The sequence below is a fragment of the Conger conger genome, chromosome 6 (assembly GCF_963514075.1).
Source record: "Conger conger chromosome 6, fConCon1.1, whole genome shotgun sequence".
Classification (NCBI taxonomy): Eukaryota; Metazoa; Chordata; class Actinopteri; order Anguilliformes; family Congridae; genus Conger; species Conger conger.
The window spans coordinates 17,280,036-17,344,260 of record NC_083765.1 but is presented as its reverse complement, the minus strand read 5'-3'; the positions used below and the strand labels follow the sequence as shown (position 1 = coordinate 17,344,260).

The 64,225-nt window shown below is 42.8% G+C and overlaps 5 protein-coding genes across 9 annotated transcripts in view; 2 read left to right on the top strand and 3 right to left on the bottom strand.

Moving 5' to 3' along the window:
- Positions 1-3,634: 3,634 nt before the first annotated feature.
- On the top strand, positions 3,635-24,284 carry abhd2a (abhydrolase domain containing 2, acylglycerol lipase a). Of its 3 annotated transcripts, none has more exons than XM_061245814.1 (11): positions 3,635-3,802; positions 7,203-7,296; positions 7,575-7,790; positions 10,850-11,025; positions 12,025-12,192; positions 12,365-12,548; positions 15,622-15,714; positions 16,271-16,372; positions 16,774-16,843; positions 17,419-17,503; positions 19,570-24,284. In XM_061245814.1, exons 3-11 carry the CDS (start codon positions 7,582-7,584, stop codon positions 19,776-19,778), a joined length of 1,296 nt encoding a protein of 431 aa, XP_061101798.1. In that variant the 5' UTR covers positions 3,635-3,802; positions 7,203-7,296; positions 7,575-7,581; the 3' UTR covers positions 19,779-24,284. The 3 variants fall into 3 exon arrangements, with proteins under 3 accessions (XP_061101798.1, XP_061101799.1, XP_061101800.1); XM_061245815.1 differs by lacking the exon at positions 3,635-3,802 and adding an exon at positions 4,843-4,980; XM_061245816.1 differs by lacking the exon at positions 3,635-3,802 and adding an exon at positions 5,010-5,117.
- Positions 24,285-25,855: 1,571 nt separating this feature from the next.
- On the bottom strand, positions 25,856-33,898 carry rlbp1a (retinaldehyde binding protein 1a). 2 transcript variants are annotated; one of them, XM_061246870.1, is made up of 8 exons: positions 33,808-33,898; positions 30,038-30,079; positions 29,292-29,420; positions 28,739-28,940; positions 27,636-27,814; positions 27,291-27,449; positions 27,070-27,180; positions 25,856-26,713 (listed from the first exon to the last, which is right to left on the bottom strand). In XM_061246870.1, exons 2-8 carry the CDS (start codon positions 30,047-30,049, stop codon positions 26,567-26,569), a joined length of 939 nt encoding a protein of 312 aa, XP_061102854.1. In that variant the 5' UTR covers positions 30,050-30,079; positions 33,808-33,898; the 3' UTR covers positions 25,856-26,566. The 2 variants fall into 2 exon arrangements, with proteins under 2 accessions (XP_061102854.1, XP_061102853.1); XM_061246869.1 differs by lacking the exon at positions 33,808-33,898 and adding an exon at positions 31,726-31,799.
- Positions 33,899-39,886: 5,988 nt separating this feature from the next.
- On the bottom strand, positions 39,887-45,971 carry pdia3 (protein disulfide isomerase family A, member 3). Its single transcript, XM_061246206.1, has 13 exons — positions 45,628-45,971; positions 43,577-43,655; positions 42,704-42,821; positions 42,464-42,571; positions 42,231-42,360; positions 42,029-42,145; positions 41,687-41,812; positions 41,414-41,596; positions 41,093-41,201; positions 40,861-40,989; positions 40,699-40,778; positions 40,534-40,591; positions 39,887-40,390 (listed from the first exon to the last, which is right to left on the bottom strand). Exons 1-13 carry the CDS (start codon positions 45,759-45,761, stop codon positions 40,286-40,288), a joined length of 1,476 nt encoding a protein of 491 aa, XP_061102190.1. The 5' UTR covers positions 45,762-45,971; the 3' UTR covers positions 39,887-40,285.
- A 761-nt stretch (positions 45,972-46,732) lies between these two features.
- On the bottom strand, positions 46,733-56,856 carry slc39a1 (solute carrier family 39 member 1). Of its 2 annotated transcripts, XR_009709013.1 has the most exons (5): positions 56,379-56,856; positions 53,247-53,377; positions 52,704-53,003; positions 50,630-51,033; positions 46,733-50,091 (listed from the first exon to the last, which is right to left on the bottom strand). XR_009709013.1 is itself a non-coding variant. In XM_061246701.1 (4 exons), exons 1-4 carry the CDS (start codon positions 56,491-56,493, stop codon positions 50,680-50,682), a joined length of 900 nt encoding a protein of 299 aa, XP_061102685.1. In that variant the 5' UTR covers positions 56,494-56,856; the 3' UTR covers positions 46,733-50,679. The 2 variants fall into 2 exon arrangements, 1 of the variants encoding a protein (XP_061102685.1); XM_061246701.1 differs by having other exon boundaries at positions 46,733-51,033.
- A 2,120-nt stretch (positions 56,857-58,976) lies between these two features.
- LOC133131492 (stereocilin) overlaps positions 58,977-64,225 on the top strand; it is a 19,831-nt gene continuing 14,582 nt past the window's right edge. The window contains exons 1-7 of the mRNA XM_061246874.1: positions 58,977-59,052; positions 59,209-60,339; positions 60,870-60,894; positions 61,481-61,985; positions 62,165-63,052; positions 63,920-63,982; positions 64,209-64,225. The exon at positions 64,209-64,225 is cut by the window's right edge and continues 109 nt beyond it. Of these exons, the coding sequence (XP_061102858.1) occupies positions 58,977-59,052; positions 59,209-60,339; positions 60,870-60,894; positions 61,481-61,985; positions 62,165-63,052; positions 63,920-63,982; positions 64,209-64,225 (2,705 nt within the window). The remainder of the gene's footprint in view (positions 59,053-59,208; positions 60,340-60,869; positions 60,895-61,480; positions 61,986-62,164; positions 63,053-63,919; positions 63,983-64,208) is intronic.

Sequence of the window (64,225 nt, the reverse complement as noted above, 5' to 3'; positions counted from 1 at the left end):
GCTAGCTCTTACTGTACATGGGTTGGTCATCACTTTAATTGCATGTCATGGCTGCTCATGTGATGATTAGCTATGTAATATTTACACCTCAGTCAGCTTCCTGATATGTCATCGCATTTTAACATTTAACAGTTTTCTGGAAGTGGAAAATAATTGACACATTTGTGATTATTGGACTTATTTGTTGTTTTGTTCTTTGACCGTTTGTTTTGGAAATTGGAGAAGGTGAACAGATTAAACCAGCAGGACTTATGGTTGGCAGAATCAAATCATTTAAAGCACTGATGGGCTCAATTTTTGCAAATGGACTGGTAGGCAACAGAAGACCTCTACAGTTAATGACAAAAATTCACTCCGTAATGAAGAAGACCCCCAAACATCTGTTTGACAGATTAGCCACTCTTCAGGAGGCAGGCATGTTCTACTGTTCACAGAAGACTTCAAGAGCAGACTTCATGAGCAGAACAGAGGCTACACGGCAAGACGCAAACCATACAAACTAGTTAGCTGTACAGTATATACAGGCTGGCCAGGTTTGCTAATAAGTATCAAAAAAAGCCTACTAGTTCTGGAAAAAGGCCCTGTGGACAGATGAGACTAAGATTAATTTGTATCAGAAGGAAGGTCAGAAGGAAGCGTGAAAGCATACCACCTCATCTGCGAAACATGGTGATGGGGATGCTATGGTTTGGACATGTATGGCTCATTAGTTAGGTCACCATAATATTTGGGACCTATTAATCCATCCATCCATCCATTATCTGAACCCGCTTATCCTGATCAGGGTCGCAGGGGGCTGGAGCCTATCCCAGCATACATTGGGCGAAAGGCAGGAATACACCCTGGACAGGTCGCCAGTCCATCGCAGGGCACACACACCATTCACTCACACACTCATGCCTACGGGCAATTTAGACTCTCCAATCGGCCTAACCTGCATGTCTTTGGACTGTGGGAGGAAACCGGAGTACCCGGAGGAAACCCACGCAGACACGGGGAGAACATGCAAACTCCGCACAGAGAGGCCCCGGCCGATGGGGATTCGAACCCAGGACCTCCTTGCTGTGAGGCGGCAGTGCTACCCACTGCACCATCCGTGCCGCCGGACCTATTAATGTTAGGTAAATTAATGAAGTCATGTTTAGTACTTTTTTTTGCATATCCTTTGCATGCAATGACGACTTGAAGACTGTGACCCATAAACATTATCAGGTGCTGAGATCTTCCCTCATGATACGCTGCCAGCTGCACTCCATCTTCAACTCCTGCTTGTTTCGATGGGAAAGTTTTCTTTAGTTAATCAAATGCACCCTCCAAGAATAAATACATCTCAAGTATTTTAAAATTATATTGAGACTTTGTTTTTTTACTTGACTACTTTTCATTTTCCTTTACTAATTTGAAGATTTGTCAATGTAAGACAATTTCACTTGTTAAGCAAACAGAAACTTAACCCCCTTAAGTCTCACCTGCCCAATGCTTGCCCAGTGAGGTTTTTATGCATTCATGTATTTTTTTCAGGGGGAACAAAATAGTTCCTTATTTTGTAACAAGTGTGGCGGGACCTCACCTTCTCTGCATTTTTTAAATGCACATACTACAGAAACAAGGTCATTCCAGTTTCCTTTTCACAACAAGTTTCCTGCGGACCAAAAGCATAATAGTTTCTCATTCAAAAAATGTGCTAACTCAGAGAAAGGTTCATATAATGTCCAATGTTTCATTTCTCTGGAGCAATTATCATTGTTGTCCGTTGGGCCGCTGTATACGTCCACAAAAGTACTTGTACATAGAAATGCTATTATTTACATTTTGTATAGGCTCTCTTGAACACAATGAGTCCAAGTACAACCGTCTCTGAACTGTATTTGTAATGTAGTTGCAGAGAAAGTGCATTACACCCATCTGTGTATAAGAAAATACAGTATAAGTTCAGCTCATCAAAGAACCGACTACGGGAAATGTTATAGAAGTGATAACTAAAACACATTTTTGGTAATGATGTTGCGTTTCCAATGGTGTATAATTTGTTAGGCCTGCATAAAACTACACAGCATTTTCAATACGCATGCGGAATCTGTTGCGCATCAGCAAAAATTGGTATTGAGATTTTATGCCAGAAAAAGTTTTAGAACAAAAAAAATATTTTGCCTATGCCTATGTCTAAATAGAGGACCTTTCCAGTTCCAAGGAATCTCTTGTCTAGTGAATATTTCTGAGGAAGACACTGTTGACAACACAATAGAGGGCATTTTCAGTGACATGACCCCATTTTATATCAGTGAGCATCTAAATACATATTTTTTTATTATTGAATATGTTTACAAATAAGAAGCCAACCTCCTTTTGAATAATAAATAGCATTTGAAATGATAGAATGTGTTTGACTTGTTGATGGGGCTTGGACATTTGACAAAAAAAATTAAATCAATTAACCTTTCCAACCAAATATTGTTTAATGTATGTCAAATGTTTGTATAAATCAGTATTCATGTAAAAAGTGCGATGTGGAGGAATGGTGGAAGGATTAAAAATAATAATAATTGATCGTTTATTGATTTATTTTGAAATATTTATGATCTTCTCAACCTGTTGCTGTCTGAGGAGAGTGCAAAGGAGGTTGAGACAGAGAGGTAGAAGGAGAGTGACAGGTGGGGGAAGTGCAAACACTTACTTTTGGGATAAAAGGTGTTGTATAGTTTAGTAAGCAAAATGCAGTATTTTACATAAGTTCTTGCATGAGGCCCGGTGTCTGAAGCACTGCCCAATGAGTTTAGAGGCACTTGGTTGAAGTTGAGCAGATACAATTCTGTACCCTTCATTCTGCTGCTGCTATCAGCAGTTACATCATCAATGAAGACAAGTAAGCCAGCATCTGTGGAAGCCATACATGGCCAAACCATGTTTCACATATGTATCTTGGGCAGTTCCATTTGGCCTCCACACTTTGCTCTTACCATCACTCTGATGGTCAATCTTGGTCTCATCAGTCCACAAGGCAGTTTTCCAGAACTAAACAGGCTCTTTTATGTACTTATATTGTACTTGACAAAAACTGTAATCTGGCCATCCTGTTTTTGCATCTTGCAGTGTAGCCTCTGTAGTTCTGTTCAGGTCTTCTGCAGACAGTAGTCACTGACACATCCTCGCCTGCCTCCTGAAGAGAGTTTCTGGTGTTTGATTTTTTTTCTTCCTTATATATCTGCTAGTATTCTCATCACAAATTACTATGTAGTATAGAGCATTAATGAAGGTTAATTTAAGCAACATGTACAGAATTGGCCTGACTCAGGGCTTAATTATTATAGGAAATTATGCTATAAGTGCGATAGCGAAACAGTATTGTTTTTTCCCTTATAGGAGTAGGCCACCTGCAGTGAATATGCCTACATGTTGTTGTTAAGGTTATGGGTATTATGTGTTCCAGCAAGGCAAAAACGTGACCCATCTTATCCCTGTAGATTATATTGAAGGAGGGGCCACGAAACAGTTATCCCTTATATCTCTTAACCCACCAGAAGAAAAAAAAAATTTTAAGTGGGGCGGGACGGTACACAAAGTCACGCCTCAAATGAGTATAGACCAATAGAAACATACATTTAAAACAGATCGTCTTCAGAATGGGAGAGGCCGTAGTTACTCAGCAGGTAGCTACATCATGTCTCTGCATGTCTCCGTAAACTGAGAGGATAAAAATGCATTCTGGAATCTAGAAATGGCAAACAATTACTAGATAAACACATGAAAGGAAAACGTATGAGAAGACACGGATCGAGGTCTGAAATCCGTGAAGGAGATCACGGTATGTTTTGTGTAGGTGTATTTTGTATCGCTCTGAACTCGGAGCGGAGCTGCGAGCTAACTAGCTAGCAAGCTAACGTTATCTAGTTTGCTAACGTTATTTATGTTTCTAAAAACCTGAAGGGTTAGTTACTTAAGTTATCTGAATATGATATTAAAATATTGGCCGTATCATTTTCCCCACAGTCGTTCATTGGTTTTATAGACTAGCTAGATATTAAGATGACAAACCATTTAAGTTGACTATGTTAACTTAGCCAACACAGAAAACGTGCACAAACGTAGCTCACGTTAAGTGGCGAGGCTAACTTATGATGCAGTGATGAATTTCATGAATAGCCTAACGGTCTTATTAGTTTGCTAACTGTATTTCGCCATTGTGGAGATGGCTAATATTTGGTAAGACGAGTGAGTTTCAGGGCCCTTTCTGTTGAGTAATTGGCATAACATCAAATAGCGGACAGCAACTACGGTAGTCTAGCATTATTCTAGCTAGCTAGTACATAGAGAACTGAATTATAGCAACCTGGACGGCATGTTGGCCAGATATTCTTTTACGTTACTGTTCCTTAATAGCTTCCTAGCTAACGTTAGATAAAATATTTCAATGAATGCTGCTAGCGAGTTGGCCATTTTCGCTAAATTGACAAAGAAAACACCTTGAATTTTCTAGCGAGTTAGCTAGCTAGCGTTGACTATTTGCATGCCATCGTTAAATTTAGCTAAAGTTAGCCTGCTTGCAAAGGTTGTGATTTCCGAATTGACTGTAGGCTATAACTGTGGCTAGGTATCAATTTTAGTTGGTTTTTAACTGTTTTGCCACAGTGCCTTTTAACGTTAGCAAATAAGTAACGTTAGATAATATTAATCTTCGCATTTTTTTAGACCAGTCAGAAAGCAGGCCACGTCATTTGCACAGGGGGGACAACGTACGTACTTGTTATTTGAATAACGTTACAACAGGGAGCGAGATTGTGCTACTGTAAATTGGTAGCTATAGCTACAGCTACAACCCCCAGCTGATTTTGTTAGCTGAACACACAAACAAGAGGCGGGTTACGCCTCCAGACGTTAAGATACATTCGGTTCCTGTGTGGTTTTGCCAGTTCGAGGTGTGTCACCAAAGATCCTGGAGGTCATTTCTGTAGGCTTGCTAGCCACCTGCAGTATAACATCCAAGTACGTAGTTTTATTGCTGATTACTCGACGCACAACCTTTATTCGTCACTTAACCTGTCTTTGCAAAGTGCATGTCTGTGGTGTCAGTGTCAAACAGAAGTTGGAAAATGGATACTACACGTGAGAAACTTTCCCGAGTATGTAATTTACGCTTCTTGACGTTTGTCCTAGAATCTATGGTTTTGTCTCATTCGCCACAGGTCACGTATTGTTACTGAACATGATTTAGATGTCGGGAGGTGTATTTGGCCTGTACTATCAAAATAATTATATTCTTGTGTATATATTTATATTGCCGCGCGATGACCATCAGTCATTTACTTCAACATTTTTTTACAAATCTGGAAAGGATAAATATTTTTGTTTTGGGTTCCATTTGCAGATCGACGGGTTAGCATATGTATTTTGAAAACGTCGATTGCAAACGATTGTCAAGAAATATATTTCAGTTTCATTGCTTGACTTCATTCTCTCGTTTGCTTTTCAGTTCAATTTCATACCCATGTTGACTTATACTAATAACAACCCTGTGTTTGATACCAGATTAAAAGTAAGAATTTTAAAGGGTCAGTTCTTTTCATAAAAAGCAAATGGTCTTGGGCTACTTAACTGAAACTAAGAACAACATGTGATAGCAATACTTCTGTTATTTATCGCCCCTTCTCTTGTGTGTATTCTTTCTCACATTATTGGTAGAAAGTGAACCCAAAGTCCTGATGATCCATTTTAAGCCATTATCTATATGCAAGTGTACCAAGTAATTCCCTTAACTGCGGGATTCTCTTTACACTTTGCATTCATGTCCGTGCTGTGCTGTCTCAAATTCAAGGACGAAATGATTCTCCTGAACAATAATGTCACTGCTTTCACCTTGAGATGATGTCAGATGGATCTCATTTTCATGTTGTTAATGTCTTACAAGGTTGCCATTTTTAATTGTATTCTAGTTTAGAAATGTGGTGCTGTTTCACTTTCATCAAAAGTGGTTGCTTGGAAGTGAGGTAATTCTTAAAGACCACAAAGTACAGTGTGGCACTGTGGAGAACAGTAGCACTGTAGAGTGAGTAGTGTTCATTATTCAATTCAAGTATGCAGCATAGTATCCATTAATTGGATTTATAGTTGATCAAGGATTCATATTGATCCTTTTAATCATTTTAAGTCCCTGGAACTACTGGGTCCTCCTGGTAGACAGTAGCAGGACACTGCTGCAAATTTTGATGTTGTGACTTCCATTTAAGAAAAACTTGAGATTTAATTTGATATTGAATGGCAGACTGGCCTTTTAAAATGTTTGAATCTCAATTCTTTAACCATGTGCCATGTTAAACATTTGGGTCATGATAGACATAAATAACATAATGGCCTGCAGTATGGCACAATAAGCTATTCTTTCCCATTGTGTCATTGTCATTGTACCATGGAATTTATTCCATAAAAAAACAGGTGACAGGGCATGGTTTAGCATGTATGTGTAGAGTTCTCCCCTCACAATAATTCAAATGAAATGCGGTTAGGATTGCTCAAACATAAGAACAGCAACAGAGTGGTGTGAATGCTGTTTCTTTTACTGGTGTCAATTTATTTTTGCTTTAGGTTTTTTACTAATGCCTTGTTCAAGAGTACTTTTTAATTGAACGTTCAATGATGGTGTTCTGAACAGATGGTGCACTGTAACTACTGCCTAATGGTATTAACTGTTAGGGGACAATTGGCAGGATAGACCCCTTCTGTTATCAGATGTTTGCAGCTCTCTTTTTCAATCCTCAATAGTCATCATGGTGCAATAAAAGGTGCAGGTGGGCAATTGTTTGGAGTTGACTTAAAATGATGGGCTCAGCTCACATTACAGAATGGTCCAGTCTATCCACTGTCACTGTTGTCTGAAGAATGCAATGGAAAATAAGTTATTGTAAAACTGCCTAACAGTAGTTTGTGAGGGCTGATCACCAATGCATTTGCATTTGTCTGCTGAGCTGTAAAACAGATAATATTCTCATATTCTGTACAAGTAGGATTAAAAGAGGTAAGCCTTGAAACAAGTCTCGTTCACTGATGGCTCAGAGCTCTTGCGTTGCTGTTTTAAAGGGCTGATTTGATCCAAGGTTTTGTTTCTTAATCTAGAGTGGAGCATCCTTTTGAAAAATGTACAACATGCATTTCTGTTCAGTTTTAGTGTATTGCTGAGTTTAACAGCACCAATTTTTGTCTTTGTTTTTCAGATTTGACCAGATCACTGTGACTCAGAAGATTTGCACAAGAGGATTGTGGATGAGATAAAGTCTTATTTTTATACACAGGAAGTTACACCAGGAGGTGAGCACTTCCTATTTAGCAATTCAACCATGTTTAATGTGTGCATTATTCCTGTACACACAGCTGTTAAAACAGGTAGCTATAGCTATATATATATATATATATATATATATATAGAACATTTCAATCATTCCTTCCTATTCCTTTATATGGATTTGGGATTCTCTGAGGAATTCATCTTCCATTTTGTTTTGTGTTTTGCTTTTGTTCTCCTCTAGCTTTGTGCCATTGGCAGCCATTATTGATTGTTGACCGTAAAGCTTCCTTTGCCGTCTCAGATCCACCATGAGCTCACACGAAGGCGAGGTGCACACCATCGCACCCGAGCTGCCCGCCATGTTTGACGGGGTGAAGCTGGCGGCGGTGGCTACGGTGCTCTACGTGGTCGTGCGCTGCCTGAACCTGAAGAGCCCCACCGCTCCTCCAGAACTGGCATACCAGGACACCGCTCTAGTCCGCTTCCTGTTAAAGTCCTGTCCTCTGCTGACCAAAGAGTAAGCACTGACTGACTGACACTTAATCAGCGGGGCACAGCCATCAATTCTCCTCCTTCCAAAAGTAGGGACAGGCCAATTTGCTGGGAAATGGCTTGTTTTGGAGAGGAACACAAGGCACTTTGCGGATGTAATGGAAAAATGAGATCCCATCCAGCACTTTTCGCCCTATAATGGCTTTGGGTTAGAAAATACAGTGGTCAAATAATTTGTGATCGATTAAGATCACAGTGAATATGTTTTCATTTATCCTCCATTCTTGAATAGGCACTGTTGTTGATCTTGCATGCTGTGGTTGTCTTTGGAGACTTTCCTCAGTTTCTCTCGGTAACCTGTTTGTTTTTTATATTTTGAAGTGTGGTTCATGGGACTTCATATCAGTCTAAAAACGGAATGCAACAGTGTGTATTTATAGCGAGTGAGCACTCAACATTGAGCAAGAGACTTGGAATGTTCCAGTTTTGGATCTGTGTAAAGTTGGACTGCATTCCTCTGTTCACTGAGAATTTGTCATAAAGAGCTCTCTAAAATACAGTTCATGACAGATGAAATTAAAGGGCATGTTTTAAGAAGTATTGTCACCTCCATATTTGTTTGCTGTTTAGGACTGCTCTACAGACAACAGGACTTCTTTACCTCTCACTCTCTCTCGCTTGTGCTTTGGAGTGGTTACTTCAGTAACTTTGTACAGTCCTTTGTACTGTAGCTCTATCGTAGTAGTTTTCCTCCCCCCCCCCTCCCAGGGTCTATTATGCAATGTCATTGTTTCCATCTCAGTTACCACGCGGCAGGTGGTAGGATTCGCAGATGTGATTGCGAAAAGTCTTCTTTCCTCTGCTGCCAAGTTATTAAACTGGCTCAGGAAAGCAACCTCCAACAGAACACTCTTATCTGCCCTTTCCCTGAGAGAATACAGGGTGGATTAGCGGATTACCCCTTGTGTATTTATCTGTTGTTTCAGAGTGCGGACCTCCTGAGGAAATATTGAAACGAAGGCTAGAGCTGAAATGACATCCTGGGTACATAGATGGGCAGCCATGTTACGCTTTTGATCTATTTATTCATTTATTTATTTCAGTCAACATGCTGGTCCCAGACAGGCCTCTGCCTCTGTAGTCTTCTCTGGCCATGATCAAGCTGTGTCCGTCTGGAGCAGCTGTGCTGGGGCCTGTTTCTGTTCTGCTGTCTGCTTCTTCTCAGCACAAAGATCCAGCAGTCGCCTCCACTGAACACAAACTGTAGCTCAATATTAGCCAGCTGTGCCAGATCTCATCTCTTCCTTTAATGTGCATAGTAGAATGTTCCAGGGCACTGATCTGCAAGCTCCATGTTTCGCCGTTAACCATTTTATTTCTTTGAAGAGTACATTAAAAGAATATCCTGTTGCATCGGTCTCTTGTGTCTCGCAGAGCAGAATTAGATTTTGGTTCTAATCTTGCTTGCCTTCAACAGGGCAGAAAGGGATTTCCTGGCTGCTTCTAATCTTGCTTACTTTGTAAAGACTTATTTAAAACTGCTGATCCTCTTGTGCCCTGACTGGTTGCCTAACTGGTTATGTAGACTTGATTCTTACAAAATCATCTTTACTGTTGTCTACTCACTTCTTGGCTTAATGGTTTCAGTTAGGATATGACAGAATATACAAATTCTTAAGTGGTTACCATACATGTGAACTTGGTGCTTCATTTCTTGTCAAGCAACCTGTCAAGTATTGTTGATTCTGTGAACCATTTTTTTGGCCTTGACAGATTCATGACATTGATGCAGGTTATTCATTCCCCAAACTGTTGGATTTTACCACCCTGGCATGTTCTTTCATAATTCATGTCCCACTTAATTTTCCTCTTAACATGTGAATCCGAGCTTAATTGACAGAGTCCACAGTAAAAATAAATGTATATATATTCTCAGGAAAGCTTAACAAATGATTTTGCTGTATTGTCTTTCTCAGCTGGTTAGATAAATGCTGGGTGCTTTTGGCTTGACAGGATGCCTAGGTCAGATAAGCGCACTTGATAACTGTCCACTAACACAGGCAGGGCTCAGGTAATAATGAGGTGGCGTGAGGTGAGGTTTGCGTAACAGGTGGCGTGTCTCTGCACTTTGCTCTCTGTCACTGTTTACCGTCACAACCTGTGCCAGGCCTGTCCTCTGAGTCAGCCTGCCCCTGCCAGGAGCCCCAAAACCCGCCTTTTATTCCACTCAGAGTGCCTTTATGGAAGGCCTAAGCTTCTCATTGTCACATGTGGCGCTTCACAAGCGAGATCAGTAGGACAATTATGCTGAGATTGCCGAGGCTACGCTGCATGCTTGTAAAAGAATTACCATGTGAGATAAACACTCTACCATTACACATGTGATCCCCTTGCTTATTTGAAGGAGAGAGAGTGGTAGAGAGAGCGCAGAAAGCCATTGGCTGGGTTATGCATGCTAAAATGTGTGTATCCATTCTGAAATGTGTGGAATTTATGGGCCAGCGATTCTAAAGCAGCGGGCAATGAGCTAGCCCTTTAGGGTCATCTGACAGAACAATTTGTGTGAAACGTGCGATGCACAGTGACTCAGCTGGGCTAAAGGTGGGGGCTGTGTGCTGTGAGGCATGGCCTGAAAGGCCTGTGCTGGTGTCGAGCGACCCAGCGACCCGCCTTTACATAACTCCACTGGGCCGGAAGTCCCAGCACAGCCCAGACCTCCCTAGTGATGCAGTTGTGGCCTTGGAATTTTTCTTCAGCTCAAAGGTTACACTTATGTGTTCAGTCTGTCAACATTCCAGTGAAATACTGTAACTTCAACCTTTGGACAGAGAATTTCCAACGGACTGAATGCCATGTGATTTGTCCTTTCTCAGGACCTGTAGAAATGTCAGTGCACCTTCCCTGCTTTTCAAGTCCCTTAGTTTATATTCTTCAGGAAGTAAGATGCTGCATGAGAATGTGAATGTCTATTTGGAATGAGCCTTACTACAGTAATTGGCATTAATACATTTCCAGTCATGTGTCTCTGCAGTGACGATTCTCTCCTCTACATATGTGAACAATACCGTTTTGTGCCTGTTTTAGGTACATTCCTCCACTATTATGGGGCAAAAGTGGACACTTACAGACAGCGCTGTATGGGAAGATGGGCCGGGTCAGTTCACCACACCCATGTGGGTTGAGAAAGTACCTGCCCATGCAGGATGGGGCCACAGCAACCTTTGACCTCTTTGAACCACTGGGGGACCATCAAACGGGAGGTAAGGAGGATTTGAGAAAGCATTCATGCACTTCTATCCATGGAAAATTTGCATGAATGATCAGTCTGGACAGGCTTCTCCCCAAAGAATGTAACCGTTACACTTGCTCCACTGTTTAATGATTTGTTCAACCACTATGGAGACCACACTGGTCTTCCAATATTTCCAACCGGCTTGAATGTTACAGGTCTCAGAAGTTTTGTTGTCGTTCCTTAGCATTTATGTTTTTATTTATTTTATTTTTTTACTTCTGGATTAAATAACACAAAAACAATAGACTGTCCATGGGTGAAGTAAATTCCTTTAAAAAAAAAACGAAGGCCCGTTGTGTCTACCGGCCTTTGTGCTCTCTTCTCCTGGGGCGTTTCACCTAAACAACCTTAGAGAATGTCCTTTGGGGCACGTCCTGCAGGTAGCCTGCGGAGTACAGAAGGGAGAGAAAATGGTGTAGAACAGAGTGTGTATATAGCAGCCTAGTTACAGGAAGTGGGGTACTGTACCCAATTCCCATTTGGGCAGACGTTTCAGCTGGGATCAGATGAAAGTGAGTCTGTCCTGTTCATTCAAGATGGTTGTGCAGATGGTGTGGACACCTTGTGATATAACGCCAGCACAGAGTAACCGGAGTGAGCATATACCCAGTGGAACAAAGCCAGTTGTGTTTTAGTCATGGTCGACTAATGGCCCAGCCCAGACATGAATAACGATATGAAGGCTACAGGGCTCAGCCTGCATTCATGGTAAATGCTTTCACTGATCGAGTCATGCGTTTTTAAAAGACTCTCAAAACCAGTGCCTTTTCCCTGTTTTGTCAGTCATTGCTCTGTATTTTAAACCTCTTCATGAGGTTGGATATTGACTTCATTTAAGGTAGAGCATTTGCATAGCCAAATGGGGTGTGCTTTCGTCATGGCTAGAAGTCTCTGTTGTTTGAATGATTTGGGTACTTGCAAATTCCTCACCATACCGTAAGTCATTATGATCTGTTTTTCTTTTCAGATGATGTTACCATGGTAATCTGTCCTGGAATTGGTAACCACAGTGAGAAGCATTATATCCGCACATTTGTGGACCACTCCCAGAAGCAGGGATACAGATGTGCAGTTTTAAATCATCTGGGAGCTTTGCCCAACATCGAGCTCACCTCCCCTCGAATGTTCACTTACGGTAGGACCTGCACGTCCATTAGTTATTTTACAATAATACCCTGTTACTGCATCGCTTATAACCTGTTGTGTATGTAAATGGCAGTGCTTTTAAAAAAAAGTCAGCAGAGCGCCCCCTGTCTGTGAGGAAGGGGATGCGAGCAGCTGTCTGACGCCCCTCCCCTCCCCTGCAGGCTGCACGTGGGAGTTTGCAGCCATGGTGGGCTACATTAAGAAGACCTACCCCCAGACCCAGCTCATCGTGGTGGGCTTCAGCCTGGGCGGAAACATCGTCTGCAAGTTCCTGGGAGAGAACCGGGCCAACCAGGAGCGCGTGCTGTGCTGCGTCAGCGTGTGCCAAGGCTACAGCGCGCTCAGGTGAGCCCCCAGCCACACCTGCACCGCTGAGGATTCTGGGCCAGGTCCCAGGAGCAGCCAATGTCCAACTTCACCAGGGGATGACGTGTGAAAGTGTTGGCTGTGCAAGGTGGTGCTTTATGAAGTGTCTGCAAAGCAAATTTATAAAAAAAGGAGAATAATTTTATATAAAAATGTGCAGAATGTTGCCCTAGCCAAGTGACAGGAATCCTAGTTGGCTGCCGGATACATTTTGTCTGCCTGCTACTGTCGGTGGTGTTGTTAAAGGTGTCACTCTTGTGTCAGTTGGTGCTGTTGTTAAAGGTGTCTCTTGTGTCAGTTGGTACTGTTGGCAGTGCCCATCTGCTAGGGGAGAGGCCATATTGATTCTCCTGCTTTCTGTTTTGTGCCAGTCCAGTCCAGTGCCCCTTGCCAACCACAGCATGGCTACTACAATAATGTAAAAAATGGCCTGACAAAAGGACACATCTCCTCATCTGGCGTATGGCTCAGGAGGAAGTCACAGATGGCACAGGAATAAGCCGTATTTTTGTTTGTTTGACTGGAAACATGGGAACATGAATGTTCAAATATTATTATTATTATTATTATTATTATTATTATTATTGTAATGTTCAACTGGAGAATAAAGCCCCAAACCAGGGTTTTAGTATTTTATGGATATATTTTTTTTTATCACTTTTTCACTTCTGTTTCATAAACCGCTGATACAGTTACTAGTTTTAGAAGCCCACCGTTGCAGCTAAACAGTTGAACGTGTCTTCTCTTCCCTGTATGGTTATGATAGTGCTAGGCTATGCATGCAGTTTCTGTACCTCTTAAACCCTGTCGAAAGTGAAATCGGTTGCAGGCTGTTCGTTCCCTGCTTTAGGTCACATGGCGCGTGTAAGAAGAACATATAGTTTTGTGTGCACATGTGATTGCTCTTCTGATGAGGGGAGGGACCAGAAGAGCATGTGCAGACGATGAAATCCATGAGTTTCACATGAGGCTGTGGGGGTCCCTGCTGTCGTGCTAAAGTACTTTGTGTTCGGCTTTGTGCTGGTCTTCCTCAACTGAGCTAAAATGGCGTTCTCTGTGCCATGGGTGTGTTTTCAGTGTGCTTTAAGCCTATGTACAGGAGGAGGTGAACTGCAGTGCTTTGACACTATTTATCATGACATGGAACATGGTCTTTTCCATAGGCATAAATTTCTCTCTCTTTTAATCAAATGAATTCTTGGGTTTTTCAATGGTGCTAAGGTTATCCTAAGCAGATAGTTTTGTAAAACACTCTGGCAAGGTAAATAAAGCCATTCATTTCTGTTTGGGTTCTCAAATGATTTTACCTCATAACTCTGAACTGAACCTGTTGCCACCCCAAGAAAATAATCCCTGCACTTCATGACCTTACCAGCTGTTCAGCTTTAATGCACACAGAAATGCTGCATGACACAGCCGTTTTTAATCAGGAAGCAAAAAAAGAGAAGTGGCCTATCTTTGGGCACCAGCCGAGGTTATGGGTCTGGAATAGAGCTGATGTGCGTGTCAGACTGAGGCCCGGCCCCCACAGCTCACAGTCCCGCCCCTGCTCAGAGGAATGTGGAGAAGTCTCTACAGAGAGTCAGCAGACCATGCTGTGTGTGAGAGGAACAGCCTCTACAGAGAGTCAGCAGACCAGGCTGTGTGTGAGAGGAACAGCCTCTACAGAGAGTCAGCACACCAGGCTGTGTGTGAGAGGAACAGCCTCTACAGAGAGTCAGCACACCAGGCTGTGTGTGAGAGGAACAGCCTCTACAGAGAGTCAGCAGACCTGTGTGTGTTGCGTGTTGTGTGTTGTGTGTCTCTGTCTCTGTCTCTGTCACAGTCACAGCCTCTACAGAGAGTCAGCAGACCAGTGTGTGTGTGTGTCTCTGTCTCTGTCTCTGTCACAGCCTCTACAGAGAGTCAGCAGACCAGGCTGTGTGTGTGTCTGTGTCTGTGTCTGTGTGTCTGTAACAGCCTCTACAGAGAGTCAGCAGACCAGGCTGTGTGTGTGAGGAACAGCCTCTACAGAGAGTCCGCACACCAGGGTGTGTCTGTGTCTGTGTCTGTGTCTGTGTCTGTGTCTGTGTCTGTGTCTGTGTCTGTGTCTGTGTCTGTGTCTGTGTCTGTGTGTCTGTAACAGCCTCTACAGAGAGTCAGCAGACCAGGCTGTGTGTGTGAGGAACAGCCTCTACAGAGAGTCCGCAGACCAGGACAGGCTGTGATCAGCTGGTCTGGTTCCAACAATCATTCCATGTTAAAAATCACTTGGATGACATTTCTTCCCCATTCTGACATTTGGTCTGAAAAACAGCTGAACCTCTTGACCATGTCTGCATGCTTTTATGCATTTAGTTTCTGCCACATAATTGGCTGATTAAATTAAATAAGTTGCATTATCAAGCTGGTGTACAGGTCTACCTAATAGATTGCTCAGTGAGTGTATCTTCTCTCTATGTAGGGCACAGCAAAAGCAATCCTGTTTTTCTTTCGCCCCCTCTTTTCATCGCCGCCATCGTCGGCACCATCTGTTGAATCTGGTTCAGTGCTGTCCAGACAGACTGTTGCATCCCTAGATTTAGCTGTCGCTTGGACATGTCTCTTACCACGTGCGCAGGTTTACGCATCGATTTCCTTTGTTGACACACTGGGGATTTTGAGCCGTGAGCAGCATTGCATCACTTCAGCAGTCCATTTTAAATGAAATGCCTTGTGTGGAAAAGATTAAATACAATGTAATCTAGGGCAGTGTAGGCCAACCCTGTTTTTATACTGTACTACATTATATAGCAGGTCGTCCAGGTCTCTAGCTGTTGATTGAGGGTGTGCTTTGTTAGGGTTGAAGTGCAAACCTACAGGAACTGGGTTGGATAGGCCTAATCTAGGTTGAGTCTGTGATTTCTAAACTTCTCTGTCATAATTACACACAAGGCCCAGCGCATACAGTCAGAGATGTCAGAAAGTGAAGAGTGGCATTATCAGGCATTATGTGGGGAGCAGACTGCTCAGACTTCCTGCTTCCTGTTCACTTCCTGCTCACGGCCGGCTTCCTGTCTTTGTTGTGACTCAGGGCCCAGGAGACCTTCCTGCAGTGGGATCAGTGCCGGAGGTTCTACAACTTCCTCATGGCTGACAACATGAAGAAGATCATCCTCTCGCACAGGTAGTCCTGCCCTGCCTGCTGCCTGGAAGATCCAAGTCAACTGCCCCCCACAGACCTGGATTCAAATAGTAGCATTTGTTTTGGATTCAAATACGTTTCTGTGTCTGTTGATCTTGCCTTGTGCATTTGAGCCTTCAAGGAGAAGCAGATTGGTGGAGTTTATACTTTTCGGGTCATTTGATTTGTTCCAAAACACCAGGCAAGTTTAGTCAAATACCAAAAAGTATTTGAATCCCAAACACAACATACTATTTTAACTATTTTAGTTTCACAGCAGGATTACGGAGTTAGCTGGATAACTGCCTTAAGTAAAACTCAGAACCCTCCCAAATCTGGAACATGGACTGAAGTAAAAAGAGCTGTTCTGTGTTTTACTTGGTGTAGTTAAGCAGCTTGATTCGCTTGTGCCTTAGGCTGCAGCAGTGAATTGGACATGTGGACGTTTAAAGTGTTGAGGCAGTGAAATGCTTGCGTGCGGATGCTTGTGGGACTAACCCGCTCAGCACAGCGCTCTCTTTGTGTGCTGGAGGGTCAGCCTGTTCTCTGGGTCTCACAGGGGCAGTCTGTTTGGGACCAGCTCCAGTAAGATGCAGGACGCCGATCTGAGCCGCCTCTACACTGCCACCTCCCTCATGCAGATCGACGACAACATCATGAGGTGTGGGCCACGCCTGGCAATGGAGCCCTGCCATGATTGCCTTTGCCTTTGTCTCTAGTGTTATTATTGTCGTTAACCTTCCTGGATGTTTTAAACCTTTGAAAAGTAGGATTTTTTAAAATTATTTTTTAACTGTCTTCTAGAGCAGTTTATTTTTTACCAGTAGTGATTGTTTAAGGGTTATAGTTCAGAAGGTGGGGGTGTATGAACTTCTCATCTCAGTAGGCATTCTGTGGACACACTCCACATTTATGTATTGTACAGCAGGAAATGTGCCTTTTACAAGGCCACTGTTGGCACTTGTCCCAGTTCACAATTTGCATAGTTAAAACAACAGGTCTCATCCCTGCTGTCAAGCTGTTTTGTCTGTGCGCTAATCTCCCTGAATATCTGTCCGCTAGAAAATTCCACGGCCATGGCTCCCTGAAGGAATACTATGAGAAGGAAAGCTGTGTTCATTACATTCACAACGTGAGTGAAACCCACACATTGTCACGTGTTTCAGCTGTGTTTCACCTCGTCTTCTTCCTGGCCCTTTGCTGTTATATCATGGTAAACCTGCACACAAGTAGACTAGTCTGTTTTCATCATGCTTCAAAGAAAAGGATGCATGCTTCAAGCCAGCAAAATATAAGCGGACTAAGTAGGTGCTCAACAGCCGACTGTAATGGAGTCCTTTCCTAGACCGTTTCACTGGGACTAGCCAGAAATAAGAAACACTGGAGCGACACAGCATAGGATACATCCGAGGAAGACGTTGTAGATGTCAACCTCACTTTCCCCTGTTCATTAAATAGTGTCTCTGAGCTCTGTGTGCTCCAGCTCTCCATATGTTGGTCTCAATGAGGTAGTCTGGGTACAGGGTACAAAATTACATTTTTATAATCAATATCATGTTCTAGACCTTTGACTAACGTTCTAAGCCAAGAACTTGAAAATGTTGTTTGAGTTTTAATCAGAAAGAGGTATTGCTTATTTTATGTATTTTCTGAATGTTTTGATAGTAATATGATGTGTACATGTGGCATTGTCTCTGCCCGTCACAGGTAAACGTGCCACTGCTGCTGGTGAACTCTGCAGACGATCCGCTGGTGCACCAGTCCCTGCTGACCATACCTCGCACACTCGCAGGTACTGACAGCCTTCCTAATGAACTCATTTACTCTGCGGGGGTGTTTGTGAGGATGCTAATTTCACTCGTCACATGGCCCATGGGAGAACAGTAAGGTTCAACGAGTGCACCCAGGCTGGAGAGCATGAAGGCTGACCTTTGACCTTCTGCTCCTCTGGGGTGGGGTTTCGTGAGATAAAAGTGGGGGAGAGTGGGCACGTGTGCCTCGCCTCATCGGGACAGACTGAAAGGAAAGGAATGATTTAAGCACTGAGCACATTCCTACTGTAACTGAACATGCGAGTGAAGGCCCGCCCCTCAGCTGTGCTGCGGTTGGTTGCCGGGGCCCACGTGCCCCGCCCGTGCACTCGCGTTGCTAGGCAGTCTCCGCGTGTCCCAGACAGCGCCTCCCCAGCCTGAAGGCTGGAGCCCATTTGTGTGCCTGTGTGAGTAATGAGTTCTCCTGAGCCCGGAGCTCCTCACGGGTAGTCTCACACTAACACGCCCGAGGGGGCGGGCAGGGCTGGGCGGGGCAGCCCTCAGGAATGTGTCTTTCATCATCCCTCTCTTCTGCTTTCCCGTCTTCCTCCGCCTCTCCTCCCCATTTCAAGTTTAATGTGGGAATATTGCGTCCTCGCTTGGGTGTAGCGTCTGGTATTGTCCCTGGTCGTGACGGGAGCTGTAACGGCCATGACGCCACGTGAGCGGAGATATTTTTAGGAGCAGAGCGTTCCGTTCCAGGGCAGAGTCACCTGTGATTTTTACTTCATGTGGCCTGGGTGTTGGGGAGTCTGACTCCTGTCGACTCCTCCTCTCCGCCCTTCCTGTTAGTGCATGACTTTAGTCTGCCTTTAAGACACCGCCTTTGTATTGGTTAATGACTAGTATTTGCCAATGTCATTTACATTTTCAACTTTATTTTTTATAATAAGTAAAAAAATACAATGTCGTCAGAAGTAATTGCGAGTGCTTCTAACTTCTACAGCAGAAATCTTTGAGCCATACGTAGGATTACATCATTGTGGTAATGATCTGCTGAAGATCACTACAACAGTATAATTCCCCAGAATGACTGTTGCTATAATCACACAGCGTCCTTTAGCCTTCATCATCCATGCTGCTCCAGGCCCCTTTACTCTCTCACTCTCTCCAGCTGAAGCCATTGGCCACATCTGTCACTGTGCACCAGCTGTCTGTGTGCCACTTCTGTCTGCGCACACAGTGGAGTGAAGGCCCTGGGAGGCTGAGATTACAGCTCAGCTGTCGGCTTTCCCCGCTAACCTAGTTTACATGGAGTTTGGGTACCCACCTCAGGGGGACGGAAGGCAAAATGTCACTGGTCTTTGGATGGAAAGTGTTGGAAGTATTTAAAGCATTGGGTTTTGAATGCTGGAAATGAGTGCAATGGGAAAGTGCTTGATTCATGCAGGTCTCCTTGATGGTGATAGATTTCTGCTGGCCTGTGCATGGTTCATTTTACATAAACAACTATTTTCCAAAGCTATAGGTACCACAATAATGAAAATCTGAACTCTAGTGAATGCAATGGCATTGGCTTCCAAAGCTCTCCCAGTAATAAGCTGGGTATAGTGTAATTTATTGAATTAATTTCAGGTAATCTACAGTACATAGTAAGAAAATGTATTCATTCAACACTTAACATTCAAAATATAGAAAAATGTCCTTGAAGGTCATTAAAGGGAAGAGATGTGGACTCTCTTCCTAATGAAAGTACACTAGGAACCCAGCCCATAACATGCGTGATGGTGTCGCACGCTAGTGAGAGAATGCTATAGTAGGCCGTTGCCTTGGAGACCTGTGGAGGTCCTGCAGGGCTGGAATGCTTGGCTGTATGTTGTAATTAGGCAGGCAGTGAGAACAGGACAGCCCTGTGCTGAGAGAGTTATGTGGTATGGGGCGGGCTGGCGATTCTGCTGATCATACAGCTCCGTGTCAGCCGTCACCTTCACGTCAACATGGTAGCGCCGGGCATCTGGCCTGCCTGATTCAGCAGGATCTGCAGCTGATGAGACGGTTTGCCTGTGGAAGTGACCCCTGCCGTGCCCCGTCTCCCCCCCCCCCACAGAAAAGAAGCCCAACGCCATTTTTGCACTGACGCTGCACGGGGGTCACCTGGGCTTCTTCGAGGGGGCGGTGCTGTTCCCCCAGCCCCTCACCTGGATGGACAAAGTGATCGTGGCCTACGCCACCGCCATCTGCCAGTGGGAGCGACAGAAACCGCCGTGCCAAAGCGCCAGCCAGCCAGAGACGGCCTGCTCGCAGGAGAAACCTTAACCCCACACCCCCTCACGCACACCACACTTCACTCCCCACACCGACTCCGCCTTCTCACCACACTCAGCCTCTGAGCAAGGAACTGCAGTGGTCTGTATTTGCCTCCGTTTTCTTCTGTTGTTGTTTTTGGATCATGGAAACCTCTGCTTCTATCACATGTACAAGTGTTCAATCGGAAAAGTACATAAGAGCTCTGATTGGTTAAAAATGAAAAGGGGTCAAGTGAAAAGGGTCACAATGGGAAGAATTTGCGTGTACGTTTTTGACAGGACATTCTACTACAATCCGTAGGCATGGCCTCGTACTAGTATAACACGAAAGCAGGAAAACATCTTGCATAATGTATGACAGGACTGCTCTTCACAGCTGACATGGGCCCTGGGTATTGAGTCAGCGCTATAGGCTCTGCTCCACACCCTTTGTGGCACACACACACCATGAAGGATCTCCTGGGCTTGGCCGAAGTACTGTCACAGTGTGCAGTTCTAGTCCTTGAGGGTAAACCTGCCGACCAAGTTGCGCCTGACTTGCGTCTTGCACACTGGATAAGTTCACTTCCTGTCCAGAATTGTAGTGCAGAGCCAGATAAGGGTGAACTGCACTGTGATACTCCTGGACTAGGAGTGCCCACCCCTGTTTTTAAACCATTCAAGATAATGTTGGCTGTTGAGGCCTTTTGGCATTCATTGGTTTACCTCCTTTTTGTGGCATGTACAGCAGTTTATCGTTTGTTTTGCACAGTTAAGTTGGGAGTTTAAGTGCTAGCTATCGGGTCATTACCTCAGCCTCATACGGGCTGTAGCTGGGGCGAGGGCTTTTTCCACAAGACTGTTAGTCTGGTACTTTCTCTTAATTATAGATGAGCAATTATGTAGAATTTCACCCTGAAGATCCAGGTAATGGAACCTGCGCGGATACCTATCTGTTTGGGAGTCCGCTAGCCTGTTCGATTAGAGTGGAAGGCACCACCTCCCTGTGTCTGAGCTGTGGGAGGATAGATTAGTGGCTAGCCAGGCCTGAATTGTGCTAACGGCTAACCAGATCCACCAGCATTCCTCCCATCACTGCAGTTTGTCCCAACTGGCAGATCACGCTTAAAATGCACTTTATACTTTATATGCCACATTTTTACTTTACATGCACCCTTTTTATGAGTATTTTTCAATCATTCTTTTTGAGGTTTTTTTTTGTTTTTTTTTGTTTTTTATTTTATTTTAACTTTAGCTTGCAGTTAGTGAAGTTGGTGTGATTTGGAGAATGTGCAAGTGTGGGAGGGGTCTTAAACCAAAATGAGTTTAATGACTGAAGTGATGCCCTTGTCCTCCCATACGTCATTGCCACAAATGTTTTTGTTTAATTTCGCCTCCTTTTTGCTCTGTGCATAAGAACTCAGGAGTTCTATCTCGCATACAGCTGTTGTGCGTCTTAAGGAAATTAGTGGTGTTTTGGTCCTCACTGCAGACAACAGGGTACTGTTATACTAGCCTGAACTGTCAAAGGAAGATTTCTCGGAGGAAAAAAATACTCCACACGATTTAGTTTCATCTTTGGCAAGACCGTTGTCTAGAAGTTGTGTACGGCATATACGTGTGATTCAAGGCCACTTAATTTGAACTAGCTCCATTGGTCTTTTCCCAAAGCAACCCTCTCTCACATGGAGCTTTGAGGTGCACTACGGCACTGACAGTAGATGCATCAGTGGATGCAGTGCTGTGCGTATACATTTGACTTAACCTCGTACAACTAAAATGGCTGAATTAGATTAGTCCTTCTCAAGAACAAATAACCGCGATGACACCGAAAAACTGGTTAAATACTTGGAAGCTGGATAAGATGTTGAGTGTTTAAAAAGTAATGGTTGGAGTGGAGATGGGGAATTGTCTATTTTTGGCCATAAACATGAATTTCTTCCAGAACCAGAAAATGGTCCTGAAGTACGTTGTATTTCCAAAACTCATCTGTCAAATCCTTCTGAAAAACCAAACCATTTTTGTGTGGAATGCATGTATTCACAAACTCGTTTTGCGGTATGCTGACGGCATGAATCTGAACTAGTGATAATAAGAGACGCTGTAATGTATTTGAATGTTGTTGTGGGAGGGCATTTCCTTCAGTTTAGTTACATAATTGGTAATTGGATCCAAGCTGGAGGCACAGTGGTTAAGTGTTGAGCTTGAGGAGTGCGCGTTTGATTATCGGAGATAAACTGTTAGCGGTGGGGTATGTAGAAACGCTGCTGTTTTTCCTCCATGGCTTTACCCACCTGCTGTGTCCTGGTTTTGCTAAATGTAACTCTCCTGAAAACCTGAACGGTAACAGCATGGGCGGTCGTGTTCTGCTAGCCAGCGGCCATCGTCCCTGCGGGCGTTAGCCTACAGGTTGTTTTGCGGAGAGATTTCTGTATGTATTATGTACCCTGTCTTTGCCTTTATTTTGTTTTATGTTCATGTGAAAAGTTAACCTTATTGTACCTTACTCTTCCCTCACGCATCACACGCGCCATGTTCTGTCGATCTGTTGTGTCTGAAGAAGAAGAAGGATAAGCACTTTGACAATCCATTGTGTAAAACCAAAAAATAATCTTATTTCTGATTTATAGACAGGTCTGCAAGATTAGTAAAGTTCTTCAAATCTCTACTGTGGAGTTCTAACAGCAGTTTGTGAACAGAGTGGTTTATGTAAATGTAATATAGCATTTTTCATTTTGTATATTAAAGATGAATAAAACTATTCCGTTTACAGCAATGATCCACAACGTACTACAATCTACATCATTTCAGTGTGGCAACCGTAACAATGCACATTGGTAACATTTTTGGGACACTAATCTTTAAAGCTGATGTAGACTTGCTGTCACGAGCAGCCAGCTTCTCATTGCATACCAATTCCGGTCTCATTGTCAGGATGTTTGAATCTTGCAAAATTGTATCATCTCTATTTAGGTTATTCAGAGATTTAATTTGTTCGCCCGCACTGCTACATTTACGACTGACTATCTAGTCTGTGTAGTAGCACCACCTCCTGCTGTCCAGTAGTGGAACTGTTGACTGCTCCTCAGACAGAATTTTCTGTGTTGCCTGGTGCCCCCTAGTGGCACCTACCCAAGTTTTACTGTAAAACTTAATTATGCTTTCAGTTTGTAAACCGAATAACCGCAGTCTCAGTGGGGTCATATTTTACATTTCGTAGTGGTTCAGAAACGACCAAGCTGATTAAAACTTTCTTGCTCTTATACCAGCACAAAGCAAGGCTTTCTTGTACTTCCTGTAATAGAGAAAATGCATTATGCCTTTTCATTCAACTTTGCACAGAAAATGCAAATTTTGAATGTATATCTCTGCTTCAGGCTAGTTCCAACAAAGTGTGTTGTTCTCAGACTAAATTTTTTATGGTTTTATATTTCTGATTGTTATTTTATTGTATGTGTGTATGCCTTGGAGTGTGAGTGCAAACAGATATGGGTGTAGATTTGCATCATATCACCACTCATAATTATTGAATTTAATTAAATGTAAATCACCATAATGTGGAAAAATGGGAACTTTGGAACTTTTGATAAATACTCAGTGAACATGTATATTTGGGACCAGGGGCAGTGTGTTGGTGATTGTGGATCATGTTGTCAAATTGATTTTTAAAATGAATCTAAAGGAAGCTGTTACTGGGGGGAAAAAATGTGGAAAGATCTTGTCTCAAACTTTAACCACAGAATGGCAAATTAGCACTGAAAATGTAAAATGCATCCCGTTTAATTTTTCATACGTAAGTGGTTTCTGAAATGTTATTTCAGTTTCTAAAAAGTTGTACTTTACAGATCGTCCTGTGATATTATGTTACAATTAACAATGTGGTGAAAAGGCTTTTCTTAACATTACCACCACGTCATTGAACTGGAATTTTATACAAGGGACCATAATTAAAAATATATTCCGCAGTGCTGTCCGGTATTTTCTACAAGCCATTTAATGTTTGATACCCAAATCGACTGTCCCATTGGAGGTCGCCATTGGAGCTAGAGGGAGCGTTTGCTATATTTGTCAACATCGGGTTCCTTAAATCACTCAAACCCCACTCTTGTCACCACCTAAAGGCTAAAATTAGTTACAGGTCTATGCTGTTTTGGGGGAAAGGAAAATGGACGGGCATCTTTTAAAAAAAAAAAAAGTTTAAAAAAAAAAAGAAAAGGCGTCTGCACTGTCCCTGACATCTCCAAATGTCAACACAGCTGTCACTGAGGTAGGGGGGCAGGATTTTGCCCTCTGAGTTGAACGCAGTGATTTCTCATCATTGTATGCTCTGTTAACATTTATAGCTTTATTTCTTGTGTTTACAATACATGTATGCTTCATTTTTTGGGTCATAAGAATCTAATTTGGTCTGATGTAACCATTACAGTGCAAATTCAGATCACTGTGGTTTTGTTGGGAGGGGAAAAAACAATGGTGAGTGACGTAATATTTTAAGGGAAAAAAAAAATTGTGTTCCAAAATAAATTATTTTCTTGTATGTTTGTGTCATCTTGTTTTTATTGTCTCTGACTTTGGATGCTGTGTAATTATTGGTGATTAATCCAGATCTGTTTGGGTGCCCAGTTTTCTGCTGTCACATCTGTATCTGTATCTGTATATATATATATATATATATATATATATATATATATACAGTTTGCAGGTGTATATAATCATAAAGAAATTCAACTTAGATTTGTTGCTGATTTAGCTGATTTAATGAATGAGAATCTTCACTGTTGTGAGCCTTGGTGTGGTGTCCAGTGAGTCCTAGGGATTCATTTCATCCAGAAGCTTCAATGGCAGTGGAGGGTTGGATTTATGCATTGTCATTTAATAGTTTTATATTTGATTTTGTGTGTGGTGTCGTACAATTCTTCTTGCACAACTACAGCAATACACTCCGAAACTCTAACTTATTGTGTTGAAGGTTGAATCATGAACGTTATGAATTATGGGCTCTTTTATATGTCCATTCTGTGACCACTTTATTAGGTAGACCTACACAAGCTTGTTAATGCAAATATTTAATCAGCCAATCATATGGCTACTCCTAAATCAGAGGTCGGAGAAGGACCAGACTGGTCAAAGCTGACAGTAACACAAATTACCACACGTTACAACAGTGGTGTGCAAAAGAGCATCTCTGAAAAAACAATGCATCATAACACTAAGTGGATAGGCTACGGCAGCAGAAGACCAATAAGTAAACAAATAAGTAAATGTGTAGTAAAGTGCTTGTGTGTATTTGTCATTTGAAAAAGAAATTCACCACGGGGCCCTCTGCTGGCCAAATGTGAGGAATGACTACTACACTCAGTGGAACTGCCCTCATTTTCAAATCATTGCTTGGTAGTGCATGACCGTTTGTTCAAAAGACCATTGTCTTTCAGTCTGTTGTACAGGATAATGAGGGGTTGTATTTATGGAGGATTATTAAAAGGTAGGTAAAAGTATGCAACAAAATGGAAATATCTCAATTTCACTGAAGGTCATCAAATGTGTTTAGTTTGAGTCTTGGCAGTGTGTTATACAGCATTAATTATTACTGCTGTGGTACTGTGGATATCAACACTAGAATTCAACTAAGACTGCTTCTTAAATTAATTCAAAATGAATCTTTTTGAAACTGTCCTTTACCTTAACTCCCACACACTATGTATGTATATAACTGTACAGGTAGATACACTTACTTATTACTGAATTGTGAAAACACCCTACAAGTAACAAATCCATTGTTTCTTTCTACAGCTCTAAGGTAAATATTTTTGGATTATTTAAGGTTGAATGTTCAATGCAAACAAATGAAATTCAGCATAACAAATACGGATAACTAAAACATAACTGGGTTTTATATATATTTATTGTAAACATGTTTGTGACATCTTTTTTAATATCACACTCAAGACTAGAGAAAATACAACCAGGGTAATATATTTCATTTATCAATCAAAAGGTTACATTGTTAAAAGTGTCAAATTATGATGTGATGATGCAGGGGCTCTGCTCCAGTTCAAAAGTAGGACTGCCACATTCCATCAGAGCAAGCAGTGGGGGAGGGGCGGTCGATCAGAGGAGCACACTCATAGCAAATCTACACAAGAACAGAGGAGTCCCAACTCAACACTTCAACTCTGCTGGGACAGCTGATCATATTATAACCAGCCTGCTGGGAGGCTTTATCTTATTACAAACCACTCAGATTTGGATATTCCATTTTCAGACACCCATCAGCAGCCATACTTGTAGCTGGGCATACTATTGGTGTTGCTGAAGTGTCATTAATCCACAGTACCTTAACTGACATTTGTTTTATTAACACATGATTACTGACCACGTTCAATGAATAATATTGGACAGTATTGTGGAGGTATATTACTGAATACTAACTAACAGTATTGTGGAGCGTATATAGATAGTGCCTGCTCTCGTTCATACAACCCAACAGTTCCAGATCCGCGTAACTTCTTTGCATCTTAGTCCTTTTCCGTGTTCTTAGCCAATTTTGGAGAGACAGCGGAGCCTCTACTAAGGTTTGTTCTGTGCACACCTGCATGGCATACATTAACCTCTTAAACAACAAGCTATCTCCAACTCTTACATGAGACACTGTAAAATGTGTGCTGCTCGGCTCCGGTCCTGATGAGCCCCAAAGCAGTGTGTTTTCTGTCAGAGGCCCCCCAGGACCAGGGCTGAGTGCTCCCTGCTCTAACAACATCTCCTATGCATTATTTTGGGGGGTTTTTCCAGAGTCTATGTATCACAGCATTGTTTTGTTGACTAAAGGGCGGTGTCCTCAGAGCCAAACAGCTTTGACGCCGTTGCCTTGCCGTCATAATTGGGGGCATTCCCATCAAAATCGGCTGGGAGGATATCTGCCTCAAATTCCTTAAAGTAGCCTTCTAGCTCTTCACCATGAATGAACATCTAAAAACAAGGGCATGAGAAAAACATATTTAGAATCGTATATTTAGATGGTGCAGTGATAAAAAGTGACTTAATGATTTAATGCTGTCATAAGCAAAACTGTCATATGCATTATGTGCCATGCAGACATTTTAAAGATAAGTGTTTTAATGTAAGTATATACAATACTATTTTAATCTGATTTGTAAAATCTTCTGCAGACATAATGACAATGTTATGATCTGGCTAGTTATGATAGGTGGTATGTCATGCGTTATGTAAACTTTATGGCATACCACTTCGTAAAATTATGCTAAAAGAGCATTGTCTCACAGTTTAACAGTGGTAACTGAGGTCATGTTCATGTTCATACTCACTCTATCCAGCAGTTTGCTCTTCATGAGAGGTTTGGCTGCGTTGAAGGTGGTTGTGAAGTACCAGGGCTGGTGGATGAAATGTACTGCCTTGAAACGGGCTGGGAAGGAGTCCTGTTCAGAAAGAGAAACTTAGTGTAGTCTCTATAGAGCTCAGGCAGGGTAAACGCATGGCCTTTAAAGAAGTGTTTGTAAAATGGCGTGAGGAGCTCCTGGTCTCTCACCTGCAGCATATCCACCATCTTCTTGAGCTCAGTGGGTTTGATGCTAGAGGCCTGCTGCATGGTGAAGCCCTTGAAGTTCTCGATGATGCAGAAGCCATTGATCTGAGTCTCCTCGTTCTCTAGAAGCTTCTCCAGGATGATGCAGTAAGCACGCAGGATCTGCAGGACACAAGGGACTGCATGCAATATCAGAAGGATTTGAAGGAATGTCTATCTCTGTGATCCATGTGAAGTTTACCTTTAAACCTTTAAACAACATTATCATGCATTTGTTGTTGATGTGCTTGTGTGATTTGTTTTCAGGCGTGAAAAGCAGCTGCTGAAGCTCCGTGTCGGGCACCCCACCTCGTCGAAGGTGACCTCCTCGTAGTCCCAGTTCTCAATGTTGAAGAGCAGCACCACGCGGCCGTGCTTGTCCCTGGTGGGCAGGATCCCGGGGTATCCCGCCTCGATGGTGGTGCGCACAGCTTCCAGTGTCAGGTTCTCAAACAGCTCGGGATACTGCTGCCTGAAGCGCACATAACCTGCGGGGGGGCAGGGCCACAGCGGGGGACCTCAGTGAACCCCAATACCACCACCCCCCCAAAAGAAAAAAATCCTAACCACAGTATTTAGGCCAGCCTGTTATATTACTGCACTGTTTTTGCACGATGGACAAGCACAATGGCACCCCTGTCTCCCTTGTCTTTCAGCCTGTTGTTATTCAGTGTTGCAGCCTTCTAGACTGAAGGACCAATTAGCTTCCAGTTAGAGCGTGTTTTCACATTACATTCCCCTCTCTCCATTGAGGTCCCAATTTCATGTTGGCAAAGCTCACTGACACGAACAAGTCTATCAGTCATATCTTTCCCCAGAAATTAGTGTAAATGCATGAGGTACCAGTAGCTACTGTGACTTGAGTGTTTGGACATCCAGGAGGATCAAAGCATACCCTGTCCCTCTGCATCCCTCAAAGTCCCTGACTGGCCCTCACAAACATAATAAGCCCTATATATCTTCACAAACATAACCAGCCCTATATATCCTCACAATCATAACCAGCCCTATGTATCCTCGCAAACTTAGACAGCCCTATCTGTGTACAAAGAGCTCCTTTGTTGTCATCACAATGTCCAACATTCAAGTTTTTAAAAAGCCCCAATTAATGAACAACACTTTTTTTCTTATTTCCACGAGATGGGCAGAATGTAAGGATGCAAAACAGAAGACAAAAGACATTATTTTGTATATTACACAATTGCTAGTGAATCGCACACAGGGCATGGCAAGACCTTTTTGGGGTATCCTACTCTTTTTGCAGATCAATCATCCTTATACAGTAAAAGAACAGTTAAATCTGTTCCATAAATATATTCAATGTAATGTTTTTATATGGTTTATGGTTGCAGACTATGGCATTGGTTTGCTATTTGTGTACTACAGCTGCTGGGCATTGATTGGTTACGTACCCTTCATGAGCTCGTAGGACCTGGTCACGTCATATTTACGGGCACGGATGAATCTCAGGAGCAGAGAGTCGGGTTTGTCTCCAAAAGTATCCTGCACACCTTTTGTCAACTCATCAATATCCCAGTTTTCTTTGATTATGGCGCGCAGCTCCTTCACTGAAGATGCCCGTCTCTCTTCAGTCTCATTAAGCTCGTCCTTGGCCTGCAGTTGACCACAGGCAAAGACTCAAAGTATCAATGTCAGAAGAAGCACAAATACGTGGCACAGAGTGGCATGGGGTAGTATTAGAAAGAGGGAGAATGAGCTGACATAATAGGATGAAAAGCTTGAGTGAAATAATATGAATTAAATAAAATCCAAAAAGTATTATTACTCTGGCTTTACCAATAATATCTTAAGGCATATATATATATGCTTCACCTTTCATTGCTGTTCATTCCAAATTCTATCAGCAGTTTAATGTGTTTAACATCTTTCAACACAATACATAGTAGAATGAATGCAATTGTGCAGCGGGATGTAGAGTACAGGCTAAACAGAAACAGTATATACCTTTTGCACAGTGTGGTCTGGCAGATTGGCACAGGGTCCAAACACAGGCCCATGGTCCTTGACAGTGAGATGCTCCAGTTTGCCCCGAAGGGCCTGTTCCTCCTCTGACACCATACGGAACGTTCCGGTCTGGGCAGAGACAGACAGCCAGGCCCAGGAGAAGTTGAGGAGCGCTAATGAGCAAAATGCCCTGCCAGAATGAAAATCATCATGGCCAAAAAATAACCTCACCCTTCGGCTGGACCAAAGGCAGGGGCCTCTTTTCATGCAGATTAATGGGCTCCACGGTGAGAGACCAGTAATCTCACTCACATGAGTTTGAGAAAGCAAGGTAAACCCCTCTCCCAAAAATAAGATTAGGAGGTAATTCCTGTGACTTTATCTACAACAATAACATCAAAGCCAAAAACTGTTTGTATGCCATGGAATATTCAGTTATGACTTTTCTGTGGAGCAAAACCAGCAAAACTTTGTAGAATGGACACGCATGCATTGATCTAACAGAGAACTAATGTAACTTGGAAGTAAACAGCGGGCCTTTTGGTTCATGGAAGGTTCAAATGAGGAGGCCTAAACCCACCAACTCAAATTTGTGAAACAGGTTACATACTGTAATACCCTCTTTTATATTCTATAGCATTATGCAGTGGCTTCCCTCACAGTACAAAGACTTGTAATTGTTATATTATAGGTCACTTTTTTGCTTTGCATATTTTTGTGTATTTTTAAAAAAGCAAATTACTTACCACAGCAGCCATTTCTTCAGATTCTTAAAACAGCTTCACAAACTGTGGTAGCAATGAAAACACATTGAAGAGCAGTTACTTTGACTGTACAAAACAGTTTGGTTATTGTGCTAGTGCTGAATGCTAGGAAATTGTAATATCCTTGCTTTTGCTTTATATTCTATCACATTTTCAACACAGTGGAGTCCTTCCTTGTGATGAAAACAATCAGGACTCTTCATATTCTATGGTCATGCGTTCAGCTTTGCCTAAATCCTGTTAGAGGGGTCCTCTCTCATGTTTAGGGGTAATGATAGTCTCTTTGCAAACAATGTTATCACATTCACAAAACAGAATATTGTATGTTGACTGGGATGACAACTTCTACAGACATATTGTACCAAGACGTTTCTTATGTTCTTGTTGTAGAATGATAATGATTCATTCATAATCTTCAGGAGGACAGGAGGTGACTTTGTCATAAATTAATCAGTCAATCAAACCAATTTTATTTTATGTAGGCTTTAACAATATGTCTGTTACACACTGCTTCAAAGCTGATAAAAGGATTTGCTTTGTATTAATCCTGTTACATGCACCCCCTTTGTAGATCGTCATGATCTACAAAGACTGGACCAGGTTTTTACATTTTACATGGGAATAAAATGTGTTGCTTCACTAGCTTTCAAAATCTTTCATTTGAGCACAGTGTTTGCAGAACATTGAAAAGCCCTACAAGCCAGAGCACCAGATGTGGCCAATAGACCATACTACCCCTGCAGAGATGTAGTGTGGACGGTAAGGCATGCCTCCATATAGGCAGTACGCTTCAACTCATAGTACATCAAGGGCAATAGTCTGCCAACAATCCACATGTCCAGTGCTCTACTATCTCTGTGCCCATGGTACCTCTTTTCATCACCACCAGGACAAAACACAAGCCCTCCCAGGAGAAATGAAATAGCTACAGGTATAATCTATGATAACACCACCAAGAATCTGTAAGACAATACTAAACATGGAATATCTGTCTCAACACACCCAACACAACAAGACTATTATATTCCCATTAAAATCAACAAGCCATGACAGCGCCAGACATTGTCAGATGTAGATTGTCAGATTGATTATGAATATTAATCCTGTTCTTCATTTACTCTGGCACCAATAGTAAAGATGAAGGGTGCACCTTCTAACTGAAGACAATGTAGTGAGCACCGGTATCGGCAGGTATCTGCTTCCTATACGATCACAAATATATTTATTTGTTAAATATTCAATCACTAATTGCTACCAACTGGCTTCCTTATTCTAACTCTATCTACATTAGGATGCAGTTCTATTAACGTAATGCTTCCTGTTTAATTACTTTCAGCAGCATGTGATTAAACATGTGAACACACTAAGGCTTTTATAATGTGATTACTGGAGCCAGGCAGCCAAAAACTAATGTGTAGTGCACACTAGACCTGAAAAGTATATTAATACAGTCACGTCTGTGCAGATATGGACAAACAGTTCTCCCTTCATCAGTTTCCACTGCCAAAGACCAGACTTTTAAAAACAATTATTTTTTCAAAATAACTTTGACAAGATTGGTAAACGTTCCTTCTTACTTTGACTAACTATAACGGATTAAAAACCTTTAAGTAACTATGGCATCGAGAATGCATGCATGCTGGGCTGAGCAGCCAGAGGCCAGTCCTTACCTTGGAGGCGAGAGAGGGGGAAGGACTGACAGACAGAGAGAGCAGCACTGAAGAGTGTGAGAGCAGGAGAAAGGACCTGTGTGGGTTTGGAGCAGCCGCGCAGAATGATTTGTAGCAGCCCCCACTGTGGGGTAAGCCCGTCATACAGCATTACTCAGAGCAGATTTTTCATCTCATCAACATAAAAATGGCAGATTGAAGAGATGAAAGGGAGGGGGGACGCCAGAATTAACCTTGACCAATAGCAGAGCAGCTAGAGACAGTTCTAAAGGGGCATAAGCTGGGAAGGGATAACATAGGCGTAACATTTACTTAACACATATCGCAAACTATCACTTGCCTCCCAGCATGTTATCCCTATTAGCACATACTCTCTCTCTCTCTCTGCCATTTAATGTGAATAATGAGGGGGGACTGGCCCTTTGAATTTTACTTACACCTCTCATAAACAGATGGATGTTTGACAAACTGCAGTGCTTAGTCTCCTTTTCATATAATTAAGAGGAAAGGGGAATGGTTGCAATAAGTGACTCAGTGAGGGTCAAAGTCTCATGGTATGATTGTATTCCCCTCTTTGCAGTTGGGCTCACAGGCCAGCGGATAACAAATAGAGAGCATCACCATTCTCCAAGGCTGCCCTTGCCATCACATTCACTCCACATGTATCTGCTTCAGCCAAGAGCAGCAATAATAATTAAGAGTTTGAACAGATAATGGCTTAGTCTACTCAATGAAACGTTCTCTCAGATGAAAGTAACAGCAGTGGCAGCACAATACCTAGCTCTGTGTTTCTAGGGCCACCCAGATTTGGTCCTGCCAAAGTACTTTGAGTACAGAATGAGGTTGAACCTCAGTGGACTGGACACCTGAGATACAGTCCCTGCTGGGGCAAACCACCAGAACCACCAAGCAATAGACACAGACACAACCACAGTCACAACTGCCACAGACACAGCCACAGCCACAACTGCCACAGCCACAGACTATGATTAGTCTGATTATTAATGAGCTCCATAACTGTCAGAGCTCCCTGCCAAACCGGGATCTTTGGATCAATCCTTCCCAAGAAAGTTGCCCCGAATCATAGAATTTATTGTGACCTGAGGCTGTTTGATTCAGGACTGAGTCTGTAAAGTTTGGCCCTGCTCTGAGCAATTTGGCTCATCCTGAGCAATCAACCAGGCACATTCATTAGTTGCAATTAAGGCAAGCACAATTTGGATCCAAGTGAGCTTTCAACCAATTTCTAATCTCGCTTCCCAATCAGAAATCCCAAGGAAGCAGAAAGTTCAACATCAGTTCTCTTAAATTAATTCATAAAACAAATATGTACAAACTATTGACATTTCGAACTGAAATGTGATTCGTTATTTTTTTGGGAATTTACTGTTTTTTTTCTTTTATATATATATATATACATATATATTTCATGAAAAAAAAAGGCTTAATGAAATCCATGAACAAAAATCTATGTGCTAAAATTCATACATCAGCCTGAAAGGTTTTGTCTGGCAGGAAGTGCACTCAATTGGATTAGGACTGCCAGGGCTGGTACTTTCTCTAATATCAATACCAGAAGACATGACAGGAAAACATTATTTATTTTCTGTTTTTTATCGCAGTGTCCTGTTAATACTCATCACTAAACAATCACTAATAATGGGAGATTTCACAGGGACTAGGAAAGTCAATCGAGTGTGTCCTGTGATGTCATTTTTGATCAAAATGCGTTTTGCCGGATTACCAGCCATGGTTCGCATATATAATATAAACAATACACTGTGAACTGGAGCGCACAAAAGTCCTTATCTCAGCGAAAGGTTATCATCATCACCCACTCCATTAATTTAATTGACTCCAATACAGTAAGGACATTCACTTTTAGAGGCAAAATGATGAGCAGAAGCCTGATTCTGGCCATATTCTGTCACCCTGGAGACAGAAAGTGCAGCATTGGTTACTGAGATGGCAGCTCTCTCCCTTGAGGGGCGCATGGCAGTTAATGAGGGCTGTGGAATGGGGACAGTGTGGGTCCCCACCATGCTTCTGCTGCTCTGATGAGCCCAGACAATGGGCCCTTACCCTCCTCCAAAAGTCCCCAGTAATGACCCAGGCCTCCAGGATACATGGCATTATGCTTCCACCAAACACTCTCATTAGTGTTCACTTTTTCCATGATGACAGAGAAGTTCGGTCCTGACCATCAAAAGATATAAAACACACTTATTCAGCCACGATGTCTAATTCCATCAGCTAATTCCAAATAAATAAAGCTTAATTACCTTACTCTGTACTCCTGAGAGAGTATGAACATCTACCATAGTTCTGAATATTCTGGATGGTTTTATTTTCTATTGAACCCCATACCCTGACAAACAATCTAGCTAAATCTTCCTTCTTTCACTCGAAAATTAACGCGGCCGCCTCTAATCCCCGCAAACTGTTTTCAACCTTCTCCTCTCTTCTGCCCCCCCCACCCCCCTCATCACTCACACCTGATGACTTTGTCTCCTTTGACTTTGAAAAGAAGGTTGACGCCATTCGCAATTCCTTCTCCCAACCCTCTCCCCCCGCTGACACTCCTACCTTCCCCAACTCCCTACCCTCCTTTTCTCCCCTCTCTGACTCCGACACATTGAAACTCCTTACATCCCACCGCCCGAACACCTGTCCTCTTCACCCCATCCCCTCTCCCCTTCTACAATCTACATCTAATGACATTCTCCCTTTTCTCTCCTCTCTAATCAACACCTCCCTCTCTTCTGGCACCATGCCCTCTTCCCTGAAGAGGGCCAGAGTCACTCCCCTACTCAAAAAACCTACTCTTGACCCCTCTGCTCTGAGCAACTACCGGCCTGTCTCTCTTCTTCCTTTTCTCGCCAAAACACTGGAACGGGCGGTCTGCTCCCAACTGTCCACTTATCTTCTTAACAACAATCTCCATGACCCCAACCAGTCCGGCTTCAAGAGTGGCCACTCCACTGAGACCGCCCTGCTCGCGGTCACTGAGGCACTCCACTCTGCTAAAGCCAAATCCCTCTCCTCTGTCCTCATCTTCCTCGACCTGTCGGCCGCCTTCCATACAGTCAACCATGAGATTCTGCTCTCATCGCTGTCTGGGATGGGTGTCACAGGGTCTGCACTCGCATGGTTTTCCTCCTACCTCTCGGGTCGCTCCTACCAGGTGACTTGGAGGGGCTCAGTCTCTGACCCTCAACCCCTACAAACTGGAGTCCCGCAGGGCTCAGTTCTTGGTCCTCTCCTCTTCTCGCTATACACCATGTCTCTTGGTTCTGTTATCTCTTCCCATGGCTTTTCTTATCACTCTTACGCCGATGACACCCAACTCTTTATTTCCTTCCCCCCCGACACCCAAGTCACCACACAGATCTCTGCCTGCTTGGCTGATATCTCTGCGTGGATGACTTCCCACCACCTGAAGCTTAACCTGGCCAAAACTGAGCTTCTCTACGTCCCAGCTAAGTCCTCTCTATCAATCGACCTCTCACTGACTGTTGAGGACTTTGTAGTTTCCTCCTCCCGTACGGCAAAGAATCTTGGGGTGACTCTTGATAACTGCCTCACACTGGCTCCACAAGTATCCTCCACTGCCAGAACCTGCAGGTTATTTCTGTACAATATACGCCGTATCCGTCATCTCCTGACGGAGAAAGCCACCCAGCTCCTAGTCCAGGCGCTCGTCATTTCCCGCCTGGATTACTGCAACTCCCTCCTAGCCAGTCTCCCAGCGTGTGCCATCAAGCCCCTCCAGCTGGTCCAGAATGCTGCAGCCCGCCTGATCACCAGTCAGCCGAAGCCGGCTCATGTCACCCCACTTCTCATTGGCCTCCACTGGCTTCCTATTGCCGCACACATCCGATTAAAGGCCCTAGTGTTGGCATTTCAGGCTGCTAAGGGGACTGCCCCACCTTACATACAATCCTTGATCACTCCCTACTCCCCAGCTAGACCACTCCGGTCTGCCAGCTCTGGTCGCCTTATGGTTCCCTCTCTATGTGCACCTGGCGGTCGAGCTGCACGTTCACGCCTGTTTTCCATTCTGGTTCCTCAGTGGTGGAATGACTTGCCTACCACTGTCAGGACAGCAGAATCCCTCCCCCTATTTCGAAGCAGACTAAAAACACAACTCTACCTTAGCCCTCCCTCCTGATTTCCCCCAATTTCTGATATCCCTATCCTCCTTGTTTAATTTCATGTGCATTTTCCTAGTTATGGATGTGATGCTTTGACTTTGGAATAACTTATGCACTTGTAAATCGCTTTGGATTAAAAGCGTCTGCCAAATGACTAAAATGTAAATGTAAATGTAACAATCTATACCCAGTAAGACAAAGGGCAATATTTGGCTAAGGTGCACCACTCTAATGGTCTTCAGCTTAATAACTACTATTTCAATTTTGCCATCTCAGAGAAGTAGAGCAGTAGACAAGACTAGACATACAGTATATGCGTAATTCAGAATTCAGACTGCTAAAAAAGCCTACCCTGGATCCCTCCATCATCCAGAACTACCGCCCGGTATCTCTTCTTCCTTTCCTTTCTAAAACTATAGAACGAGCCGCTTCTACTCAACTTTCTTCCTTCTGTTCTAACAACAACCTGCTAGACCCCCATCAGTCTGGCTTCAGATCGGGCCACTCGACAGAGACTGCGCTCCTCTCTGTCAGTGAGTCACTCCATGCCGCACAAGCAGCCTCCCTCTCCTCTGTCCTCATTCTTCTAGATCTCTCTGCTGCCTTCGACACTGTGGATCACTCCATCCTCCTGTCTGCCCTGTCAGCAACGGGCATCTGTGGCACAGCCCTGGACTGGATTGAGTCCTACCTCTCTGGTCGCTCCTTCCAGGTTGCCTGGGCTGGTTCGGTATCGACACCTCGGCCCCTCGCCACAGGAGTTCCCCAGGGCTCAGTCCTTGGCCCACTTCTTTTTTCTCTTTACACTCGCTCCCTTGGCCCTGTGATCACTGCACATGGGCTATCCTACCACTGCTACGCGGACGATACCCAACTCTTCGTCTCGTTCCCGCCGTCTGATACGCAGGTTTCAGCCCGTATCTCTGCTTGCCTGAGGGACATCCAGAGCTGGATGGACAACCACCATCTAAAGCTCAACCCAGGTAAAACTGAAATGATATTCATCCCTGCTAATACCTCTCCCCATCTGGATCTGTCCATTTCCCTCAGGGATACCACACTCACGCCGTCACCCAGTGCAAGGAACCTCGGCGTGGTGATGGACAGCAGACTGTCCCTTTCCGAGAACATTGCGGCGGTGACCCGGTCTTGCAGGTTCTTCCTATACAACATACGGAGAATCCGCCCCTTTCTCACCCCCTACTCGACCCAGCTCCTGGTCCAAGCGATGGTTCTGTCCCGCCTGGACTACTGCAATTCCCTCTTGGCTGGCCTCCCAGCGTCCGCCATCAGACCCCTCCAACTCATCCAGAATGCAGCAGCTCGTCTGGTCTTCAACCTTCCCAAATACTCACACGTCACCCCCCTGCTTACTTCCCTCCACTGGCTGCCTGTCATGGCTCGCATCAAATTCAAAACATTGGTGCTAGCCTTCCAAGCAGTTAAAGGGTCTTCCCCAGCTTATCTGCAAAGAAATCATCAGACCCTACACCCCTGCCAGACCTCTTCGTTCAGCCTCCACAGGCCGCTTGGCACCTCCCCCTCTCAGAACCTCCACCTCACGCTCACGACTACTGTCTGTTCTGGCTCCACGGTGGTGGAACAAACTCCCCGTTGAGGTCAGAACTATAGAATCTCTCCCTACCTTCAAGCGCAAGCTGAAGACACACCTCTTCAAGCAGCACCTCTCCCCATCCCTCCCTACCTCCCTGTGAACCTTAATTGTTGTCTCTGTGACTTGCTTTGTGTATCGGTATTTTTAGTTGGCTAGGTAAGCAGTGTTTGGATAGTTAACTTTGGTCACTTTTGCTGTTTGTTTGTTCAAAAAAAAAAAAAAAAAAAAAAAAAAAAAAAGGCCCTTGTCCTTATCTTTGTTGTACAGGTAGCAGTTGAAATTGTACTTCCTTCTAGGGTCTTTCAGCGAACTTATCCCTGGTTATGGGTATGCACTTTGTTGTACGTCGCTCTGGATAAGAGCGTCTGCCAAATGCCAATAATGTAATGTAATGTAATAGAGGAGGGTTGGTGAGATTAATGCAAGAGTATCGACATTGCACTCAATTCATGGCAGTCACATAGTCAGTATCAGATTACAAGTGCCTTGACACTCATTGATAAAATGACATAGAATGCCAACACTAAGGAAAGCTACACTAATGGAAAACAGAGGTCACTTGTATGCATAAACTCAGCTTTAACGTAGATAGCACAGTGCCTCTTGTAATCGATCAGTTTCATATAGGGGAAACTGATATTTTGCATCCGCTGCTAGTGAGCCGGCTTTGTGCTTAGTACCAAATATGGTACCAAAAATACAAATAAAGATCAATGGGAAGGGAGCAGGCCTTCATAACAGGAGAACACTCACAATGCTTTTCGAGGTGATGGTAGTACATCAGATACTGAGTTTCTTGCAGAACACTAGTAATGAACTTGAATAGAAACCATTTTGGACTGATTGGTTTTAATGAATTTGGGGTTATGCAACATACAGAATAAAAAAATATTGAAAACCTACAGATCTATCATCCTGTAGGTTTTCACTACAACCCTAACAAAGCATACTTCATTCAACAACTAGAGATCTCCTTGAGCTGGTAATTAGTAGAATCAGGTTTGCCAAATCAGGGTTGAAATGAAATCTATAGCAGCGCATCTTCATTCCTGGTCCTGGAAGGCTGCAGGGTCTGCAGAGGTTTTGTTGTTACTTGCACTAAATTGAAAAAATTCTTGGGTCTGAATTTGGTGCTGATATTAAGGTGAAACCAAAAACCAGCACCAAGAATGAAGAGGACTGACCGACTAGATCTAATGTAGATCTCCAGGAACAGGGCTGACTGCTCTAACAGACACCACTCCCCCCTGGTGGCACAAAATCAACACTGCTGTATACGCAAGAAAAAATACAATGAATAAAATAAAATGTAAAAAGCCAGCTCAGAGTACCCCAGGAAATATTGCATTATGGAAATACCAACAGAACGTTTCCATAACAAGCTTTGGAACAGCAGGGCCATGAGGCAGGAAAACAAGAGGACCCTTGTTAAGCACTGGAGATCTAATCCTCGTAACCCATTTCAGACACAACATTGAAAGTATTTTCATTAAAATTAAAGAGGTTTTTTTCTAAAGAAACTTAGTAAGTTTTATTTTCTCTAACAGATATAACTATGAAATGTGAAATACAAAGGCCAATCAAACTTCAGCATTATTATCCCAGAACACACAAACAGCACATACCAGTCTTTTCAAACTTAAAAATAACAATCCCACTCCTTTCAAATGAAAAAGAAGTGCTCATACCCATATGAAAGAATAGGATACTGGTGCTGGTTGGTCTCAGTTCTATCTTTAAACTGATGAAAACTTCAGACTACACACATAATTTGTATTTATATGCGGTTCAACACCATGAAAGCGAAAACATGTTGTGTCCTCTCCTTCGTACATTATTAAGCTGGGGCACAAGCATTATTGTGGGAGGCATCCCAAAGACCAAGCAACATTCTTCACATAATCACCCCTTTCCTTTCTCTTAACCTTTACAGTTCAACAGTTACAGCCACATTACTCATTTATAACCCATTTATTTATTTTTTTTAGCAATATGACACTCGTAATACAGTTTAAATGGCATTGTATTTTTTGGTCCTATGCTGATAAAATATAAATAAGCTGCAGTGTGGGGTCTACATTTTTCAATGATATTCCATTTAAAACCTGGCATTCACTGTTGGGGGTTGAATCAGAAGGTGGCTTTCAAGTGTTCCCCTGCATAACTGGCCACAGGATTGAGTATGTTTGTTCCAATTGGCCAGATATCCTTTGCCTGATAACTCAATACTCATCAGGTCACTACAATCCCTACAGTCCACCCTCGCCAGCTGCAAAGGTAACGCAGCATAGTACAGCGGAGTTAACAGAAACAGAGAAAAACTAAATGTGCTTCATTTACACAGATGGCAGTATAAACACAATGCATAGAGCACTACACAAAATAAACCAGCTGTTTTAAGGGCCTTTATTTCTTCAAATTCTTCCAAATGTACAAAATAAAACTGGTACAAAAAAAAAAAAAGAAAAAGAAAAAAAGTGGTACACCACATAATCACCCCCTACCCCATTAAACAACATGATCTGTAACTGGAATGGGTCCCAAAATGTAAGTGCATCTAACTCAAGGGACAGAAAAGGGGAAAATAAGTGAAATTCTCAAGTGTTCCCCCTCAAGCCATTTACCATTGACGGCCTCCGGCCATCACGACCTTCTGCCCACCGTAATTCCCAGGGCAGCTTGTCCGAAACAGGGGCGTCGTGAGTCGGACTAGATCGCTCTGCAGTACGCTAAAGATTTGAATTTTATTTAACGCTCCTTTTCCTTCCGAGGGTATGCCAACAGAAGGGCTTTACAACTCCGACTTCTTTTCGGACTTTTTCTCCTCTTTGACGATGGGGGGCTGTGCCGCTTCTTTCTTCAGGTAGGAGATGAAGTCGCTGATCTCCCGACCTCCCTGAAAGCAATGCAACTCGATTTAACACAACAGCCTCTGTAGACGCTTGTATAACTACACAAATTAAATCCTTGGGCCATACAATGAAGGCAGTCAGCCATGTGGCATCAATTTTGTCTGCATGCTAACAACATCCCACAAACCTCATATTTCTTTGGACTCTGCTTCTTGCCAGCAGGAGAGAAGTAGATAGTGGGGAACCTGAAATGAGTCAAGAAAATATGATCACAACACCACAATGCATTTACTACAGATGGAAACCAATCATGTGGGATTTCACCAATCCCCACTGTAACTGTAATTCTTACCCTCTGACATCATATGGTGAGGGAACGTCATTGGCTGTGGCATCCATTTTAGCAATGACAATGTTGGGGTCATCCATGAGCTGAGAGATAAAAGTTCATATTTAAAATGCATTCAGTGGTAGAATGCGTTTTATATCACTGGCAAATTGAAAAGGTTCTCACCTTCTCTCCGAGCTCCTTGTATTTGGGCTCCAAGCTCTTGCAGTGGCCACACCATGGTGCATAAAACTCAATCAGAACATCCTTGCTGTCATCGTTGACAATTTCATCAAAATTCTCAGCCACCAGAACCTGTAGCGTGCCGTGAAAAATGACATTAGAGGAATGCTGAAAACACATCAAACCTTTCCTGTGGTAGTAACTCTATTTTCTTGCTTCCGATTCAAAACATCACCTTGACTGGCCCATCATTGCTTTCAGGGATAGGCTCAGACTTGAGATAGCGCTTCAGGCTCCCGTCAAAGTAACTCTGCAGGAATCGCTCCAGTGCTTTGCCATCTCGCCTACGAGACATAAGAATACACGCATCTATAAATCACAAAAACATGGAGAACGGTTTTGCATGTGTAAACATCCCCATTTAACTTTGTCCTCAGTGGGATTCACTCCCTATTGCTGAAATGGTTCAGATGATTGCTCAGTAGAGTTGTATTAAACAAGAGGACAAAAGGAGGAGTTTTACCAAAGTGAAAAAAAGCAGAAGAGAGACACTCACGAGAACTCTTCCTGCATGACATATTTCTCTCCCTTGGAAGTGCGGATGCCAACAACTGGCAACTCCCCGGAACTTGCATCTAATCCCAATTCTGAAATGTCATGGCTAAAGCTGTTCTTATTAGCCACCACAAAGGCCAGGTCTTTTCCCTGATCCAGAAAGCTCTTGGCCACCTTCATTACCCTGAAGGAAAATACATGACAACACTTTAGTCAAAATGAAGCAGAAATGGAAAAAATATTAATTTATTTCATACATTGTCAAAGGCCTTACCTGTTCCTCCAGTAGTTTGAGCCTTTAGGGTTCTTCTCATAGTCCACATCATAGTAGGCCACCAGCAGGTCTTTTCCCTTCAGCTGGTCCTTGTTGTCCTCGGTCATGTGGGCACACATTCCGAAGCTGAAATGGGGGGTTGACCAAACATTTATTTCTTTATTTTTAAATACATTGTGTGAATCTAAACTGTCATCAACTCATTCGATGCAAAGAAATGACAGTTAAAATGACACACAAAAAAACAGTAGGAATGGAAAGGTAAATATAATTGTTGAAATTTTACAGGTTTGTAGTGCAAGTTATATTAATCGGAAAGGACTACATCAGCAAACAACTCACATATTTTCATGGATGAACTTCTTGATCTTTGCACTGGTGGTCTTGTCCTCACTAAACTTCACACTGCTCTCTTCAAATTTGTTGTTGAGGCGTGGTGGCCGGAACAAAATAATCCCTCTGTAATGAAGAGCAACAAACAATGTCACGGGATCAGCTGTAGTAGAAGTATGCACTGAATTACGCCTGTGAGAGAGTGACCTACTCTCCCTCGATGTCGTGTTTCTTCAGAAGCTCCTCATCATTAGTGTGTGCAAAACGGTAAGACTCTCTCAGGGAACTGGCTGACTTCAGGAACTCAGCCTGGGCTGAACTGCCGCCATCGGCAAAGAACCCTGCAGGGACAGCACAGACCAATGAGGATTTTCGGCCGAGCTGTGAATCTCGGAATAACCACACGTCACTCAGATATTAACTAAATTATTAAAAATGACTTGCCTACAACACTTGCATCACGGTCTGCAACAAACTTCTCAAATTCAGCCACATTCTTGATTTCCACAGAGGAGGGACCCGCCTGCTTCTTCAGATGGCTCACAATCCCATCTACAGACAGGGGATAAACAAGTGTTTCCACCACATATGTAAATGCATGAAGGATTAATGAAGGTATAAGGAATATGATTTAATAAGTAAGGAATACTGTTTTTATTGAGGGATACTGAATTTTGGATATACCAGCTGTTCGAGGGCCATCGTAACCCCCAGAGTCTTCTCCATCTCTGAAGATTTTCAAGGTTGGGTACCCACTCACTCCATACTTGCTACACACATTTGAATTGGCAGTACAGTCAACCTAGGACCATAAACAAAACTCAGGTTAATTCACTCATTGAAATGTGTGATATTAGATAATTTTTTTATACACTCAAGGCTCAACTCAGCACTGGGGGAGCACTGTGTATGCTATTTTCATAGTAAGCACAATTGCAATATCATAATATTAATAAGCTATTCTTATTTCCTCATTGCACATTTCATGTTTAGAGGGATTAGTTACCCAAATTCACATTGTGTCTTGTTGCAAACAATTACATAAAGAGGTGAAAAAACGATGGGTGAACCCATCGATTCCCCTCAATTTTTAATTTGATCAATACGCAATTGTTTGCAATATAGCCATGTGAATATCGTACTTTTACACTTTATTGCATGCATAGCAATGTCTGGCTTAATGCACTCAAGGGTAAATAATCCTACTAAACATTAAAAGCACCTCATTATTAAAACATTGTTACAATTCTGGGACTAAAATAGTGGTAGCAACAAAAAGCAGTGTTACACTGCTCTACATCTAGTACAAGAAAACAACAGAAGGATTGTCATAGGCATATTAAAGAATAAGCAAAATATACTGCAATACATTCCCAATCCTGAATGTAGGCCAATTAGGCTACTCCAAAATGTATTAAACAATGCATTAAATTAGCACTTCTCTGAACAAGCACATGCTTTCAACATGAATTTAATGTCATACAATGGGCTTAATCTAAGACCATTTTTAGGATTTATACATGAGATTCTATATGTGAGATTCTAACATGGACTTGCCTTTGCCAAAGAAACTTTGCCTTTCAGACGTGTGGCAGCTGCTTCATACTCTGGGGCTAGACGTTTACAGTGGCCACACCTACAAGATACAGAAAACATTTAAACTCCCTCCCTCCAACATATGAGAAGCAGACAGTGAGAGAGTGAGAGCCACACACACACAATGCAAACTGAGCTTGTGTTGAAATTAAGCAATGTGAGCCCTGGTTGGTCATGCAGAGGTCAAATGATCTCTTCATTTCAGCCAAAATGTGGGTTTATTTGCAGAAAGGTCTGCTGTTTGCTTTCACTGTATGGAGAGGAAGGTCAGTGTGCGAAGGAAATGTTAGACAGAAAGTCTAGATTGTCAATTTCTATTTTGAAAGTCTATTTTAATAGTCTTTTTTGCGCAAATTAAGGTGACGCCAGTTGGAAGCACGCTACTTGTTGCCTTAATCTCACTATTTCTATGCTTGGTTGCATCTGGGGAGAAATTAAAACAGGAAGCAATGTTACCGCAAGATAATGATTATACACAAAAAAACCCCACAAAAAATAAAACTCATCGCCAGTCCGAGTGGCTCTGATAAATCCAGAACATGAAAAAACAAATAATATTTCTTATTTTAAGTTCATGGACTGACAATTGTGGTGACAATTGGAATTGTGGTAGTTAATAAAAGGCGTTATGGAGATCCGTTTCAGTTGAAGTACTGCTATAGAAAAGATTTATAAACATATTTCCAGACAAATTTTACAAAACTTCAGAAACATTTTAACAATTTAAATCGAGAAATGTGCCATCTTGCGTCTGGGGACTAACGACAAAGTGTGTTTTCTGGAGGGCATGAAACGCTTTCGGTATTAAAATGAAACTAAAAGGAGCAGAAGGGTCGACGGTTTCTCTAAAACTATGGAATTTAACTGAAATGAAATTAAAGTCATATCACCCGGTCACGGCTGACGTTCAAATGGAGAAGTGACAATAATATAAGTTCCGAAATCATTTCTCTCAACCTCCTGAAAGACTGGTTTTTGAGATCGGTTGAACAAGGAAACTTCTGACGGAGACCAATCAGATGTGGACAGCACACTTAACTAGCGAATCAAAACATGACAACAACTTGGGCAAACCCCTTACTTCCTTAGCAACCTTGGCGAGCCAGAATCCGAACTGCGATATAACGTTTGTCTTTAGCTAACAGTTTTAGCTAACAGCTCCACACGTTTTTAAGTTATAGCCGATGCTACACATGATAGCGAGCTGTGTTAAGACGGCAACGTCTACAATCGCAGAAGAAAACCAAAAAACGTTCCACCAACACCACCGAGTGGAGTCCCTAATTAAGTTTTAGTAGCCAAATACGTTAGCTAATAATTTAGTAGCTAGGCTAGGACAGTTAACTTTAGCCAGCTTGCTATATTGAGTTCATTTCAACGCATTTCCTGCCAGTGTAACAAATGTATTTGCAAACAGGCTACAAAATTAGGGAATACGCCATACCAAAAAAAAACCCTAAAAAAAATAAAAATCATTGCCCCGATTTGCTTATTCACCTTAAGCTTAAGTAGCTGGGTAGTTAACTTAACGTTACCTTAGCTTGTCAGCTAGCTGTTAACCGAATGTTAACTGCTAGCCAGCCGATTTCAATAGTGTACTGCTAGCTAGCCTAAAACAAACTCTGAGTGATAGAAAATTAGCTGACGTTTATATCATGCAATTATATTTTCCATATCAGTTGAAGTAATTAGGTATCGTGATTACGTAGCTAGCTGGCTATATAGCTATGTTAACATGTAACAGCTATATGGCTCATTTGAGCAAATTAGTTAAGTAGCTAGTTTGCAAGCTGGTTAACGATTAAATATGTTAACGAACTCAGTTCGTTAATTTGCACATTCACTAAACTCAATAGTTTACGTTCATGGTTTCGCTTTCTATGTTAGAAAAGTTGGCCTGTCAAGAAATGTCTGCGCGCTTGCTAATCTAGTTAGTGGGCAATTGTTTCATATGTAACTGTTAATCAGCAAACCATCTAGATAAGCAAGAATACAATAATATGAATACTCACCACGGTGCGAAGAATTCCACGAGAATAAGTTCATGGTCGCCAATTTTGCTGTCAAAGTCGTCATCCGTAAACTCTAGCACATCACTGGCCCATGCAGCCCCGGCGAGAACAGCTAAGAAAAGCAATTTAAACATTGCTCGTTGTGACTCGGCTAGCTACAATCACAGCTATTGGAAACTACAACAATATTAAAGGTCTAAAATGTAACTGCGGCCACTTAATTCTGTAACTCCTGTGTATTCATACAGCGAGAGTTCCAATTCAATCAGGCCCAATGTGGCGCTAACAATGATCGCGTAAGGAAAGGGAGGTTTTTGCAATGAAAAGGATGTTCGATACCGGGTTTCCTGAAATAACTAAAGTGTGGCACCTCACCATTGGATTTTTAACAACGTCATACTCTCTTAGTCAGCCAATCGGAGCAACGCACACACTAGTTCCTGGTGCTCCTCCGGACCATCGTTCAGGACACTGGTAAATTGTGCAAACATGTTGTTCATTTTTCTCTCACGTATATCCTAGAGAAATGTAGAATTAATCTACTTGATATAGTTGTGTGAAATTGCTTAACGTGTACTTTTACCTGTGTACCATCACTTGGCTTTTTCTTGTTAAAGTAAGCATGTTACGCATCACTAGGGCCACAATGCACCAATAAAAAATAACCGCGTTGAGATTGTTTTACAACCTCCAGTACTGTTTATTTTGGAATTAACTGTACCACATTTTCATGCATTTATACGAGAGGATGTTGTGTCTAGCACCTATACTTAATGTGAAAGTGCCCATTTCCATCATGTAAAATGCACCCAGGTGTTTGTCACGGAGATATCAGTGTAAGCATCTTTTGTTCAGTGTATTGCATAAGAAGCCAAGAAAGAGTACAGTTAATATCCTAGGCTCAGCAGCTGGACTAATGTGTTCAGATTTGGCTGCACAGTTGGGGTATGTTATCCTGCATTTCCATTAACTGTGATTAAATATCTCTTAATGTCACTAAGAAGCTGTTCACTCATAATCTTGACAATGCAATCCTCTGTATAATCCTGGCAAATCAGACTGATCATGTTTTTGTGTTTTACAAACAAGTAACATAGATCACAGCTTTTAGGTGGAATGGAAATTTAATAGTGCAAAATTCATTTTTTATCTACAGGTGCATAAACACCCTGCATGTAGAAAGGAAACATTTATCTAAAGAGAAAAAGGCCACAGATTCTTATTATACATTGCTGTGAAAACGTATTTGCCCCCTTCCTGATTTTCTACAGTATTGCATATTTCTCACATTGAATGGTTTCAGGTCTTTAGACAAAATGTAATATTTGACAAAGGAGGCTCATTGTTTAATTTATTTAATGAAAAAAAAGTTATCAAACACCCATCTCACCCATGTCAAAAAGTAATTGCCCATGAATCATGAATAATCATGAATAACTGGTTTAACGACCTTTAGCAGCAACAATCGCAACCAAACACTTCCTATAAGTTCATATCAGTGTTTCGCAATGCTGTTGAGGATTTTTTTATCCTACATTTATGCTTTAATAAAGATGAACTGCTTTTTTCAGGTCACTTTCATGTCAACTTCAATTTTGTTGTCAATTCGATGCAGAATTACTCTTGTGTTTTGGATCATTGTCTTGCTATATATCCCAATTACACTTCAGCTCCAGCTCCAGCTCATGGACAGATATCCAGACATTCTCCTTAAGAATTTTATGGTTCAGAACTGAATTAATGGTTCCTTCAATTCAAGTTGTCCAGGTCCTGAGGCAGCAAAGCATCTGCAAAATGCTGCATTTCCATCTCGGCAGACATAATCGGACCCATATCGTTCAAAAAGTTCCACTTTTGCCTTATCTGCTGGGATCATTTGTGACTTCCTGGATGAGTTGTTACTGAGCCCTTTGAGAACTTTTGGCAGGCCAGCCACTGCTAGGAAGATTCACCACTGTTTGCAAGTGTTCTCCAGCTCTCACTGTGGTTCAGTCCCAGAGCCGTAGAAATGGTTTTGTAAAACTGATACATTTCATTAAATGAATATGTCAAAGCAGTTAAAGCAGTTAAAGCAGTTCTGCAAAAAAAAGTGGGCTGAACTCCACAGCAATGTGAAATATTGATGTCAAATTATACAAAGTGTTTGCAGTTATTGATCAATTAGGGGGAGATTACAGGGGTACTTCTTCACAGGGGTGATATGGGTGTTTGAAAACATTTCCCATTATATAAATTAAATAGTAATATAAAAAAAGGTTTTGTGTTTACTCAGGTTCCCTTTGTCTCATCTTACATTTTGTTGTATGACCTGAAACCATTCAGTGTGACAGATATACAATTATAGAATAAATAACAAACGGGGCAAATACTTTTTAAGCCACTGCATATAAATGTACTGTATTATGTGAAGATTAAGGTTCACAGTTCAAATAAGCCAATCAGCAGAGGGCAGTGATGAGTCATTAAAATGAGCTCAAGGGCACAAAATCCAAAGCACATGAAATGGTGTTCTCAAATCAACAGAAGCTACAGAGACAAAACCACAGCTGCAAAACATGACACAGGAAGGAAGGCAAAGGCAAAAATGTAACATAATTTGTCTCACCCAGTCAAATGTGAGGTGGGGGTGAACACTGGTAATGCTAGAATAGGAGGGAATGCGATTTGGCCAAACTATTCCCTTTTCAGGTATTTTCACCTATCACCTATCTACTTTGTGCCTTGTGGCACAAAAGGCCTTATTTTCAGGTATTTTACTGAAGCGCAGTGATTTTACTCGTCAGTGCAGTGATATCTTGACAAGAGGAATATGACTTCAGTTGCTTTCAGTTTCATGACTTTTAGACGCTTTCAAACATATGAAATTACTGTTGGCCTCTCTCAGAACTGAAAATGATGTCAATGAAGCTATGGGAGTGGCTCACACACCAGGCATGTATTCCAGTTTATTCTTAAAGCCTGATAACATGGCTGGTGGTCACCAAGCTCTGCAGAAACCTGCACAATGGTCAAGCAAAGGTAACAGTAGGGGATTATGGGATTAGTAGTGAAAAGTATGGCTCTGTGACTCTCAGGTTCACAATCAAGACTAGAGTCACTTGAACTGAGGACACTATATTAAAGCCATTTCACAAACTGAATAACTAAACTCTGTTCAGGCTTTCATAAATGTGTATGTCTGTTAGATGAGAAGGAATTGCCACTCATACTTAAAATCCACCACAGCTGAAAAGAAAACTAAAACTAGACTTCCTGGTATTTTTACATTGCAGAACAGTGAAAAGCACTGGATAATACAAATGCCTAAAAATTAAGACATGTTTACGATGTCAGGGTTATATTTGTTTTACAAAATCAACTTAGAAATCACAGCTGTTAGTTGCTGTATTGACTCATCTGAAATAAAACAAAATGACAGGCTAAATAGCATATCTGCTGCACAGATATGTCTATCCACATTCATATATGCATTCCTTTATACAGATACAATAGCACATATCAGAGTAGTACAGCAGAAAACATTGAAACACTTACAAAGACGATACACATTACCAGCACAAACATAGAGGTATTTCGGTCTCAACCTGATTTGACAATAAATAAAAATGTATACTTGCTGAGCACTGTATACTCTCGGAGCACTTTATTAGGAACATCTGTACACCTACTTATTCATGTGATTATCTAATCAGCCAATCGCATGTCAGCAGTGCAATGCCTAAAATCACGCAGATACAGGTCAGGAGCTTGAGATCAGTTACATGATCGTTGGTGACAGACGGGCTGGTTTGAGTATTTCTGATTTGAGTATTTCTGAAACTGCTGATCTGGGATTCACACAGAACAGTCTCTAGAGTTTGCAGAGAATGGTGCAGAAAACAAAAAACTGCCTGGATGAGTTAATGAGAGAGGTCAGAGGAGAAGGGCCAAACTGGTCAAAGCTGGCTGGAAGGTGACAGTAAGGCAAATAACCACACATTACAACAGTGGTATGCAGAACAGCATCTCTGAACACACAATGCATCAAACATCTAAGTGGATAGGCTACAACAGTAGACTTAAGTTAAAAAAAATAAGTGTAATAAATACCTAACAAAGTGCTCACAGTGTATACTCAGTTAAGATGCAAGTCAGTTGACACAGCCCTTTTTTTTTCAGTAGCCCACAACACTCACATGCCACTATAATTGGCACAGGAAACACTGTGCGTGAGACTTACACTTGCACAGCCTCACTAAAAGGACACAGCTAAGTTCTTCTGAGCCTTCTCGAGCCTACTGTTAAAGTCTACGGACCAAATGGATGCCATTGTGGTCTCATTGATGACATCATTGCATAGATTGGCAGTACTCATCTTCATCCTCGTCTCGTACAGCTGTGTTGTGCACTTCCACCATTCACACACGTTACAAAACACGCTGCAATGACTTTAACTCTCTCCATGCAGGGAGGGGTGTGTGGACACTGCAAAAAAGAAGGTCCGGAGCAAAACGTATGGAAAGGCAAACTCAAATGAAATAGTTTTAACCGTGTGCGGAGCCTTCACACAAATCCACATACAGAATAAATCAAATGGTAGACTTTGATTGGAGTTTCCCTTTAAACAATTTTAAAACACTTTGGCATTTAAGGGAACACTGCTACCGTTACACAAATACTGACATTCCAAATGGAATGAAACAATCATCTGCTCTGATATTTAATGTCAGTTAGAAGCTAGCAGATTAAAATTGAGTAGTTAAAAATGTTATCTGACATGAGATAAAGTAAAATGAAAAACAGTACGGCCGGTCATTTTCAAATAAAATGGATTAAACAGATGGGCACTTTTGCTAAAAGCCATAAAAATATCATTTACAGTGGCATTGTGCATTGTTAAAAAAAAACAAGCTAAACTAAAGCATCTAGGAGCTGAGGTTATCCAGAGCACATTTTGCTTTCATTAATCATTTAAAATGTATAGTGTCCCAGTATGATCTGTCACTGAAGTGCAGTAGCCTACCCTGTGCCCCAGCTGCTGCTGGGTCCGTTCCTCTCACAAGGGGGCCTCTCTTAGCCGATAAAGGCGAGGGCAGCCATGATGCTGAAGCCCAGCAGGATGAAGAGCACTTTGAGCAGGGGTTTCTCAGGAGAGTTCAGCTCATGGGGCAGGATCTCCAGGAAGGTGATGTAGATGAAGGTTCCTGCAGCGAGGCCCTCCAGCACAGCCTGGATAAGAGTCCCTGATTCCAGCTTGGCCTCCATCACACTGATCCCAATGCCTATTCCCAGCGGTGACATCATTGCGAAAACACCCACATAGGCCAGCACCCAGAAAGGCTTGACTGCACTCTGTAGCAGCTTCACAGACAGGCTGAAGACAATGATGCTCTTATGGACCAGGATGGCAATGCAGATTTGTAGTACCTAGACAGAAAAAATAACATAGTACAGCAATTCCATAAAAACAATGCTTAAGCTAATAAAGAAATATGGCACACAATACTTAAATCAATCAATGTATTAGTAGGCCAAGTGTTTCGCTCATGAAATTCCCTCATCTAGATTTAAAAAAAAGTGCCAGTAGGGTATCAACTGCTACACTGCTCTAGTGCATGTACACTCAGTGAGCACTTTATAAACACTGCTCTAGTGCACATACCCTCAGTAAACACTTTATAAACACTGCTCTAGTGCATGTACTCAGTGAGCACTTTATAAACACTGTTGTCATGCACATACACTCAGTGAGCACTTTATAAACACTGTTCTAGTGCATGTACACTTAGAGAGCACTTTATAAACACTGTTCTAGTGCATGTACACTTAGAGAGCACTTTATAAACACTGTTCTAGTGCACATACACTCAGTGAGCACTTTATAAACACTGTTCTAGTGCATGTACACTTTGTGAGCACTTTATAAACACTGTTCTAGTGCACGTACTCAGTGAGCTCTTTATAAACACTGTTCTAGTGCACATACACTCAGTGAGCACTTTATAAACACTGTTCTAGTGCATGTACACTTAGAGAGCACTTTATAAACACTGTTCTAGTGCACGTACACTCAGTGAGCTCTTTATAAACACTGTTCTAGTGCACGTACACTCAGTAAGCACTTTATAAACACTGTTCTAGTGCATATACTCAGTGAGCACTTTATTAGGTATTTATTTGACATTTCTTAGACTTCTTGGTCTTCTGCTACTGTAGCCTATCCACTTAGAGGCTTGACGCAATGTGTGTTCAGATATGCTCTTCTGCACTGTTGTAATGCACAGTTATTTGCATTACTGTCACCTTCCTGTCAGCTTCCTGTCAGCTTTGACCAGTCTGGCCCTTTCCTCTGACCTCTCTCATTAACAAGGCATTTCTGCCCACTGCTGCTCCCTGGATGTTTTTTGTTTTTTGCACCATTCTCTGTAAACTCAAAAGACTGTTGTATGTGAAAATCCCAGGAGATCAGCAGTTTATGAGATACTCAAACCACCCTGTCTGCCACCAACAATCATTCCACAGTCAAACTTTTTCACTTTGATAACATTTCTTTCTCATTCTCACATTTGGTCTGAAAAACAGCTGAACCTCTTGACCATGTCTGCCTGGTTTAATGCATTAGGTTGCTGCCACATGATTGGCTGATTCAATATTTGCATTAACAAGCTGGTCTACCAAATAAAGTGCTAAATGAGTGTATGTTACATCACATTGGCCATAACATTAGCAGGGACAACGCTAATATGTTTTAAGTTGAAATGAAAGGCAATATTAACTGTGTTTCTACAGAGAGGAATGGGAAATTAATATGTAATTAATTAAATAAATGATGAATTATTGCCATTTTGTGATAAATTATTTGTCAATATAATTATAAAATAATTGTATGCCAATTCAATTTCCTGTCATTCAATTAAAATTAAAATTCCTGTGGGGCGTGGCCAATTAAATTACAATTCCAACTAGTGAATTGAATAGGAGTAAAATCAGAATTTTGCATAACCCTAGTTCACTCTTGATGACGTACACCCTAAAATGACCTGGGACTGTCAAGGCAATACATAGTTCATTAATCTACGCAATGACTATATCTCTACCTGGGACTCTTTGGACTGGAGACCAATGGCCAGGCCCTCAAACACAGAGTGGAGGGAGAGGGAGAGGAAGAGCATAAAGGAACGGAAGGAGGAGTGGGCCTGCTTGTCAACGTGGACGTGCTGGCTGCTGCCCTCCAGATCGCCTGCTGTGCCGTGCCCGTGCCCGTGCCCGTGCCCATGGCCAAGGAGAGGGGCACTCTCCTCCCCACTCTGGCCACTACAGTTCAGCACAATGCGCTCCAGGATCAGCACCATGAAGAATCCAAGTGCCATGATGAATTCTTGGACAGGGAAGTCTGTCTGTTAAAAAAAAAGTTACAATCATTTAATTTTGGAATGTGTACATTTAAAACCTAAACTATGGGCAGAGTAGCCATTTTAAAACCTCTGTTGTAAATGATTAAAGTGCCGTAAACTGAAAAAAGAAAACCGGCATGACTGGGAGGTGCACTGGTATCAATGAAACAAGTGGAACTGCAGTCTTCAGAAATACAGCGTTTGGTGAATTTGTGTCTCAGAGTCTGCAGAAAGGGGGCCACTCACGTCCACTGCTCGTGCCTCCAGCTCCGCCCCAATGTCAGACAAGTAGTCTGGAATGATGTCCAGAAGACAGGCGGCAAGAAAGACGCCTCCCGCAAAACAGCTGATGAAGCTCAGAAGCACTTTATGGGTTTCTGCAGGAAATAGGTTTGACAAGGTCAGCATGACTCCCGCAATCCCATGATTAAGGGCACTGTTCTTGCCCAGTCATAATGCTGAAAAAGGACAGTTACCGTGCTAAGCATTGCATGTATCTGTCATTTGATATACATTCATTTTCTAAATGCAAGTAATCAGATATGTGTGAAGGCAAAATGCTGATTTTAAAGTAATAATTGAGAACACTGAGAAGGCCTCAGTTGTGCTACCAAAATATTAATTATATCCACAAAATAGGTCACAATCCATTGACAGTTAAGATTTGTGATGCATAATTTCTACCTCATTCACAAGGTGCATTTTGAAGAGAACCTGCATGTACACTATGAATGTGATAAAATACCACATTTCAGGGCTGCTCAACCCAGTTCCTGGAGATCTACCAACCTGTACGTAATCAGTTCAACCCTAATTTGGCCCACCTAATTCTACTAAGTTGCAACTTAACTATATATCTAGTTATTGATTAAGGTGTGCTTTGTTAGGATTGGAGTGAAAACCGTGAGGGACTTAAGTCTCCGAGGACAGGCAGCCCTGCTGTAAATGTTTACCGGATGCCTCCCGGAAGGTCTATGAATAAAATCAGAAATGATAAGCACTATAACCTTTTCCCCATTTCAGTTCTGCCTACAGTGGCAATTTGATGCCAATTCTGATCTGCGGACACCTGTTATGATGTTGGGAGGAACCAGGTCAACTGTAGCAGTAACCAAATGCCACTTAAGGCTAAATGGTCTTACCCCAGAACATCTTAGTGAAGTACTCACCCTACACTCTCCAGCACTACCGCTCTGTTCAGTCAAGGTTTAACTATTTGAAAACTCTTAAGAGTAACTAAAATCTCCACAGGGGGCAAAGCATTCTCCTACAGAGCTCCTGTCTGAGGGAGCAAGCTCCATTTAGTTTTGGGCTTCAGGCACACAGATTTGGAGTGTACAGTAAGTATAGGATCTAATCTAATTTTTATTCAGTGCTGGAGTTAGATGTGTGCGGAGGGTACAACAGGTCTATAGAGCCGAGCTGACAGAAGCCACATCTCTGTCACTGCATGTGAATGCTCTGGTCTGCTGTTCTGTGCTGTGTTGAGGTACTGTCATGGCTGTGTACACCCATTGTCTTCAAAACCTTTAGACATGCGGTCATAGCATACAGTAGCACCTAATGTGGCTTTGCCATTTTACACTCAGGCCTCTATATATGCAACAATACTTAAGATTGCAATTACAGACTACCTAACCGATGTCCACCTCTGTTCTCATTCCTGGGGCTTCCGCCCATTCCCCATGGCCAGAGTTCACACACTGCTTCAGACCCAACCCTCTCCTGCTCAATCCCATGCCACGATGCAACCAGAAGGTCAAGATGAATCAATTTGCATCTATACCTATTGGTTTGGACTATCTATTTTACCATGTAGATCAATACTTCAGGCTAAAACTTGCCTGCTCAGCACGATTATGCTCTCCAACAGTTCCTCATTACTACCCTATTAGTATTTCGCAACCACTGACAGCAGGCAGCAGATGATAACCCCCACCCCCCAAATTATTTCTCTCTTCCCTCTGAAGAGTTTCATTTTACCCAAGTTTGGTATTTCCTGTTTTGAAGAGCACTGTCTCAGTAAAGGCATGGTAGAAATTAAACTGATTTGAATTGAAGCCTGGCTGGCTCACAACCAACACCGAGCAAGATGAGTCTGAGTCAGAGTCAGCTGATGGCATGACCGGGCCTACACTTGTGAAGAAGGCCTGTACTGAGAGAGCCTCTCAAAGGACTCCTCAATTTGATGAAATGGCTACATGTTAAATATGCATTTGATAAATAAAATCAATGTTAGTAATTACCATACAACTGAAATTGCGACAGTGATGTAGAAGTTGGGTGTGCAGAGCAGGAAACTGAACACGCCCCCTGGAGAAAGCACCTGTGATCTGATGACTAACTGTTGGAGGCTTTTATGAGGGAGCTATAACCTTGCTGATGTAAAATATTATATTCATAGACCAATACCATGCAAAACCACAAATCAGAAAAACGTATAAAGAGCCATGACACTTTTCATCAGCATGTTGCATTTAGGCGAAAGTAACAAAGAACAAATAAGCAAATCCCTAACTGCAGAGTAAAGAAGGTAAAGACAGTTGTACATTGTCAGCTCAGAAAATACAGAACTGAAAATGCTCTTTTCATATGTGCAAAGGCAAGGCAGCAGTAAAGATGGCTGTTAAAAGGGTGGAAGATTTATTATGTAGACTGGTGCGCAAAAACATTAAAACATGGCACATAAAAATAAGGCTTATGCATGCCGTAATGGACAACAAAGGTAATTTCAACCACACTGCTTTTGCCCAAGCGATACCACAAGTAGCAAAGTACACATTATTCAGTTATCTGTGTGGGTGTTTGGACATTGTGATCGTCCTAGTCCCCGACTGATAGGCCTCCTCTGTGACCAGAGGTGCGTTTTGTTTTTATCCAAATCAGGTGACTTGCCCCAGACTTGGTAAACCACATCACTGATGCCCAAATTTAAGGTTCAATATCCATCCACTCAAACAAGATTAAGTAATCTATGATTCAATTACACTGAGTGTTAGAGACTTAAAATAACAGACATAACATCTGCAGTTACATTATAGTTTCTCTCCCATACCGCCCAAGATGTGACGTCTTGATTCAATATTGGCACATAAGACAGAATATTATGTATCTTGCACAGTAGTACCCAGCATAGAACTGCAACAATTTAGTTAAGAGGGTTGATGTCCTTCACAACTTTTTCATAACATGACGAAACCTTACCTTAAACCCGAGTCACACGATTAACTAAACCATCAATGGTGACATAAAAAGTTACAATTGTATGTACCATCCAGTTGCTGAAAGTAACCTTCCTCCTAAACCTGTTTTTGTCTACTGTACGACTGCTTGAAAACATAAATACAGTTCTTCTTAGTAATGCGACTGATTGCTTACCTGTCCCGCTTGTTTCCCTGAACCATTTCATCCGGGCAGGAATTAATCCAATAAACAGGGTGAGTATCAGTAAACCCACGAGCGCGCCTAACTTTACCTTCAACAGGTATTCCATCTCGAGCTGGTAAGCCACACAACAAGCGATTTATCACTGAAAAGGCTAGCGTTTACCTTTACTTAACAAAACAACCAAAAGCACTACGACTACGCTAGCTAGCGCAAGATTCCACGCTATCTAAGCACGTACGAAGTGTGTTTACTGTAGATAATGATATCTAGTCTACCGCGTCTAGCTACCTATTCTGGTTACTTATGCTTTTTGTTTCCATAGCTAACTTTCAGTGAACATTGGGCATGTTTCCGTTTTGAGTGGAAAGCGCTCCAGCAGAACTGTTAGCTCCGCCTGGTAAAACACAGGGAATACACTGCGACTGCGGTGTATTGTGCCCAGATTCCCTTTGCTCGCGGATTGGTCAACTCGCAGGCTGTGGAGAATATGAGCCAGAGGAGCACGGTGCCTGACTATCCCACGTGACCACTGAACTCTATGGTAGACGTTCTATGCATGTGACGAGTCGAATGAGATCTTATCAAAGCGATTATTCATGCACGACATTCAGATTTTCTGGTGAACGGAACCAAAAGTAACAACATATCGCGCTACTTCTGCAGATTTAAAAAAAACTATTATGAAAATAAAGTCAGTTTCACGATATCAAATACATGTTACGCATAACGCGTAATTGCGCTCATGTAAGGCAATATCAGAAATACAATGGATTCATAATGATTACATAGTACATACATAATACATCAATACATAATGATTCCTGCAACTTTACTATCCATATGGAAAATGTCTTCCGCATGCAGTTTGACCGTCGACCCTATTGAACTTGTTATTATACAGTTCAATAGTCTAGCCGCCAAAAAAAAGAACGTTCAGAACTGGTGTTTATAGAATGTATACTGCCACCTTCTGGGAGTTGATACATGGTGCTCATTTACTTATCGGATTGCTGCAGAGCTACGAAATCCTGTGTGCACTGAGGAAAGTAAGGCTGTGGTGTTTAGTTTCTCATTGGATATTACCGCAGCCAGCTGAGCCCTAGGCCGTTGAGTGACTGCTGTTCCCTGTGGCATCAATTATAAAAGAGGAAGTTATTGTTCCGCTGCAGGCAACAGTGACACAGGATTAAAGGACCAGGGGGTGCGTTTGTGGAGGTCCTTTCACTTGACCTGCTCGAGTTTCAGGCCGGTAGACTGTGGACAGACATCATAGAGGGATGATTTCTGTATTTTAGTCAAGGACCTGATTGTGTCGTCCTGGTGCCATTTGTGCCCTGACAGTTCCCAACCTGTTGGCTTTCCCAGTTTGTAAAACAATATCCCCAAGGACACTGTGCAAAGTTACAGGCAGAATCCCAACAGTGAGGCGATCGCGACTGGAAATCAGCAAGAGGCCTCAGGGGATGAAAATAATGGAAATGTAATCAGGTTGTAATAAAAGGAGTTTTCAAGTTTTCATCAATCTTTGTTGTAATTTTTATGTCATTTTCTGCTATTCATTTTATATTTCTGTAATGTTGTATTTTCTTTATTTGACAAACAGCTACATTGCATACATTTTAAAATGGAAAGTTTTTAGAAGTGTTTGTGTATTATTCATGAATGCGCGCAGAAGTAATCATGTGTGTTACAAGAGTAATGTGGGCCTCTCTGATCTTTTATGTTCCCTTCTCGTCTTCAAACCCAGTCTCCACCTGAACAGTTATGGAGAGAGCCAGCTGGCATATTATGGTTTGATGGCACTGAAACCTGAAGCTATGTCTTTTGTGCATCCAACTGAATCTCAGAGACAGGGATGGAAACAGCAAGAAACTGAGAGATAGACAGAGACGAGAGAGAGAGAGGGAGAGAGAGAGAGTGAGAGAGAGAATGACCAAGCGAAAGAGAGTGAGCTAGAGGGAGAGCAAGTGCGTTAGCCCAACCAGTAGCCCAAAAAGTCTGATACGTTGTTGTTATTAAGCCGACTATTGCTTCTGGAGGCTATGAGATGGAAACAATATATTTACCTATACTATTCCGTTAGACAAGGAAATTTGAATCCATGAATGGACCATAGCTGGTGGTAAGTACTGAAGTTTATCTTATGATGTGTTATCAGAAAAATGCTTACAAATAATGAGAACATTTTGAGAACTATTTTTGCTTGAGGATTAAAACCAAAACATATTCTAGATTCTATTGGATTTATTGCTATTGTTAATTTATTTGAATTGAAATAATGTATATTTTTTATTTACAATGATTGTGTGATTTCCTTTACAAAAAGCAAACAGAATAAAAAAAAGGGGAATATCAGCAACAAGCTGAGTTGTTTTCAGGTATTTGGTAGGTTTGTTTAGTTTTTGTGACTAGGTAACTAAGTGGTGGTGCCCAATCATTAACATTGAATGTTCATTTGTGCAGAGTGACATTGTACTCCCCGTGTGCGTCTCAGCCAGCTCACTGAGGTACTCTGCAGCAAGCGCGGCTTGCCGGGAGGGAGCTGACCTTTTCCGCACTGGCTGGCAGGTGGAGTAAAGAATGCTCGCAATGGCCAAACAGGGAACGGCCATGCTTTTCGTGCCACTCATTATTTTATTCATAAGAATCCCAGTCGTCAATACAGGTGAGATGATGCACTGTTCTTCTTCAGAGTATAGAAAGGGAATGATAGTGATAACCTGAATGGGCGATATATATATTTATAATGCAAGCTGGTTCACCAGCCATTTCATTTTCTCTTTTTTTGTCAGACAATATGTAATTTCTGGGTTTTGTTTAGGAGACGAGAGACCGGCTGAGAGGGAAGCAGTCCTGAAAGAGCTGATCTCACTCTGGCGCAAAGGAGGGGGGTGGTTTGCCCCCGGAGAGCAGCCCGCCACAGTCAGAACACAAGACCAAAAGATCCAAACCGCAGTGAGAAACATTGTTGGCAGCCTAAAAACACTGGGGCTCCTCCCTGCAAAGAGCGTGAACCTCCCTCGTCTTGGAAAATCTCTGGACACCAACCGGCTGTCGGGGTTCCTCTACAACATCTCCATGTACCTGCAAGGAGCGTCGGCAGAGTGGGAGGACAGGCCGCAGTCCTCTGATCGGGATCAGTTTTGGGAAAAACTGCTGTACTCTCTCCTCCAGCCTGAAGGGGGCGGCGCATTTGGGCAGTGGGATGACAAAATCCCACCCAGGCCCAGCTTTAGCCTCCAGGATTTCTTCCTGTCCCTCAGGGGCAGCCCGCACTGGGACGGCCTGCTGGGACTGCTGCAGACCATCCTGGGCATCACAGAGCGGCAGCCGCCCGGGTCCTTCCGCGACTTCCTCTCCCAGAACTGGAAGACTGTGAGTGCCCTTTTGGAGACCGTTCTCCAGGCCCTCGTCAGTGGGACCTATGGGCAGGCCAGCGCAGGTGTCCAGGGATTCATCTGTGTCTTGCAGGGACGCAGTGACTGCGCCTTCAACACAGGCTGGCTGCGGCAGCTCATGAGCTTTTTGGAGACACGGAACTGGAAGCCCGTGGTGAATTTTCACTCTGAAGGGGTGAGCAGAGAGCATCATGGAGGCCCTCCTTCTTTTGGTCGTTTGAAGCCCTTCAGCATGATTCCAGGGGCCTTAAAGGAAGAGGACCTGCTGATCAACCAGACCGAGCAGGACACAGAGGATCTGGGCACCATGCAGAACATCTTTCTCCAGGCTCTGTCACGGTCCACCACCGGAGAGAGGGCGGGGCAGGCTGTGGAGCCTAACCCTGCACTTGTGCAGGGATTGGATACCATCCGGCGGGGTCTCCTGCACCGATTGGGCAGCTCGGTGTATGGCAACCTGAGGAGGAAGGTGTCCCGGGTAACTGTGGCCCTGCTGGACGACGTCTCCAGCCTTGTGGGCATGCCACAGGGTCGTGGGGGGCAGTGCTCTGTGGGCAAGTCTGCTTTCTCTGTCTCATTTATGAGTTTGCACTAAAACTATGACAGTATGCTTGGAAAGCCCATTGAAAGTAAATACAAGAGGTACCATCAACTATCAGATGATGCAACATAATGCCATATACAGGAACATCAGCAAGGCAGCACATTAACCTATGGCACTTCATGAAATTGAAATGCTGTTCTTTATTGAGATGGAATTTAAATCAGTTCATCCACTTTAACTGTCAAAGCTTTCAAAATCATAATTGTCCCTTTTCAGTAAGCAGATACATGCTGCTCTGTATCCAGTGGCCCAGCCAATCTGTCTTTTCTTTTCATTGCTGTCAGTAACTGAATACCCTGGGCATTGTGTGCTGAGATATGTTGTTACATCCAGTACAGTTGTTACCTTTCAAAGACCCGTGTTTAATTTTTCCACAAATTAACTTTTAGTCTTTTTTGTGTCTTCCTCCAATGCCTTTGATTTGTGTCATTAAAATGTGTCATTGATTTGTTTGTTTTATTTTTATTTCTTCTTCTAAAGGTGACCTGAGACAATTAATTTTGTGGTAAGTATCAGTGTGTGAAGTTAAGGAGCATGTCGATTTTTTTTTTTTTCGTGCAGCTGGTGTCACTGTATGCCAATGAGAAGACAGCATAAATGTGTTTGACATCATCTGCATATTGTGACTCTGTAGCCCAGATTCCAGGCCTTTGTCAGCTTAGTCTGTTTATTTTCATTTGTTTATTTTCCATTGGGTACATTAGTCCAAATCATATGAAAGTAAAGGGTAATGATATTCTTTACTTGTTGTGACCTCTTGAATATCACAGTATTTTTTATTCAGTTGAAAGAAAAGAATATCACATAAAAGGAGCTGATTATATATAAAACATCATATGATCAGTGTAATATGAGTAACGAGACAAGGTCAACAACACAACACAGAGACTAACTGCAATATCAATGCTTTAACTCACTCAGTGTCATGGAGTTCTAGAACACAAGCTAGACTGTTGTTAGGTAGGCCGCCTTTCGGGGCCCCTGGCACTAGATAATGTATGTGAATATAACAGCCATGTATTCATTAAAGATCTTCTGCTTCTGAATGTGTATTTGCATATTATGAGGTATGTGTTTTCTGAACTCTGCAGGGGGATCAGACATAATTTGACCTGGAACGCACAGGCGTTGGGCTTCAATTCGCAGGGCCCCCCCAGCAGACCCCCCTTCATGTCCTGCTCCTCCCCTGGTGACGAGGGCCAGGCCTCCAGACCCCAGCCTCCCGCTCGCAGGCCCAAGTCCCTCCTTCCCCACATGCTGATGAGCGAAGACTGGGACCTGAGAGAGGCGGACTACCCGGCCTCGGCTGAGATCCTGGAGGCCGCCTGTAACGATTCTATCCCAGGGCTCACTGGGGTGTCTAACTTCACAGTGTTCCTGTACTGTAATCTGTTCGATGGGCCCGGCGACGCCCTGGACGCTGAAATGGGGCCCGTCGGGCCGGATCTGCACGTCACGTGCTCCGACGCGGCCTGGTATCTCTCTGCGGCGGAGGAAGACTTTTTGTGGGTGCACGTGTGCAGTGAGTTTTTTGCACAAGAGTTCAACAACACTGTTTGTGCCAACGTGTCCTTCTGGCTCCAGCGAGCCCATAAGGTAACACAGACAGCTTTATTCACACGCCCACAACTCCTCTATAAACAAGTCTTTCTAGCAGTACATTTTGTTTTTGGAATCTGTGTCAGGACCTGCTGGCATTAAAATGAACCAGCTGGTGCCTTATTCTATTCTGTTTTAACAGCTCTGTTTATCATGCGCATTTTACATTTTTTCAGGCAGCGAGGCCAAAGGACTACCATTACATCAATCAGTCCAGCATTGATGAGCTATGTGTTGAAATCTCCAGCGATGTCCCTGGAGGCGCTGGTCCGGATGCCAGTGAGGACTGCCTGGCGCAGCTGGGGGCCCGCTCTCTGAAAGCGGAGGACTTCAGGAGGTGTTTTCTGCCCAGCAACACGGCCCTCGTCACATCCCTGTGTGGAAATGAGTCCGCTCCATTCCCGCAGGAGGGGGGCTGGGTGGCTGGATATTGCTCTAAAGTCCACAATTCCTCCCACATGCATCTCTCAGCGGAGGCCTGTAGGTACAATACCTGGGCACCAGAGGCCTTCGCCAACCTGACGCTGCTGAAGCAGTGCGGGGGCAGAGAGGGGCTGCGGGAGCACGTCTGTCGCAATGCCACGCTCTACCTCCAGCTGGTGGCCACCCACCCCTGGCTGTTCGACTTCTGCACTGAGCCGGGAGCCGAGCCAGAGGACGCTAAGTGCGTCCTACAGCAGGTTTTCGACATGCTGCCCGCCCCCTACGACTTTGACACCTCGCAGCTCTGTGTGAACCCCGCACCCTTCCTGCTGGAGGCGCTGTACAGGCTGAGTCAGTGCGAGGGGGCGGGGGACGAGCGCGTGGGCTGGCTCGGCACGGTGGGCTACGTGCTGCGCGTTCTGGACTTTGTGGTGGGGCTGTCGGCTGGGCTGGAGGAGGGCGAGAACGAGGTCCGGCAGGGGCTGGGCCAGGCCATCCTGCTGTCCAGTCTCCTCGACAACGCCTCGTTCTGGGCCACCCTGCGGCCCAACGCGTCACTGAGCGTGCTCCAAACAGTCGCTGTCTTTCTAAAGAAGGAGCAGAACCCCTCTGTCAAGGAGGATCTCCTGAGCTGCTTCAGCGTATGTGATGTTTCCGGCGTGTGTGCTGATTTCACCATTCACAGCTAATGTTACATCATATTCCCGCATTCATCACCCATGCCTGTGCCAGACTGTACTTGGAGTATTTCAGGAACCAGACTTAAAGAGAGATACAGAGGCTCCAGAGAAAGTTTTATGAAGGCTAAATTGGTTTCTTTTATAAAGTATAACATTTACAAAGAGAAACTTAAGATACTTAATATCTTCAATTAGTTAAAAGGGGGAGATTTGACTGAGGTTAAAATTCACAAATGGTTTGTGCTACAATAATTTGAGCTACAATAGGTATTTCAGATTCTGTAAATTGAACAAGGCGGCATAAGTGGAAATGAGCAAAAAGGTAAAATCTGAATGAATAACATTAAGTATTTCTGACACAGAGTTCTCAATATGTGGAAAGGCTTGCCAGCCATGTAGGCAGAGATCCTTGGAGCTTTCTAATCCATTTTGATGCAGTGCTAGACGCTTTAGTTTCTAGGCAAATGCAGAAAAAGTAAACTCTTTATTTAAAACTGAATGTTCAAACATGAGTTGCATGTTTGTAATGTTACCTTTTTGTCAGGACAGCTACATTTACACTGCAACTAGTGCAGTGCCTGTTATCAGGATAAACATGTCCTCTCACTGGTGTGAAAGCCAGGTTACATTTTGAACATATTATGCTTATTTTCATTCATACTGTATATAGCAGCCTCTGCCGTGACTTGTCAGTGAGGTGCTAATCACTATCATGTTACCCATACAGCATTAGGGGTTTCGGCATTGTAAACTGTTGACGACTTTCATTTGAATTTTGATGTTTCCAAAGCTGTACTCTTTCAAGGCTCTCTTTCTGTTCCCACTTAGCCTGTACTGTGGGACCTTATTCAGAAGGATGACAACTCCTCTGCGCTCAAAGTCCTGCTCCAGGTACACTTTGCATTATTAATGTCCATTGGAGGCCTTATCCCGGCCAAGTTACACAGCTTACCTTTGTACATATTATCCATTTATACAGCGTGACAGTGCTATGGCATGTCAGGTTAAGGAGAGATGGGCAGTATTGCCTCGCCAATATGAGAATCATATGTATTGTCTGTCTGCTTTTGTGTCTTGTCTCAGCACAAGATAACTGTGTCTCTGTCTGTCTATCCAGGAGTACCTTCAGATGCC

Bases quoted from the DNA above. Each gene is read 5' to 3' on its own strand.
- abhd2a (XM_061245814.1), top strand. From the start codon at position 7,582: ATGAGCTCACACGAAGGCGAGGTGCACACCATCGCACCCGAGCTGCCC. The intron at 12,193-12,364 runs GTAGGACCTGCA...CCTCCCCTGCAG, and splicing joins CCCTCGAATGTTCACTTACG to GCTGCACGTGGGAGTTTGCA. The intron at 16,844-17,418 runs GTGAGTGAAACC...TGCCCGTCACAG, and splicing joins GTGTTCATTACATTCACAAC to GTAAACGTGCCACTGCTGCT.
- rlbp1a (XM_061246870.1), bottom strand. The intron at 27,450-27,635 runs GTGGGGTGCCCG...TGTGTCCTGCAG, and splicing joins AGGAGGTCACCTTCGACGAG to ATCCTGCGTGCTTACTGCAT. The intron at 27,181-27,290 runs GTGAGAGACCAG...CTTTCTGAACAG, and splicing joins AGATGGTGGATATGCTGCAG to GACTCCTTCCCAGCCCGTTT.
- pdia3 (XM_061246206.1), bottom strand. From the start codon at position 45,761: ATGTTTAAATTGCTTTTCTTAGCTGTTCTCGCCGGGGCTGCATGGGCC. The intron at 42,822-43,576 runs GCAAGTCCATGT...TTATGGTCCTAG, and splicing joins GCAAAGTTTCTTTGGCAAAG to GTTGACTGTACTGCCAATTC. The intron at 40,592-40,698 runs GTAAGAATTACA...GACTCATTTCAG, and splicing joins TCACCATATGATGTCAGAGG to GTTCCCCACTATCTACTTCT.
- slc39a1 (XM_061246701.1), bottom strand. From the start codon at position 56,493: ATGGAATACCTGTTGAAGGTAAAGTTAGGCGCGCTCGTGGGTTTACTG. The intron at 53,004-53,246 runs GTGAGTGGCCCC...TTTTTTTAACAG, and splicing joins TGGAGGCACGAGCAGTGGAC to ACAGACTTCCCTGTCCAAGA. The intron at 51,034-52,703 runs GTAGAGATATAG...TTTTCTGTCTAG, and splicing joins TCCAGTCCAAAGAGTCCCAG to GTACTACAAATCTGCATTGC.